This window comes from Nuphar pumila, chromosome 9 (assembly GCF_984573655.1).
Source record: "Nuphar pumila chromosome 9, dmNupPumi1.hap1.1, whole genome shotgun sequence".
NCBI lineage: Eukaryota > Viridiplantae > Streptophyta > Magnoliopsida > Nymphaeales > Nymphaeaceae > Nuphar > Nuphar pumila.
Window position 1 is genome coordinate 43,543,685 of NC_143257.1, and position 72,089 is coordinate 43,615,773.

The following is a 72,089-nucleotide window of genomic DNA, read 5'->3' on the forward strand; positions in this document are numbered from 1 at the left end:
ACCCCGTTTATTGGGGATTTCAGGTGTTGGACCTGCGTGGCGATATGCGGAGCAAGGCGGCATCAAGTTCTAGGGTTTCTCTAGACAGAGTTGTACTGCTTCCTTTTATTGAGCCCATAATGCTTATTCGAGCAGTGATAACCATGGGGTTTCCGATAAAATGGAACACTTCGGTGGTCAATGAGTGGCTTGGCCACATACCTGCAATGTGCTCAGGGTTTTCTAAAACTGATGACTCATTATCGTCTGATTCCGTTGCTAAAAGCTTTCTAAAGTTCTGCTGCAAAGAAAAAAAAAGAAATTCTTGAAAATTTTAACTTAGCTTTGTTTTGGAAATCTGGGGCGTTATAGAATTGGTATCAGAGCATGTGTCTGAGAAACCTGGTTCAAGATCCGGCATAGTCACGATATCGTACTGTAGGTATATATTTTATACTTGTGTTCTAATCTGGGTGCATCTTTGTATAGATGACAACTCACGACTCCCGAGGATACTGCTATCGTTGCGGGATCATGCACAATGAGTGGGTATGCCCATATAAGGTCTAAGACTGCCAGTTTTGTGGCAAAGAAGGGCATTCCGCCAACGAATGCCAAAGGAAACATATTGCCGATATAGGTCGGCGGGGATCGCTTGGTCTTAGGGATGAGACCTCGCGTGTTAGTGGACCACATTACTCCAGTAGGGGGAGTAGCCGTACCCCAGCAACTTCAGATGAACTACCATCTCTGGTAGAGTTTGACATGAACTTCCTTGAGGGATTCGGTCAATCGCAAGGCTATCAACAGGCATCACGTACGCCTAGCTTGCACAGTCGGGATGAGGGATGCAGCAACTCCTTCTATAATCCTATTATGATTTCGGATTCCTCGGATCATAGTGCTATTATATGGGAGAACAAAGCGGCTTCACAAACACCGAGCCTAAATGGCCAGGGAGAGGGATACAACTCCTATTATCCCGTTATGATCTCAGACTCCCCGAGTCATAATGATACTGAATGGGCAAGTGGACCAGCATCACTGATCTACCCACAAGATTTGCTTGAGAGCGCGGAAGTGTCGCCCAAGCCGAAACTAGTTGTGCCTGCACCAAGGCCATGTGGCAATAGATGGACCTTTTTTAGTTCATCTTCATCAAAAAAATCTAGGTCTTAAAGAGACTGGTGATGTTTTGGAGTCAATAGACTCATGTATGTGGTTGCTCAACGCCTAAAGTCTGTCAGTGAGGCATGACGTTTTGTTTAAAGCGATGCTTGTGTAAATGTGATGTATATTAAGTAAATAAAGCTTTGCTTTGATATATACATTGAGAAACTAAAACATGTTGCTTGTATGTGATAGATAAATGACTCCTACGACGAGGAGAACCATGCCGAGCGAGGAGTCCCATACTCAAGGATTCCTGCTAGAAACGCTCAACAACCTGGTTACCGCCATTCGTGAAACAAGGCCAGAATGAGTCGCACCTCGAAACGAGAACCTGGGAGAAATAACTTATGAGAAGTTCCTCAAGCTTGACCCACCAGTTTTCGTTGGCAGAGCCGATCCGGAGCTCGCGGAGAGTTGGATCGAAGAGACGGAACGTGCCTTCTCAGTATTGGGAGTACCAGAAGAGAAGAAGACCAACTTTGGCACGTACCGGTTGAAAGATAATGCACGGAAGTGGTGGGATGCCACTAAACCTATCCAGTTCTCACAAGTCGAAGTCATTCCTTAGACTGACTTTCGGAGGACTTTTATGGATAACTACTTCCCGTTGCATTCCAGAAACAAGAAAAAGATGAAGTTTCTGGAGTTAGAGCAAAGTGGTATGAGTCTGATGGACTATACCACTAAATTTCAGAACCTAGAGCGCTATTGCTCTTGGTTGTTTGAGACAGACCAAGAAAGGGCCGACAAGTATGTGAATGGTCTGCGTGAAGGGCTGCGATCTCGAGTAATAACGAACATGCCTTCAACTTTTCAGGCTGCAGTGGCAGCAACTTCAAAAATCCAAGAGGATTGAGCGCGATCTAAAGTGATCGTAGCAAAGAAGCCCATAGTGAATGGTGGGAATCATAAAAGGATGTTCCCAAGTGGCCAGGGTTCACGACAACCCTTTCAAAAGAAGAAGTTCCAAGGAGGGAACAACACTCAATAAGTCGTGAGGCCAAGACAGAACGCGACTCCAAATGGCCAGCAGTCCAGTTTCAGCTGCCCTAAGTGTCGTGTGAACCACCCCGGAAAGCCATGTCCTCGTGACATTGGTGGTTGTCTTTATTGTGGCAAGATGAGCCACTTTATAAGGGATTGTGCTAAGAAGGTTGCAAATGAGCAGAGGAATAATGCCGGATCTGCCGGACCCTCTCGACCAGCACCACAACATTCTCAGTTTCAACGACCTCCACCTAGAGTAGAACAAAGGTCTGCTGCAGGTCGTGTATATGCTGTAACGACTGAACAAGTCGAAAATGGTGACCTGATTGAAGGCACCGTACCTGTTAATAGACATGCAACTTACGTCTTATTTGATTATGGTGCTACTCATATGTTTATCTCCGACGATTTCACCGAACAACTCCATGCCTCGGTGCAACCGGTTGATAAAATGATCGAAGTGTATAACCCGTTGGGTTCACGCACCAAATGTATCCGGTGTGTGAAGAACTTGGATATTGAGATAGCAGGGCAACACTTGCCTACTGGCGCCATCCTGATCGATATGATACAGTACGATGTCATTCTGGGAATGAATTGGTTGGCTCAGAATAATGCCAAAATTCTGTGCCGCGAGGGCAGAGTAATTCTATCTCGACCCGGATTGCCTAAGATGGAATACCGGTTATCCAAACCAGTTCCACAAAAAAAGCTCATATCAGTACTTAAGGTACAAAAATACCTTAGGAAGGGTTGTGTGGCCTTCCTGTTGAGTCTCTCGGTGGAAAAATCCAACGATCAACCCCTTAAGAGTTTGGAAGTGGTGCAGAAGTTTCCTGATGTGTTTCCTGAGGAATTGCCAGTACTTCCGCCACTTCGTGAGGTTGAATTTGGAATTCAATCCTTACCTGGAACAACGCCGATATCCAAAGCCCCGTATCGAATGGCGCCAGCTGAACTCAGTGAGCTGAAATGTCAGTTGGAAAAACTGATGGAACAAGGGTTCATCCGTCCGAGTGTATCACCGTAGGGAGCCCCGGTGCTGTTTGTAAAGAAGAAGGATGGATCCCTTCGGTTATGCATCGATTATCGGATGCTTAACCAGGCAACAGTTAAAAATAAGTACTCGTTGCCTCAGATTGAGGACTTATTCGATCAGCTTAGAACAACGAGAGTGTTCTCCAAGATCGACCTCAGGTCTGGGTACCATCAGCTCAAAGTTAAGGAAGAGGATATACCTAAGACTGCCTTCAGAATGAGATACGACCATTATGAGTTTTTAGTAATGCCCTTCGAACTCACTAATGCGCCTACTGCCTTTATGGATCTAATGAACAGGATATTTAGACCATATTTGGATAGCTTTGTCATTGTCTTCATCGATGACATTCTCGTATATTCAGAGAACAAGGAACAACATGTGGAGCATTTGAGGATTGTCTTGAAAACCCTTCAAGATAACCAACTTTATACCAAGTTTTCAAAATGTGAATTCTGGCTAGACAAAGTGATGTTCCTTGGCCATGTGATCTCAAAAGATGGAATCACAGTGGATCCTGCGAAGGTAGAAGCTGTGCTGGACTGGAAGCAGCCAGAAAATATCACAGAGGTCCGTAACTTCCTTGGACTTGCCGGATATTATCGGAAGTTCATACAAGACTTCAACCGAATCGCCGTACCGATGACGAAACTATTGAAAAAGGGAGTCAAGTTCGAATGGACTGACCAGTATAAGGAGTGCTTTGAGGTTCTCAAACAGATGCTTACCACTGCCCCTGTCCTTACCTTACCTTCTGGTCAGAGAGGCTTCGTTGCTTATACCGATGCCTCGGGAACAGGTCTGGGTTGCGTGTTGATGCAGCATGGCAAAGTAATCGCCTATGCGTCACGACAGTTGAGAGTCTATGAGAAAAACTATCAAACTCACGATCTTGAGCTTGCCGCGGTGGTGTTCGCGCTTAAAATCTGGCGACACTACCTATATGGAGAGAAATTTTAGGTCATGTCAGACCATAAAAGCCTAAAATACCTCTTTTCTCAAAAAGAACTCAATATGCGGCAACGACGATGGCTGGAATTCCTTAAGGACTATGAATTCACGCTTTCCTATCACCCTGGAAAGGCGAATGTCATAACAGATGCCCTTAGTGTGACGCCCCAAACCCCGACTTTGTAAAAACCTTGAGTTTTTGAGCAAAAAAAAATTTTTAAAGGATATACAGAGTGAAAAACAACTAGCGAAAGTAAAGGAGGGAAACAGGGGTAAAGCAAAGGCCACAAGTCTGAGCGAGTCACAGTGAGAAAACCAAACCACAGTAGACAAGTAAAGTATTCTTCATTTCCACAATAGTTACAATGATACAAAAACGAGACTGGTTACAAAAAGGGACAGTCTCACAAAAAGGAGAGGTACAACCCCTCAAACCCCAAAACCAGAACAAGCCAGAATCTACTGCAAAGTGTGGGTCTCAAGGCTCCTGCTGTGCGCCGTCGCATCGCGCTGCATCTACTCATCACCTGTATCCCCATAAAATGGGGTTAGTACTCTTGCGAGTTGGTGAGACAAACCATCCATACATTATCATTTTTAAAGAGGAACAGAAGGTAAGCAACAAGCTACAAGTGTGCTAAGTACAAGACTATAATTAGCATGATGGAACAGTTAGAAGCATTTGAATAAAAATACCAGTGCGTGTCAAGTAGGTGCACGTGCCACAATACTGTAAAACTACAAGTAAGTAACAATGTAACAACTAGGGCTACAAAGCAGAAACTGAACAACAGAATGTAGCAGTTAAAGTAACAGAATAGGAACCAACCAACAGTAGGTAGCAACTGAAACAAAGTGTGTACTGCTTTAGAGTAACAACTACAGTAAGTCAGTCTGTTTGGTTAGTCTTTATGTTCATCTTTTTACCTCCTTCGGGTACACGAAGGAAAACCCTCGAGTTCTGTGAGACATGCACCCGGCGTCTTTTATTCAATTCCTAATATGGTAACCAGGGATGCTACAGAACGAGAAAACCACCTGCGGGCGACACGCAGCCAGGAGAAACCTTTCGCAGGGGTAAAGGATTGCAATCCGTACTACTGTAGTAGTAAAGGTCCCTGCAGAGGGTACCTTGACCTCCCTAAATCCGAGTGACTGGAGGTCAGAGGGCACATCGGCTCCCCTAAAGAACAAGTCGTAGTAACGACACGTCACTCGGGGCTGTACCATTCACCCTCTCCCTGGGTGACCAAATTGTGAATGGGGCGCGACAGGTTTATCTTATTTAGGCTCAACTTCCGGTCGTACCTCCTCTCGAGGTAGTCACGTCTCGTGGTCCCCGCGGGGTACGCAACGAGGACTTGGCCTGCCCATCCATGTGCCCGGCCTCACACGGCTACCACGAGCACATCGCATGTGAAGACGATAATATACCATTTTATTTTATGCCTAGGGCGACACGCACATGTGAGTACATTCTCACCAACCCGACCATTGCCCGTAGACTCCACCTGAGAGTCTAGACCTCAATAGGTCAAAAGTGTCAAACCCTACGATAATTCCAGTTTCTTTCCAAGTGTAAGCTATGTCGAGGGTAAAGCACGCCTCTGGTGCAGTGTATATCTATCGATATACAAGAGGGATCCAAACAGAAAGATGCTCGACAAGTGAGCTAGTGACGTACGTGTCCGGATGTGCCAACTTGCACTCACGAAACAGGACAACCCACTTAGGTGTAAATTCATCCAAAAAAGTGTATCATAACGTGACAACATCTCGCGTGGCGAAGCCATCCGCCAGGGATCCTCGCGAGTCCCGCACTCACAAGTGTCAGGGGATAGGATTCAATTTAATCCCATGCTAATGGGAATAACATTGGCATATCCAAATGTGTGGTCCGCACGTCTGGGGCACGAATGTGAGCGAAACCAAAAAGGTCCGTAGAACCGGACAACCCTATGCGAGCGTGTGTTGCAACACCGCTTGCAAACCATCCGCACTACCTCCCTTACGGGACTGCAGGGTACGAGCAACTGAAGCCTTCAACCGCGACATATGTTGTTTGCAAGAGACGCATACCACCTAAAAGGCTCGACATTTCCTAACGGCACAGAAGGGCAACCGTCGCCACGGATGAGTTCCCATGGAACTCCCTGGGGTCGCGCCAACCTTGTTGCTACCCAAAATGGGGTTCAAACCCCGGGTCAGGGCACTCCAAGGGGCTGCCCAACAAGGTGACAAGGTTACCAGGTGCCTTGGCACCCGGTGCCGTGGCACCCGGTGCCGGTGTCGCGCCAACGGGGAACCCAAAACCCGGAGGGGGCTGGACAAGTGGCTAGGCCACGGGGGCCCTACCACCCTTAGTCCCCGCCTAGCAACTGGCCAAGTGGGGCTGAGAGCCATACTGGCCTCAGCCCGCACGCGCCAACCCGGGTGTGCCCGCACCCGGCTAAGCCTAAAACGCCCTCAAGGGGCTAGGCTTAGCCCAGTGCCTACCGAACCAAAACAAGACCCCAAGCGAGGTCTGGTCAGCACCTGACCAGACCCAACTGGGTCCCGAAAACCCCTGGCCTGAACCCAGCCATGGGTTCGGACCAGGGTGTTGGGCCTTAGCCCACACCCAGAGGGGTGCGGCTAACCCAACCACCCGGCTGGGTGGGGCAAGCCAAAGGCTCGGGCCTGGACCCTATTGGTCCAAGCCCAGCCGACGAAAAGGGGGCAGGGGCACCAGTTGAGGTGTCCCACCGGCACCCCTGGACCAACCCAAGGGTGGGTCCAGACCAAAACACCCAGCCATGCACGCCGATCCACAAGGGGCACTAAGGAGAGATGGTGGGGCGCCCACCCGAGTTAGGTGGCGCCACACCAAGGCGATGGTCTGGACCTCAGGGGGTCCAGACCCAGCTCCACTACCCCAGCAATAGAGGTTGCTAGGGGTAGGCTACACCTGGTCTGACCAAGCCGTGGGTCCAGACCAGGCCCACAAGGGGCCAGCGCACCACTTAGTGGTGCGCCCAGCACCAAACCCCGGGTGCTCTAAGCACCCGACCCCAAAATGCTTAGCAGCCAACCGGTCCAGGGGGGAGGGGGTGTCAGCTGCCTGCTACAGATCCTAGGTCTGTAGCATCTGGCTCAGCCCATCCATGGGCTGAGCCAGGTCGCACCCACTAAGTGGTTGCGCCAAGGTGGTGACCCGGGTGCCATGCGCACCAGGCCACCAGCTTGCCAAAGGGCATTGGCCATGGCAAACCACAAGGAAAGGGACCCATACAGGCCCCTGGTTCGAGCCAAGTGGTGGCTCGAACCAGGGCTGTAGCCCTTGACCCTGCAAGTCAAACCTCAAACCCAGACCCCCGGGTGCTAAGGCACTCGGGTGGTGCGCTTGGGCTAACCGAGGAAGATAAAACAAAAAGGGGGGGGGGGTGTGCGGTTTCACCCAGGGTGGGCGTACCCATGGTGGGCTCACCCCTGGGTGGGTTCACTTCGGGTAGGTCTGGGCCCAGGGTGGCCCAGACCACCCAAGCTAACCATGGGCTGCAGCCAGCCCATCCATAAAGGAAGAGCCAGACTGACCAACTCGGGTCAGTCCGGGACTCGTCCCAAGGCCTGCAACGGCCCAGCCCACCACTTGTGGGCTTAGCAAGGTCCTCACACGACTTGGGCTGGCCGAGCAAAGGCTCAGCCCAGCAGCAGCCCCATGGGGGGGGGGGCGTTCTAACATCACAACGAAAAACATGCATACACACCAAAAAAAAAAAATTTGAAACCAAAGCTAAAAAAAAAACGAAGAAGGATTTAGAGGCTCACCTTGTGCTAGGCTGGCCCAGCTGAGTAGCAGCACCAAGGGGGAAGGAGGGAGTGTAGAAGAGGAAGAAGGAGAAGAGTGGAAGGAGAGAGAGGGTGTTCTAACATCTCTTCCCTTCCCTTGCTTAAAAAGGGGGGGAAAAGATGAGTGGTGGGGAGTGAAGGAGGGGAGATGGGTGGTCTCCCCCTCCCACGCCGCACCCTAGTCACCAAGGCCCTATGGGGGGGGGGGGGGTGTAAGGTACTTGGTACCTTCCAACCACTCCCCTTAATCAAAGGGGAGTGGTTGGCCTTGACCTCTCAAGGTCAAGGTCAAACTACAAAAATCACCCCTCCCATTCTCTCTTTTTTATTTTTTTTATTTTTTTTTTTTAAAGGGGTAAGGGCTACCCCCTAAGGGGCGCTCAGCCTATTCCCCAAAACGTGGGCTGAGCCCACCCACCTTTAAAAATGCCTTTTCAAGGCCTCTTCTTGAAAATTTTTCCAACTTTTCAAAATCTCCATTTTGAAAAGTGGTTTTTTGTAAATATGTTTTTTCATAAGCCTTTAAAAGGAGACATGGGCTGAGGTGGAGCCCATGCCAAACTTTTCTAAATTCACAAACCTACCCCTTGTAAAAACGTTTTCAAAAACCCTCTTCTAGGTTTTGAGGATTTTGCAATTTACTTCATTTCTTTCCTTTTGTAAAATCTCAATATAGTAAGTATTAAAAAAGAACTAATCTAAACTAATTTAAAAATCCTGATTTTAAATTACATTTTGTAAATTAAGGTTTAAGCTTTCATAAAGTATATTTAATTTCTCAATTACGGCGAAATTAGGCCTCGGTATGACTCATAATTACTGATATACCCCTATCTCGCCAAAATCCATAAAATAACGAGATATTGCTCTCGTTTAAACCCCAAATCCAGAGCGAACTCATGTGAACACAATATACATATAATCTACAAATATTGAGGTTGGATCCGTCGCGGTTTGCCCTGAATCGCCTCGTAAAGCAAATCTACGCGAGTCAGAACCTCATAAAGCGATAATTGCTAAATTTACGAGTATTGCTCGTGCTGGAACAAGGAATTTTCCAATAATGAAGTATATCTCATTTAAAATTCTTCAGAAAAACAGTGGGGCTTACATCCTTTCCTCCTAAAAAGGGATTTCGTCCGCGAAATCACGAATACTAGGCCACAAAAAGGTCAGGGTATTTCTCCCTCATACTGGCCTCTGGCTCCCATGCTCATTCTTCGATGCCATGGTGTTGCCACCGTACCTTAACCAACGGAATGGTCTTGGTACGCAGAACTTGGTCGCAACGATCGACGATCTCAACAGGTCTCTCGGCCACAGTTAAGTCCTCTTGAACTTTGACATCTTCGTACCGGATGACGTGCGATGGGTCTGAAATATACTTCCTCAGCATCGACACGTGAAAAACATTATGAATTTGAGCATACTGCTGCGGTAGCTCAATCCGATAGGCTGCTCCACCGATCCTCTCGAGGATCCTGAACGGCCCCACGTATCTAGGACTCAACTTTCCTTTCTTCCCGAAACGAAAGACGCTCTTCGTCGGGGATACTTTCACAAAAACCATGTCATCGACATCAAACTGTAGCTCTCGCCGCCTCTTATCGGCGTAACTCTTATGTCTGTCCTGGGTTGCCTTTAGATGCTCTCGAATCTTCTGCACTTGCTGAGTGTAGTGCTGAAGAACAATCGGCGACTCACTGGATCGATCGCGGATATCGTCCCAATATGACGATGATATGCAAGGTCTCCCGTACAAAGCCTCGTACGGAGCCATACCGATACTCGCGTGATAACTATTGTTGTAGGAAAACTCGACCAAACGCAAGTGTGAGTCCCAATCACCCTTCTAGTCGAGCATACAAGCTCGCAACATATCCTCTAATGTCTGAATCGTTCTCTCTGACTGGCCATCAGTCTGAGGGTGAAAGGCTGTACTGAACTTCAGCTTCGTTCCCAAAGCTGACTGCAACTGTCCTCACAATCGCGACGTGAATCTAGGATCACGATCCGAAATGATAGACGTAGGTACACCATGTAACCGTACAATCTCTCGGATATACAAGTCTGCTAAGCTCTCAAGCGGCTGACTGATCCGGATAGGTAAGAAGTGAGCAGACTTGGTGAGTCTGTCCACAATCACCCATATCGCATCGTGCTTTCGCCTGGTTCGCGGTAAACCTACCACGAAATCCATCGTGATATCCTCCCATTTCCACTAAGGAATCTCAATCCTCTGCATGGTGCCACCGGGACGTTGGTGCTCGATCTTGATTTGCTGACAAGTCAAACACCTTGATACATATGCTGCGACTTCACGCTTCATCCCGTTCCACCAATACTTTCACTGAAGGTCCTTAAACATCTTAGTACCACCAGGATGGACGGTGTACTTCGACAGATGTGCCTCATCAAGAATCTCCTTCCTCAACTCAGGGTCATTCGGTACCCAAAGTCGATCCTTCATGCGGATACAACCACCGTCATCAATACGAAAGACTGAGCCCTCTACACGAGCTCGACCGACAAACTTCTGATATTGAGCGTTTCGCTTCTGCGCCTCGATAACCTTAGGCAAGAATTCCGATCGAATGGCCAACCTAGACAATCTGATGGTTCCGCCTCCGATTGCGAATGGCTTCCAAGCCACGAAATCTTCGATCAATTTCTGGCTCCACACAAGACTGGCCACAACACTGATCGATTTGCGACTAAGCGCATATGCAACGACGTTCGCCTTACCAGGGTGGTAAGACAACGTAAACTCATAGTCCTTGATAAACTCGAGCCAACGACGTTGTCTCATATTCAATTCCTTCTGGGAAAATAAATACTTGAGACTCTTGTGGTCAGAAAAGACCTCGAATGTATTTCTGTACAAATAGTGTCGTCAGGACTTCAAGGCGAACACCACAGCTGCTAACTCCAAGTCATGAGTCAGGTAATTCCTCTCATGAATCTTTAGCTGCCACGAAGCATACGCAATAACACAATCGTGCTGCATGAGCACGCATCCCAAACCTGTACTCGAGGCATCTGTGTATACCACAAAACCGCCTCTACCAGAAGGTAAAGCCAACACCGGAGAGGTCGTCAGCTTCGTCTTCAGGATCTGGAAACTCTCTTCGCAAGAGTCAGTCCATTCGAACTTGACTCCCTTACGCAGAAGCTTCGTCAAAGGAAGCGCAATCCTGGAGAAATTCTGAATAAAACGTCGATAGTAACCAGCTAACCCGAGAAAACTGCGAATATCGGTGACAGACTGAGGCTGCTTCCAGTCCAACACTGCTTCGACCTTCGCTGGATCAACTGACACACCATCACTGGATATCACATGACCCAAAAACATGACGCGTCGAAGCCAAAACTCATACTTAGGGAACTTGGCGAACAATCTGTGCTCCCGAAGTACTCCCAATACAATACGCAGATGCTCTCGGTGCTGCTCAGGGGTTTCTGAGTAGATCAAGATATCATCAATAAATACGATCACAAATGTATCCACGAATGGACGAAAAATGCGATTCATCAGATTCATGAATGTTGCTGGTGCATTTGTGAGCCCAAAAGGCATCACAACGAACTCGTACAACCCGTACCTAGTTCGAAAAGCCGTCTTCGAGACATCCTCTTCTCTGATCTAGAGTTGATGATAACTCGATCTGAGGTCAATCTTCGAGAATATCTTCGCTCTCTGCAACTGATCAAAGAGATCTTCTATTCTCGGCAACAGATACTTGTTCTTAATCGTCGCTTGGTTAAGCATTCTATAGTCAATGCACAACCTTAGGGATCCGTCTTTCTTCTTCACGAACAGAACAGGTGCACCCCATGGCGATGCGCTGTTTCTGATAAACCCTTGCTCCATCAACTCTTCCAACTGACGCTTCAGTTCTTCGAGTTCTGCCGGAGCCATACGATACGGTGCCTTTGAGATCGGAGTCGTTCCAGGTAACATCTCAATACAAAACTCGATCTCACGCTTCGGAGGTAATCCAGGCAGTTCCTCAAGAAACACATCGGGGAACTCCCGAACTACTTCAAGATCCTCGATAGGGGTTAACACCGATTCAACTGGGGTGATACTGACCAAGAAGGCAGTACCCCCATTCCGCAGATATTTCTGAACCTTAAACGACGAAATCATACGACTCTCTCGAATAGGTCGAGCAAGGCTGATCTCCAAAACTGAACGGTCAGGAGGGTACAAAACCACCTTGCCTTCTCTGCATAGAACTTGAGCATGATACTCAAATAACCAATCCATGCCTAGAATGACATCAAACTCCGTCATATCTAGCAGGATCAAGTCAGCTGGCAAGTCCTGACTTGCCACTAACACATCTACGCTCGGAATGTATGAAATACATAAAGACTGATCACCAGTCGGCGTACGAACTTCCAAAGGATAATTCAACAATACAGCGGACAAAGGCAAAGAACTAGCAAATCTCGAAGCTATGAAAGAATGCGAAGCACCACAGTCAAACAAGGTAAAAGCTGCATGACCAGCGACTGGAATAGTACCTTGGACCAACTCTCCCTTGGTCACCTGCTCGATAGTGGCTGCGTAGGCACGCCCTGCCACCGTCCTCTGGTTACCTGTCTTCTGCTGGGAAGATTGCTGCGGCGGGTACGTCTGCTGCTGCGGCGGCTGCTGCTGCTGCTGCTGCTGAGGAAGTTGCTGAGGCGCTTGCTGTGATGTTCCTGGCACGTTCCTCCTTAGATCGTCGGACTACTTCTTTCGACAATCCTTGATGTAGTGGCCCATCTTGCCACAATAGATGCATCCTCCAAGGTCCCGTGGACATGGTCGGCCAGGATGATCCATCCGACATAGTCTATTTTCAGCAGTTGATTTTGCTTATTTCGTGTGTTATAGCTTTCTCTTTAGATGTAATCAATTCATTTCGTTTTGTTGGATTCGTTTATTATAATGGGTTGTCACAAAGAATACTCAGAATCGATTTGATTCTGCTTGTATTTTCACCATGTATTGGTCATGAGTTGCTTCTTGCTCTGGTTTTCACTCATTTTTATTTATTGCAAAACCTTCTGTAATGAAAATAAGTTGATGTTTACCGTAGGTATCGTTTGCTAACTCTGTTATGCTTGACATTGAACAAATTACTCCATACATGAATAAAAAATGATACTTGACCACCAAAATTTCCTAACATTAAATGGAGAACTACTGACATGCATACAAACAACTTTCATTTGTATAGATTTGGCATTTGACTAACTAGCTGAGAAATAAAAATATGACATTACATGCATAAACCAGAAGAGCATATATAAATATCAAAACCAAAGACCGAAATAAAAAATACGAAACTGGCATGAAGACTGTCCCAAAAATTGCCAAATTTTAGAATCACACAGGGGACATTTAGAAAATAAAGTTCACTTTTTATAAATCCAAATTTGGAGCTATATTCAGAGAGAACCAGTCGATTTAAGTCGATCCAGAGTCTCAGAGAATCAAATTAGGCTCTAACACATGTCCCGAACTCTCGGATTTTTGTCAGACAGTAAAAATATCAAAAAAATCTGATAAAATCAAATTAAATCATATATGCAATTCTGAGTTCATATGAGTTTTTGGAACTAGAATAGAATCTTCCATGAGGAAGATCTTGATTTTACAAGTTGAGACCCAATGTTCTGAACGTTTCCTGGGTCATAAAACCCGACTTGGCATTTTGAATTTTGAATAAAGCAAATTAACTTAAACGATTCCAATTTTTTTGAAGACTATCAGGGACAGCTATGGGCACATAATATGATTTTTTTGGCATTTTAGGAGAAACATAAAAATATAGAATGATGCATAGACTGACTGACAAAAACAGAAAATTACAGAAACTAAACAGAATTGAAATAAATGCTAAAGAAAATCTAACTAATTCCTAAAATATGCTAAATTAACAAAATAAAATATGAACTAAATCTAACTAATGCATAAATGCTAGAATATCATCAAGGAAACATGATCATACTTAATATATGTCGTTTTATGGGAATGATTTGATCCATCATTCGGATGAACCCTTTCTTTAAAACAAAAAATCCATGGGATTCAATATGTAAATTGAAACAAGAACATTATTTTAATAGAATCAAGTCAAATGGGAGCTCACCTTGTGTTCTTCTGGTATTTCTGGAGCTTCAGGTGCAAAGTTTCAGATGGGATCAAAGGGGGCGTGGACTCAGAGAAGAAAATGAGAATTTAAAACTCAGGTTGAAATTCAGATCCAAAGAGAAAAGCTCCTCCTCTAGCTGGGTGTGGGCTAGGGTATTTATAGATTTTCTGGAGAGTTTTGAAATTCAAAGAGAATAAATCTGGACCTTCTATGTGGCGCCATCTCAGAGGATGCTACTTTGGATTTTCTTTGAAATAAAAATAAATGCAAATTTTGTAAATAAGACACCTCAGCAAAGTTTGAAATTTTTTGAAAGAGAGTTGGCTTGATTTTCTCTACAGAAGCTTCCCATGTGGCGCCACCTATGTGTGGGTCTGTGATCATGCAAAATTTTTCCTCTCGTTCCTCTTTTTCCTTCTCTTCACCTTTCTAGCCTCTATTCCCTTTTGAAGGGGAATAAAAGATAGAAAAGAAGAGAGAATGAGAAAAGAAAGAAGAGAGAGAAACTATTTTACAAGGTCTCATTTGACCAAAGAAATGTTTTGAAAATCACTTGCCTCCCTTTTGAAAATTTACGGGAAAAATGGAAAGATGGGATTCGCTCGTCGGTATGAGGTTTGACCATTCCTGACGCCTTTACTAGGGGTAATCGAACCAAGGATCGAATTTATGCCTTTTGCTTTGCTAGAATATCATCTAAGAATTTATTCCAAGTCTAAAAATGCACAGAGAATCATGTTTGTGCAATGCAAGGATGTATGCTCTTTTGAGAAAAATATTTTAGAAATTTAGGATTTTCCAAGTGATTCTGAAATAAACACGATAATGTAGTGAAGAAATGATCCAAAGGGTTTGAACATGATTTAAAAAAGTTAGATTTTGAATCTAACTCAGAATTTGAAATGGATCTGGAAGAAGAGACTTTGAAATTTTAAGTTTCAGAATGATCAGAATTTTGGAAAGATAAATCTTCAGATGAAGAGAAAGAGAATTGAAATAAGAATGAATTTTCAAAGTCAGAATGGACCTTGAATTTGGATTGATTTTCAAGAATCAATTTTGAAAAAGAAATTTTGAGTTCAAGACCTGAAACGAGAATTTGAATTTGAATTCAGATTTGAGAAATAAATTTCAAATTAGCTTTGGAAATGAGAATTTGGAAATGGAAGTAGATTTGAAATCTGGAATAGAATTTGATTTGAAATCTGGAATCCTAAATGAATTTTAAATTCGAAATATGAATCCTAAATGGAGTTTGGATTCGATGTTTGGAATCCAAGATGGATTTGAATTCGAAATCTGGAATCCTAAATGAAATTTGGATCCGAAGTCTAGAATTCAAGATGGAATTGAATCTGGAATTTGGAATCCGAAGTCTGGAATGGAGTTGAATCTGAAACCTGGAATCCTAAATGAAATTGGATCCGAAGTCTGGAATCCAAAATGGAGTTGAATTTGAAAATCTGAATTCGAGGTGGAATTGGGTTCTAAATCTAGAATCCAAGATGAAATTTGTATTTTGAAGATCCAAATGGGACTTGTTGATGGATATGGATTTTGAAACTCCAGATTTAAATTCAAAAGTGGGTTTTAAACTTAGAGAAAATCGAATTTTGAGATTCAGAATCAATCTCAAAACCTTGATTTAGAGTTGAGAATCAAGACTCAATCTTTAGATAGAATTTCTGGAGAACAAGCTTGATTTAAAGCTTAAGATTTGAGATTAGAAGATGAATCAGGAATTTCAAAGTTACATCAAACTTTGAAACTTGATCTGAAATGCTAAATTAAATCATGGAAATGAAGATGAATCTGAATTTTTTTAAGGTTGAATTGAACTTTGAAATTGGATTTGAATTGAATTTTGAATATAATAAATGAATTTGAAATTTCAAAGTCAAATTGGACTTTGAAATTGAAGTTTGAACTTTAAAATGAGATAAAATTTTGAGAATAGAAAGAAGAATTTGAATTTATAAGAATTGAAGATTGATTTGAGAAGTGAAGAAGATATTTGAAGAATTATCTTAAAAATCACTTGGATTTTGAAATAATATGAAAAGAATTTTAAAAAATATGATGTAATTCTATCCAAAATGCTGAAATGATTTAAAGAATTTTGAAATTGGATTTGAAAAAGTATATTTCATTCTTTAAACGAATTAAAATAAGATTGAGGACATAATACATCTCTGACTATGGTCATTGAATTTATTAAATAGTAATCATATTTAAATTCGAGTGAAGAATAAAATACATTTTGGTGTCTTTATAGAGTTTAAAATAAAATTAACTCTCAATATATCCTGACTATGGCCATTGATATATATTTTGAGCTAATTTTAAATTAAACTTTGATAAAAGAAGAAAATATTTAGAAAACATAATGATTTTTGAAAGGGGTCCAGTATGGATCCAGTGTTATTCTATAAAAGATGAAAATCCTAAGTTTTGTTCACACCTTGACTATGGTCATTAATGCAAATCGTCAACTTAGGATTTAATCACCTTTTATAAAATGGTGCACGTGTCATTCGTATTCTCATTTGTGAAATTTTGCAATAAAAGAAGAAAATGATATGAAAATAGATAATTTCTAGGATGTGTATGCTCATACATTCTAATCTAGTACTTGAAATAAAGTTCTCATTATATCTAGCTATTACAAGTTCAGAGAAAGAAAAGAAAGAAAAAAAAAGAAAAAAAGAAAGAAAAAAAAATGATAAAATCCTAAATCTAAAGGAATTCAAAAAATTTCAAATATTTCCTGCAAAACAGGGTTAGTGCAAAATATGAAAGAAAATGAAAACACTATGTCAATAATCAACATGCATGTAGAATTGCCTAAGTGTAATGCCTAGGCAGAATGGAGAATGTCTATATACATATTCCAAATGATGTCTAAGGAAATGCATAATACATATCCTAAATGATACACTTATACTAAATGAATAATGTGTAATGCATATCCTAGAAGCACAATATAATTCATATCTATGTGATGGACAAAATGCAGTAGATGCAATGATTCATATAAAGAGAATGAGTATAATGCATGATTTATGAAGATGGTCAGAAGATGCAGGGCACAAGGAATTGGTATGTTCATGTGCTGATGGAGGTCACCTAATAATGCATACAGGCATAAGGGGGGGGGGGGGGGGCTATTGTCAAAGGAGTCTGGGAACTGTCATTGGTAGCAGTATTAAGAGAGATGCAGAAACTGAATCCAGTTTGCTGTCAACAGGTAGGGAGCCTAGACAGTAGCCCGCTGAAGTTGGAATGATTTAGACACAATGAATGGACATATATGGATGCAGAATTTAGTATGCAAAATACCATGGACGAGTAGGTGTTTGATATGGAAATTGGACACAGATGATGCATGTGTGGTATGTAGATGATGATAGGCATACCGAGATGATTGCAATGATATGGGGGATATTCAATGTATGTCTGGTTGACAGATGCAGTCGATGAAACCTGTAAAACAAACACTAGCAAAATTGAACTCAATGGAATAATTATGCCAGCATGACATAACTGATTAGCAAATCAGTTTCTCAAATGAGGTCATCCGAAATGACCATGTACCATACTGCAAATGGATTTCTTTATCAATCCTTGGGGGCATTTCACAATGAATCAAAATGATTCTGCAGCCAAATTGGTGGGAGTTGACTGATAGAAGTTATAACAAGTACAAGCAAACATAAGTGACATGAATTTCTCAGCATTTTCAGTATCATACCTTAATGCCAATATCTTTGGAGCAAAATATGCGAATTTACCCATCTTATCTGGAGATGAATCACAGTTTCTCCTATATAGATATATAAAAGAAAAGGGAAGAGATACATTTCCTGTCTTAGCTCCAACAATCTTTTCATTGTAATCTCCTATATTTTTCCATAATGATTCACAACTTTAATTTTATTCCCCAAACTTTAAGCAGATATTCGTAGGAGCTATCACCCCTAGCACTAAAGGTAACGGTGGAGTCTGATGATGATCCTGTTTGAGGATTTACGAGCATGGAAAGCAGACCATTGCTTGGGAGCTTCTTTTTTTTTATGAATGCAAGATTGGTCATTGTAAACACACCAAATTTTTCAAAATTTTGTAAATATTCCCTTTTTTTACCTTGGCCCCCATTTTCTAAGTAAATTGAGTCATTTTCTAAGTAAATTGTGTCATTTTCGCTCAAAATTCCAGTTTATTCCTTGGATTTACTGGAATCAAATTCATATATCTGACTCAATTTCAGATCTGGATCCAGTTTAAAATCCCAATCTGAGCCCTGTTGTCCAATTTTTAAATTAAAATTACAAAAATACCAAAAATAGTTTTTAAATGGCTCGGACAGTCCATCCGACATCCGTTTGGATTCACTGCTCTATATTTCTCGATTCAAGGTTCAAAACTTGAAGATTTTCTCAAATTCTGAATCCAAACTCGTTTTCTGAAGAATTTTTCAGAAAATAGCCTTGAGTTCTCGGAAAACCTTTCTTTTGTAAATATTTTCAAATATTACAAAAATGTGTCAACAATCCTTTGTTTTCTCGTAAATTTTAGAGTCTTATTTCCAAAATAACAAAAAAATCAGAAAATACTAAGAAAATGAACAAAAATTCAAAATATAAAAGAAATTACAAAAACCACTTTTAGAGAAAGTTTTAGAACCTTGTTTTGAAAAAACGAAGAACCCTCTTTTTGAAAAATCACAAAAAAAAATGGCAAACGGTTGCGCTCTCTCTCTGTCTCGCTCACGGTCTCGTTTCTCTCTCTCTCTCGCAGGCCCTCCCTCTGGAAGCCTCCATCCACCCTCATCTCCAATGCCCCCTGCCCACAACTGTCTGATCCCCAACTTCCTCTATCACCTTCCAGACCCTTCCTCCCCCGCTATAAATCAGGCACAGGGTGAACGATCAGGGGGCATCCATTGTTCACCTATTCATTACGCCTTTCTCGATCAATTATCACACATCACGTCCGCCTTCCCCCTCGCACATTCTTCGTTGCGTTCTCCTCCTCTTCTCTTCCTTCTTCTTCCCCTTTCCTCTCCTTCTTCTTCTCCTTCATTTCCCCTCTCCTTCTGGTGCTCTCCAATCAGCAGAAAAATTGCCCATCCCTGAAAAGCTTCAAAATTGGTTGGTTCCTTCCTTTCAGGACCCCTACAAAGCTACGATTCAGCTTCTTATGATAAGGAATCAGGGTTGATCCTGCAGCAAAGGCTCCACAGAGGTAAAACACTTCTACTCTCCTGCCCCCATCTTCTCTCTATAACCTACGATTTCCTTGTCTTCTTCTAATTTTTCTATTTTCGGCCCCATTAAATGCACCATCGAGTTGCGGTTGGGTTGCTTATGGCAACATCAACCTCTCTCTCGTGCAATAGCAAAGGAACAATTTTGTTCCAACATCTCATTTTCCTTGCTTTTTCTTTATATTTTGTTGTTCCATTTTACATTCCAATCTATGTCCTGTTTGATTTCAATTCCCCTTTTCATTCTAATTTCCTTAGTGATCATCTATTTCCCTGCTTATATACTCTGCTTCATCTTAAACGATTTGGTAATATTTTTTTTTTCTCTGCGAGTTGTTGTTCTTTTCCCTGATCGTTTGCTGCTTTTGATTGTAGTTTAGATTTAAATTTCTGTTTATATCTTAGCTTCTTTTTTATTTTTCAAGTACCTGTCTGCATCTTGCTTTCTCTAGTTACTCGTTTTCTTGTTGACATTTTAATCTCTTTTGGCGACTTCCTATTGTTATTGTTGATTGCTTGTTTGTATCCAGATTCCCAGTATGCACTACTGTTTCTCCATCCATGATGTCCATTACATTCACGAGTTATGATATCCCATCCTGTACCGGCATTCAATTGGTGGATTTTGTGTAATTGTTATTTACAGCTTTCATTTGAGTTGATCTCTGCATCCGCTGGCATTTGGGTTGATCGGTTACAGTTGGCATGTATAGGATAGATAGTCATTATATTTTATAATATTTGTAACAGCATCCAGCATGAATGGAGCATTCCATTTTTTTTGTGAATTCACTTATTCCCCCTTTGCATTATCATATGGTTTCCTGCATGCCGTTTCATTTTGATCATACATATAGCATCATCCCATAGCATTGTCGCACTATTACCCTATATGTGTGGTGAGTACTGGAGCACTGAAACCCCGAAGATACTTTTCCTGCTGCCTTCTGAAAGCTGAGTTTCATTTTTTGTTATTCGTGTATTTGGGAATCCTTTGGCAGTGGATGACGTTTCTGAAATTATTAATTTTAGTAGTTCCAATCAGCATTTCCAAATTTGTGATTTCCTTTTGTCTTTTACATTTTAGCATCTGTTAATCATTATTTTAATATTGTTAATATTGTTATGCTCTGTATATGCTAGCATCATTGTGTTAATACTTGTTGGTTGACATATTCACGCCCTAATTCATAGAACATGTTGAGGGTCATTTGTCATATTAGACCTTCAGGATAGCTGCTATCGTGAGAATGGAGAGGCAGCCTTTGATTATATGCGTCTTGAACATGAAGTGGGGCAAAATCTCAGGATTATGGTGAATGCCTGAATCGCTGTTTATATACAACTAACTGTGAATGCTCATTTTGCAGTATCCTCATCAAGGCTCATCCAGCGAATCAGCTAATTTTTTTTTTTAATTAAGCAGCAGAGTTGATCTGCTGGGGCATTAGTAATCAAACTACTATATCTTTTTTTTAGGACTATTAAGCCCATGAAAGCTCACATTTTCTCGTTTGATTACTGCAACCCGTAAATCTTGATCCATTATGGTATTAGTTATTCTGTAGCTGGTTAAGCTTAATTGTGAATCAGGTTGTCATTTAATATCTTCTTGCATTCATATGATTAGTTCCCTTTTTACAGATTAGATAACATTAGCCTTTGTTTTCTTACTTTCATTAGTTGTTCTTGTTCAACATTGAGTTCATTGAGCTAATCACATTAATATGTGGCTATATCCCTCTTTTGTCCCTGTTTTAGTCTGATTGCATCAATGGTTTATTGGAATTATCCTCTCATACTTTCTTTGATCAGTATTTGTCCTCCTGCGAACACTCCTCCTTTCAAACCCATTTTGCATTCACTGTGATTATCTGTAAGTTGTTGTATTTTTTGAGTCATTTTCATCCTCATTTTTCTAGCTTTTTGTTAATAGTATCTTATGGATTCAGAAGTTCTGTTTCATCATTAGCACATCCCCATTTTCGCATCTTACTGTTCAATGCTTGCACTTTTTACCCTTTATCGTTTCATGCTTTATGTCGGTATTCTTGTTTCTCGCGTTGATTACAAACCAATGTATTGATGTTTAGTATTAGGTTTGTTGTGTCTTGTAATTTCAATCCCCATCATCGGTGTTATGGTCTGGAATGAATCCTGATTTCCATTAGCTGCCTTTGAAATGTGTTGATTTTCACCTAATGGCATAGTATGAAGGCATGGTTATCAAATGTGACTGACTTGCAAAACATTATCAGGTAAAATCATTATTGATTGCAGGGGATGTTTACATTATATGAACCTTTTACAGGTTGTGGTTACTTGTAGACAGTTTCTGCAATGTCTTATTAAAACTAATACAAGGTTATCTTGCAACAGGGCAGTCTTGAAACCTTCAAAAAAAAAATGTCAGTCCGCTATTACCTTTCTATTTGATATGCTGTATCTACTGAATTAGAATTAAATTTTTGTCTCACCCTCTCATTGGCTTTTGTAGCATCTTCACCAATATCTGCGTAAGCCATCCATATCATCTTGCATTCCATTACGTGCTCATCATCAGCATTTTTGCACCTTTCATTGTCATACATCATACTTACATTTGTTGCTTACACTTCTTTACCAACCACCTGTCCATCTAAACACTCCAGTACCTACCTGTCCTTATCAATCTGCAGGACCCTGTAGCTTCAAAGTGTCCCTCCAATAGATGCATACAAATACAGCTTCTCAGAGATATGCGGTAGTTCAAGCACAACGTTGGGAGTTGAAAATTTTAAGTCTAAGTCAGATATCAAATGTAGGCAAGAGCTAGCAATGATTTATGCGGAGAACACTTTCAGGCCCAAAAGAGGCCTCTCTAAATGAATATGTCAAGCGAGAACTTCAAGCCATTGCTGAGGAGGAGGCTACATCGGTTCTCCAGTTTTCACTGTCCTACAACCTATCTCACGGCTTTCATAGCCACTCATCTACCGACACCCATCACTTGCCACACCACCCACTTCATCATAAAATATTTAGCATGTTTTCTCCAGCATATCACATCCACCAGCTATATTCATTTCACTATATCCCAGCACGTAGAACCTCCACAGTTTCCCCTACACAGTCCCTTTCAATTTACCCCCCCCCCCCCACCCCCCACACCCACCCTTCTTCAACAACCCCACCTGCCAGTTCACCATTTAACTGTTGCAGGTCCAGTTCTTTCTATGACCTATGCCTAGCATCTTCTTCATACTCTGTTCACTCCCTTTCCAGCATGCCTACATTTCCCATGACACTGCTGCTACAACATCCTCACTTCACTTACACAACCATAAACACTTCACAGTCACTATCTAACACACCATCCACGCCAACTTCATTTCATCTTTTACATTATAGTCACCACTTTACATTCAGCCCCAACCACACTTCTGTACCTATGCAGCACACACTACTGGCTACACCTCACTTCCACTTCATGTGTATCAGTGTGATCATTCTTACAACACAGTAGTTGTTCACACTCATCACACAGCTCCATCTGCCTCACCTTGTTTGCTACAGTCCTACTTGCAGCAATACCTTCTTATATCTTCCCTGCCACTGTATATTGCCCACCTGTCTCCCTTTTACTTAGCCCCATCTCTACAACACTTTTCAACCCCTACCATGTTGTATCCATGCATAAAGTTCTAACATCCATACATCTCTACATCCATTGCCTTAGTCATATGATACATTATCTTTCATTAATCTAGGCATGTTTATATATAGGTAGGATCTTTTAATATGGTATTTTTATATTCTTGTCTCATGCCAACTCTGTTTTGCAGGAGAAGTTAAAGTGTTAAACTTCCTCTCTCTTAAATTAGAAGCTCTTGTAATTTTAATTCAAGTTTGAAATAGTTAGAGTATAATGAGAAATTTTCATTTTGTCGCACTAGATTAGAATATATGAGCATATGCATCCTCTAGAATTGTGTGTTTCATGATATTTTCTTCTTTATTCTAAAATTTCATAAATGGGAACACGAATGACACATGCACTGTTCTAATAAGAGGTAATTCATCCTAAGCAAATGACCCACATTGATGGCCATAGTCAAAATGTGGACAACGCTTAGGATTTTTATCTTTTATGGAATAACAGTGGATCCACATTGGATCTCTTTTGAAAATCATCATATTTTTCTAAAACATTTTCTTCCTTTATCAGAGTTTAATTTGAAATTAACTCAAAATATATATCAATGGCCATAGTTAGGATATATTGAGGGTTAATTTCATTTTAAAACCTACAAAGGCACCATAATGTATTCTATTCTTCATGTGAATTTAAATACATATTATTATATAATACATTCAATGACCATAGTCAGGAATGTATTATATCCTCAATCTTATTTCACTTTATTTAAAGAATGAAATATGATTTTCAAATCCAATTTCAAATTCTTTAATTCATTTCATTATTTAGGATAGAATTGCATCATATTTTCAAATTTCTTTTTTTTTTCTTTTTAAAATCCAAGTGATCTTGAATATCTTTCTTCAAATTTCCATTCATCAATTCCATCTCATTTCAAAAGTTCAAAATCCAATTTCAAAGTCCAATTTGACTTTGAAAAATTTAAAATCATTTTATATTAAAAATTCCTATTCCAAACAAATTTCAAAGTTCAATTTAACTTTGAAAATCCAAATTCATTTTCATGATTCAATTTCAAATTCAATTCAACATCTCAAAAATTCAATTTCAAAGTTCAATTTAACTTTGAAATTTCTGACTCATCTTCTGACTTCAAATTCCAACTTCAAAAATCAAGCTTATTCTTTATCTTCAAAGTACTATCTAAAGATTGAGTTTTGATTCTCAATTCAAAATCAAGGTTTTGAGATTGATTCTGAATCTCAAAACTCGATTTTTCCTAAGTTTTAAATTCAAAATCTGGATTTCCAAAATCCAGATCCATCAATAAAATCCCATTTGGATTTTTCAAAATCCAAATCCATCTTGGATTCTAGATTTAGAATTCAGTTCTACTTTGATTCAAATTTTGAAAATCCAAATTCCATTCAGGATTCTAGATTTCGGATCCAACTCCATTTCGGATTCTAGACTTCGGATCCAACTCCATTTTGGATTCCAGACTTCAGATCCAATTCCATTTAGGATTCCAGATTTTGGATCCAACTCCATTTTGGATTCCAGACTTCAGATCCAATTCCATTTAGGATTCCAAATTTCGGATTCAACTCCATCTTGGATCCAAGACTTCAGATCCAATTTCATTTAGGATTCAGATTTCGGATTCAAAATTCCATCTTGGATTCCAGTTTTTAAATCAAATTCTATTCCAGATTTACAACCTGGTTTCATTGCCAAGGCCAATTTCAAATCTATTTCTCAAATCTGAATTCAAAAACGTGTTTTAGGTCTTGAATTCAAGATCTCCTTTTCAAAATTGATTCTTGAAAATCAATCCAAAATCAAAATCCATTATGACTTTGAAAATTCATTCTTATTTCAAAATTCCAATTCCAAATTCCCTTTTTTTTCATCTGAAGACTTATCTTTCCCAATTCTGATCATTCCAAGACTTGGAATTTCAAGTCTTTTCTTCCAGATCTATTTCAAAATCCAAGTTAGATTCAAAATCTAACTTTTTCAAACCAATTTCAAATCTTTGAATCATTTCTTCACTCCATTATCATATTTATTTCAGAATCACTTGGAAAATCTCAAAATTTCTAAATTATTTTCTCAAAAGCACACATTTCTGCATTTGCATTGCACAAACATGATTCTTTGTGCATTTCAGATTTAGGATAAATTCTTAGATAATATTTTAGCAAAGCAAAAGGCATAAATTCGATCCTTGGTTCGATTACCCCTAGTAAAGGCGTCAGGAACGGTTGAACCTCGTACCGACGAGCGAATCCCGTCTCTCCATTTTTCCTGCAAATTTTCAAAACGGAGGCAAGTGATTTTTAAAACATTTTCTTTGGTCAAATGAGACCTTGCAAAAGAGTTCCTCTCTCTTCTTCCTTTTCTCATTTTCTCTTCTTTTCTATCTTTTATTCCCCTTCAAAAAGGGAATAGAGGCTAGAAAGGAAAAGAGAAGGAAATGAGGAACAAAAGGAAAAATTCTGCATGATCACAGTTTTGGCGACCGTGATGGGACCGCGTCTTCGTTCGGTCAGATCTATGCCTTTTGCTTTGCTTTAATTTTGTCCAAGTTTTTATTCTTTAAATGTCAGCTTCATTTTCATGCAAACCTTAGGAGCCTAGATTCTGTCCTAACTGACATAAATGCATATAGGATTTAAGTATGGTTTGGTAGGACCATATTGAGGAGATTAATCCATGCTCACTTAGACTTAGGTTTAAAATACAACTCTCCTCAATTCTAGGAATTGAATGCAAACAATGTATGCAAGTGTATGCTTCTCTTCATTTAAATTCTATCTCTTTAGGACTTGCATTAGAGCTTTCTGGTTTTATTGCATGTTGATCATGTTTTTAAAAAACATCCCTACCTATATTGTCCTGGTCTTCACGTTGCTGGGTTGTCTCACTGAATCATAGTTCAGCAGAGAGCCTCACAACTAGACCACTTATTTGGGTTAGCAGCCCCCTACCATGTACCTAAGGGCCATAGTCCGATGTATATCGGTAGGTGCTCAAGGATGTTGGGAAGCCATTACCTTAGAACCAGAGAAATATTTTATATGCCACATACTTCAAGCTTCGGCTTGGGTGTATCAGCGTACCTTGATTGGAATCAGATGATCTGAATCATAGAGTTAGGATTAAGGTCCTACAAGCCATTTCAAATATTGCATTTAGAGTCAGCCTTTAGGGAGTGTTTTTTGCGCATCCTTGTTTGTGCAGCTATAGTTATGCGATGTTTCTTGTATTCTCTTATATGTATATATATCAAACCTTTTCAAAACCCTGTGTATATTATTCAAAATTTCCCCTTATTTTCAGAAACCCAGGTGTATATTTTTCCTCTATGTACACTCTATTTCTCTTTTTATATCAAATTTTCTTTAAAAACCCTGGAAATCCCTTTTCTAAATTCTCTTGATCTTTCAAAATTTTTAGGATTTGTGTCTATCCTCTTTTCTTCAAGAGTCTATATGTAAGTCCTGCATTCTATCTAATTCTCCTCATTCTTTTTTTTACCCCAGTATCATTCTGATGGCGTCCAATTCCCTCGATGTTGTCTTTCTCTGAGATCATGTCTTCTATCAGATAAGAGATGGATCCCCAAATCATCAGGTTATCTTGTCACATTCCTTCTTCGCTCGCTGGTATTATTCTTGGTTCGCCACCATCTCGCATATGTTCCCAGACCACTTGGACGACTGTGGATTGGAGATGGCATCGGCAGTAGGCAAGCGAACCATCAACGGAGGTCTTATTCAGGTTGTGGCAGAACAGTGGAATCCACGTACCTGCACATTTTGGTTTCTATGGGGAGAGATGACTCTGCTGATGGACGAATTTAGTGACATCATGGGATTGCCAGAGCCAGCTAGTCAACCAGATGATCCGGTCGAGCAACAGTTCTTAATCAACGTCAAGGGGGTAGATGTTCGAGAAGCATTAGCCAGAGCAACAGGGAGAAGATCTTGGCCTCTCACTGAGATCGGCGGAAGTCAGTTTATCGACCTGTTTGGGCTCTATCGCAAATATGGAGCCTACGAGGAAGTTGACACCTTGTTCCGAGCAGCGAAAAACAGAATTCAGCATGCCATGGTCCTATGCACAGTGGAATTAGCATTCTTCCAAGATGGTCAGAATTTCATCAAAGTTAGAGTCGCCCAACTCTTTCGAAGATGGGGAAGCAAGCAGACCTGTCAACTTTCAGTTTCCATGGCAGCTTTAGCCTTTCTCTACCAAGGCGTAGCTCGTTTCGCCCTTGGAGAGACCATTCTGGTGGAAGGATGTACTTATGCCTTGCAGTCTTGGTTCCTGCGACATGTGTCGTCAAAAGCCAATTCCTTCAGGTTCAACAGCAAGAAGCCAAAATCTGCCATTCAGTATCGAGCTTCGATCGAGAGTCTGCATCAGGAAGAGATCCTTTGGGGTTACTTTGACAGGCGAGAGTCAGTTCCTCACTACACTTTTGCTTATAGCAAAGTGCAACAGATTGCTTGGTCCCTTCTTTTGTGTCGACTATCAGCCAGAGAGGTGTCTCAGAAAGTTCTCACAACGGTAGATTCGTGTCAACACTCGCTTCCCGGTGGGCCACATGCCAGAATTTGATCTGCAGTCGGATCAGTGGTCTGGGGCATACCATGTAACAAAATACACTTGGGATTCTTTTATTTATTTGTCTATATTTCCTAGACCCAATGTATCTTTTGAATATCAAGAGTGGTGGCAAACTGTCTGTCCACCCTCTCTTTGTCATTAAATCCATTATCAATAAAATTTACTTTTTGTTCTAATGAAAAGCATTTTTTTAGGCCAAATGTTATTTTGAGCGTAGATAGCCGCGATGTTCGTGGCAATCTTATCTCCGACAATGGGGATATTCTTTTAAAATATTCTCCTCGTTGTTCTTCAATATCTTTTATCATGGTTGACAACCCCACCTAGGTAACAAGGCATATTTTTTTAGTTGTCATGAGAATGATGATGCAATTGTCACAAATTTTGTGACGACCCAATCCCTGGTAATGGGATAGTCCTTTTAATTGTCTACCAAGTCTCTCATTCTTTTCTCAAAAATGTCATGTTGAAAAAGTTTCTTTCCCGCTCTAACCATCCTCTTATTTTGTAGAGAAAGAATTGGCATTGTAAGAGTGGTTCAAACAAGGACTGGGAAAGAAACATCCCCTCAATACAGTGACAGCGAGATCGAAGCAATGGACTCTTCCAAGTCAGCCAGAGGACAGAGTCAGTATAAGGGAGATGATATCGATCCCGCCATGTATGGTCTGTTCCAGAAAATGATGGCAAGGATGATGTCAAAACAAGCTGAGGCCAAACTGAAGAAGGTCGTTCCAAAAAGCAAATTAAAGAAGAAGGCTGTGAAAAAGTAGGTCTGGATCATCAGAAAAAAAGGTCCAGCCTAACACCACTTCTGAGGAATCAAAATCAGCAGAGGAAGAGTCAGAAGAGGAAGAGAAGTTTGTCTACAGCCAGAATCCTCCGCGGTAGTTCGTAAAGATCAATAAAGAGCCAGAATCTATGAATAAGCCCAAAATTGGGATCTCAGTTGAGGATCCGATGCACAAGCAATTGAGGGAAATGACTCGAGCAATCAAAGACATCCAGGCCAAGAGCAAGGGCAAACAAACCTATTCAGGCAAAGATTTCTATAATGGCCTAAACGGGGATGATAATCTGGAGAATCTTCCTCGAAAATTCCTCAAGTTTGATGGAACGGGCAACCCAAAAGCCCATCTTGCCACGTTCTATGCAAAGTGCGGCCGTTTCAGAAAAGACAACAGGGCTTTGTTCATTTGCTTCCCCCGCAGTCTGGAGGGAGTAGCAGCAAGGTGGTATGCAGACCACATCAACCCTATCGAACTACGAGAGTTCGATAAAGTAGTAAATCTTTTCATCGAGCGCTTCATGTTCAATGTTGAAGCCTCGTCGACTCTCAACCATCTGTACAATCTGAAATAGAATGAGAACGAGAGAGCATGAGAGTTCATCCACAGGTGGAGAAGCACCTATAACAGAATGAAGGTTCTCATCCCAAAGGAACATGCACTGCAAATCATCTTAAATAACTTTTTCCAACCTCTGAGGAATCTCATCTCCACGTCTCCTGCAAAGTTGTTCATCAAATTGATCGAGAGAGCCGAATGGCTCGAAATAGGGCTGGATAATGGCCTTTATGAAGGTTACCTGATGATGCATTAAATATGCGTAATCATAACATATTTTCACTGCATAAATGCATCATTTATAGGTTTAGAACTCACACTTAGATGCATATTGATGTCATTGAGCTACGGTTCGAATTTCATTTGAATCAGACTTAAAACAAGAAAGTTATCGCGTTTACAGTGTAGCGGGTCGAACCTCGGGGCAAATCATGTTATTTTGGATCCAACTGGCCCATTTGGGCCTTGGATCTGGGCGAAAACACCTCCATTTCAACCCACATCAGCCCAAAATCGTTTTTTAGAAAATCTTTGCTAAAAACCCCTCCATGCTAGGCGCCTAGAAAATAAAATGTTTTTAATCCTCTTTCTGGAAATTCCAAAAAGAGGGTTTATGTGTTAAAATAAAAGAGACACCCAAAACCCTAGACATCTTTGCCTTGGAAGCTGCGCCCCCAGGCCCGATTCTTCTTCCTCCAGCCTTATTTTTCAGCCACCCATACGCCCCATCTTCTTCCTCTTTGAGTTTGGCTCGGTTTTGCAAACCATTGCTCTTAGCCACCATTATCGTTTCCCACGTTTCTTCTTCTTCATGTCTTCCTTTTCTTCTCCCCTTGCTGAAACTAATGACCCATGTCTTCTTGTTTGCAGGTAGCAGCAACGTGGAGGGCACCAACTATGGAAGGGGTGTTGTCTACCCCTTCCCAGCCAGCCGACCCTACCTCCATTCGGCCTTCTTCGCCCGTCCAACACGCCACACTCGGTTCCATCTCCATTTTGCCCTTCCAGCAAACCTGCAACAAAGAGGTGTTAGCCAGCACCACCGAGGGATCTCTTGGTTCATATTCGAGGCAAAGTCCACTCTCCATCTACCCCTCTATTCGTCGGATTCCCAGATTGAGGTACATCTTCTCCTTTCTATTTCTTTTAGCATAAAAACCTAGTGTGTGTGTGGTTTTTGGTTTTTATTTTGAATGGTCTGTGTTTTTTCTATTTTATTTTGTGCTCTAGCCTTAGCGTAGGTTGTTCGTTCTTGAACCAGCACTTAGATCGAGTCTAGGTTGTTGTGTTTCTTGTTAATATTGGATTGAATCTCATTTTCATCACGTTTGGGAATCGTTTCTCCATTTGCGCCTAAATCGACTGGACTGCTTCCAGCCGGCTGAAGTTGTTTAGTATATTGTTTAGAATTGATGGATTAACAGAAATTTAAGGTGTTTAATTGGTTTGTATTATTGTTTAATTAGCGTGTGTTGTGTTTGTTTTAGAAAAAAATGTAGCAAGTCAAAATCGGATGGACTTCCTCCACCCGATTTGGGCCTCATTGTGTCGATAGGGTTTGATTAAGTAGTTTTACTGTAGCATTAGACTTAATTCATGATTTAAATTTTGTATAGTAGTTGTAGCTTTAGTTAGTTTTAAGCTTAATCAGAAAATTGATTTCGTTTGATGATAGTTTTGGGTAGTGCTATGATTTTGTATCGTTTAAGCGTGCTCTTCCCTACACCCGATTCAGGTATTACGGGGCAAATATTGTTAATAGGTGTTGCTCTGTTTTAACAGTAATTTTTAATAGTTTTACCTGCTAATTAACGCATGGATTAGGTATTAGTTGAGATTGATTTAACATATGGTATGTGCACATTAGGTTGTAGTTTTCATAAGTAACATAGGTAGCTAATTGAGGTTTTATTTTCTCAATGTAACTAATTGTCTTCCCTAATATTTTGTTAATTTTAGAATTATAATTGATTGTAAGTGCAGGTGTTTTAAGCATCGTTCAAACATTGAATTAGTTCTAATGAATAGTGTATTGAAGTAGGAACTCGAATTTTGCGTGGATTTTCGCTCATTACCTTAAGTGCAATATCCTGAGTTCTTCTGATATTATTGTTCTACACTATTCATTAGTGTGTTAACTGTGTGCAAATTAAAAATCAACTCGTTCAGAGTTGATTTGGTTTGCCTTTTTAGCGTTCTGTAAAATTAGGTTTTACGCAATTTTAGATTTCGGGTCAAACGGTTCTATAATTTTTATCGAACTTGAAACGCTTATATCCGGAGTTTCCGGATGAGTTTTTCAGTTCCGTAAAATCTGAAAAACTCTTGAGTTTGTCAGAAAGAGAACAAAAGAGAAATATTTAGAATCAAACTTAGTTTGCCCCTTCATACATCCTGTTTGCGAAAACCTCTTTGAATTCGATTTTGCACTATTTAGGGACAAAACAATCATTTAGCTAGTTGTTTGATTTTACGTAGTTTTTAGTATTTTCTAGCATATAATTGATGAACTAACAGTAGTTAGGCTAGTTAAAGTGTATTTAACTCGTTAGTCTAGTTAGAAATGATAGTTTTGATTTTCTTTGTTTTTAATTATAGTTTAATCCAATAATTCGTTCAGAAATAATTATAGTCGTAACTTAGAATTAATTAGTGATTGTTTACTAACTCTTTATTTTCATTGTTTTAGGTTGATAAGTTTGAAGCAGATCAACAGGTGTATTTAAAATGTGAGTGTGAATGCACATGTGGCAAAAAGACAAAATTAGCCCTGGCGATCCGGAGAAGACTTATCAATCTCTTTTAGTTCATTTTTTATTTTAGTTTGTAACAACATTAGATTTGCAGTATTTAATTTAGTTGTAAACATTGATGATATTAATAAATTGCAATTTTTAGAAATAATTCTGAATGTATCCCATTCCCTGAGGATTCGACCCGTACTCGCCACGAAAGTGGAAAGTCGGTTTTTATTATTTTTGGTTGATGATTTTCCAAATGCTTTTATTGAAAATAATGTTTTAAAAATAACCACTGCAAAAGTTCAATCAAAATTTTGGCGCCGTTGCCGGGGAATGACGATTATATTCTGTTATTTCTGAGATTTCAGTTTATTAATATGTGTTTAGTTAGTTGTTTTTATCTGTTTTAGTCAGTAGGATTTAACATAGTTAGAAAATATAGGATTCACATGCTATTTTCTTACGATTCACTAAATTTCATGATTCAATAAGCGATTAGACAAGTGAGTCTTAGAGAACATAGTGGTGATTTTCTGTATTTATTGATTTTGTTATTTAGATTAGAATTGTCTTTTATTTCAGAGATTAATTAGATTGTTTTGACATTACTTAAAATAGATTATTTGCTAAATTTGATGATTTAGATTTAGATTGGTTTTTATAGAATAAGTCTGACATAGTTTAGTTACTTTGTGTTTGAGTGCTTTTATTGTGTTAATTATTATTCCTTGTGTATCATATGTATGTATATTAGAAATAAAACTGTTAATTGTTTTTATGTTTGTGTTTTGATTTGATTTTTTTTGTTGATTGTCGTGCATGTATACCTCATTATTTGGTGCTTCAATCCATGAGTCCAAGTTACCAGACATAAAAAAAAAACAACTTCAGGAGCAGACCATTCGCCAGATCAGCAGAAAACTATGCATTTATACATGCATAGTGGTGGTGCGAAGTCTAGTCAATCGTCAGCTTCAGAGGTCCGACACATATCATGTTGTATCTATCATTTCTCCCGTATTTATTTTATTATTCTTTAGTGTGCATCTCCATTGCATGTTTACATAATTTGTATTCCACTAGGGACAGTGTCATTCAAGCAAAGGAGCTGGACCCTTTGATTTAACGACCAGTGAAAACTGAGACCTTTCATTTAACGACCAGCGAAGAAGCTGAAACCTTTGATTTAATGACCAGTGAAAATTGGGACCTTTCATTTAATGACCAGCGAAGGAGCTAGAACCTTTGATTTAACGACCAGTGAAAACTCAGACCTTTCATTTAACAACCAGCGAAGGAGCTGGAACCTTTGATTTAACGACCAGTGAAAACTGGGACCTTTCATTTAACGACCAGTGAAGGAGCTGGAACCTTTGATTTAACGACCAGTAAAAATTGAGACCTTTCATTTAACGACCAACGAAGGAGCTGGAACCTTTGATTTAATGACCAGTAAAAACTGAGACATTTCATTTAACGACCAACGAAAGAGCTGGAACCTTTGATTTAACGACCAGTGAAAACTGGAACCTTTAATTTAACGACCTGCAAAGGAGCTGGAACCTTTTATTTAATGACCAGCGAAGGAACTGGAACCTTTGATTTAACGACCAGTGAAAACTGGGACCTTTCATTTAACGACCAATGAAAGAGCTAGAACATTTGATTTAACGACCAGTGAAAACTGGGACCTTTCATTTAACGACCAGCGAAGGAGCTGGAACCTTTGATTTAGCGACCAACGAGAATTGGGACCTTTTATTTAATGACCAGCGAAGGAGCTGAAACCTTTGATTTAACGACCAATGAAAATTGGGACCTTTCATTTAACGACCAGCGAAGGAGCTGGAACCTTTCATTTAATAACCAGTGAAAACTGGGACCTTTCATTCAACTACCAGCGAAGGAGCTGAAACCTTTGATTTAACGACCAGTGAAAACTGGGACCTTTCATTTAACAACCAGCGAAGAAGCTGGAACCTTTGATTTAACGACCAGTGAAAACTGGGACCTTTTATTTAACAACCAGTGAAGGAGCTGGAACCTTTGTTTTAACGACCAGTGAAAACTGGGACCTTTCATTTAACGACCAGTGAAAACTGAGACCTTTCATTTAACGACCAGTGAAAACTGAAACCTTTGATTTAACAACCAGTGAAGGAGCTGGAACCTTTGATTTAACGACCAATGAAAATTGGGACCTTTCATTTAACGACCAGTGAAAACTAGAACCTTTGATTTAACGACCAGTGAAAACTGGGACCTTTCATTTAACGACCAGTGAAAACTGAAACCTTTGATTTAACGACCAGTGAAAACTGAGACCTTTCATTTAACGACCAGCGAAGGAGCTGGAACCTTTGATTTAATGACCAGTGAAAACTGGGACCTTTCACTTAACGATCAGCGAAGGAGCTGAAACCTTTGATTTAACGACCAGTGAAAACTAGAACCTTTTATTTAACGACCAGCGAAGGAGCTGGAATCTTTGATTTAATAACTAGTGAAAACTGGGACCTTTCATTTAAGGACCAGCGAAGGAGATGGAACCTTTGATTTAACGACCAGTGAAAATTGGGACCTTTCATTTAACGACCAGCGAAGGAGCTAGAACCTTTGATTTAACGACCAATGAAAGCTAAGACCTTTCATTTAATGACCAACGAAGGAGCTGAAACCTTTGATTTAACGACCAGTGAAAACTGGGACTTTTCATTTAACGACCAGCGAAGGAGCTAGAACCTTTGATTTAACGCCCAGTGAAAACTAGGACCTTTTATTTAACGACCAGCGAAGAAGCTGGAACCTTTGATTTAACGACCAGTGAAAACTGGGACCTTTCATTTAATGACCAGCGAAGGAGCTGGAAGCTTTGATTTAACAACCAGTAAAAACTGGGACCTTTCATTTAACGACCAGCGAACGAGCTGGAACCTTTGATTTAACGACCAGTGAAAATTGGGACCTTTCATTTAATGACCAGAGAAGGAGCTGAAACCTTTGATTTAACGATCAGTCAAAACTGGAACCTTTGATGTGATCTAAGATTGAGAATTTTTGGGAGACAACCAGTATGAGCACTGAGTTTTGTGAATGAACTTGATCTTTAGATTTGAATATTTTTGGGAGGTAACTCGTGCGAGGACTAGGTTTTGTGAATGAACTTGATCTTTAGATTTGAATTTTTTTACAGAATAACCAGTGCGAGCACCAGGTTTTCCAAAATGAACTTGATCTTTAGTTAAAAATTTTGAGAAATAACCAGTGCAGGGACTAAATTCCTCAAATGAACTTGCTTTTTATTTGAAAATTTTGAAAAATGACCTGTTCAAGGACTGATTCTGATAAATGGTTCGATTTAAGATCAAAAATTTAAAATGACCAGTTCGAGGACTGGGTTCTAAAAAATGGTTCGATCTAAGATAAAAATAAAATAAAATAACCAGTTCGAGGAGTGGGTTTTGAAAGCTGTAAACACCCTAAATTTTCACCGTCATCCAGTGTTTGCATTTCATATATCATCGCAATATCATTTCATCCATTTGACATGTCATGTCATTGCATTGCATGACATTGAATGTCATTACATCTCATTTTCGAGATCCAACACTCTTGTTTTCAAAATATCTAATCAAGATGCTGGTTTTAAAACTTTTCTTTCAAAATCAATTTTAAAACCTGGGTTTTTAATCAACATTCTGTCATTTGTCAACCCCCAGGATCTTACATTTTGAAGTGTTTTTCTCAAAAAACAGTCTGGATTTGTTTTAAACTCCATTTTCAACCAATTTCATTTCTCAGATGAGACCCATTCAGGTGGCGTCGCTTATGGATTCCTTTACTTCTCAAAATCTCAAAAATCTTAGAGTCTTAGTTGGATCAGGACACTTTTTCCAGAGTCCAATCGGATCAGAACTCTACTTTTCACTACCTTTTTTAAATGTTTTGGAGAAAACCTTTCAAAAATTTTTGTTTTGGCTAAAATCCCAGAGTCCTAGTTGGATTAGGACTCTTCTTCAAGAATCTCAGTAGGATTAGGACTCTTCTACAGAGTTTAAATCGGATTAGGACTCTGTCTTTTGTCACTATTTTTTACCTGTCTTTAACCAAATCTTTCAAAATGAATAAAAAATTCATAGTTTTAGTTGAACCAGGACTCTGTTTGAAGAGTCCTAGTTGAATCAGGACCTTGATCCTGATTCCAATTTTGAGAGAATCTTTCAAAAATCTTTCCATCTATCAAAACTATTACACTTTTATCAAAGCATTTCAAAATTCTTGGATTTTATTCCAGAGTCCTGATAGAATTCTGCCCCAGAGTCCTGATCGAATCAGGACTCTGCCCAAAATTGGTTTTCATATTTCATTTTCACTGGTTTTCAAAAGCTTTGCCCAAATTTCATCATTTGATTATCAGAAAACCAAAATTCTTAAAGTTCTAATCGAATCAGGACTCTTAATCAGAGTCCTAATCAGATCAGGACTCTAAACCAAAACTTCAATTTTATCCTATTTTTAACTATTTTTCAAAATTTTCTTATTTGTTTTCTCAGAAAAATCCAAAAATCTGAGAGCCCTAGTTCAATTATGACTCTGTCCCTAGAGTCTCACTTGAATCAGAACTCTGTTTTATTTCAATATTTGTTATTGTTTTCACTGTTTTCACAAGTTTTTTCATCTGTTTTTCAGAAAATACCAAAAAAGAATCTAGAGTTTCAGTCCGATCAGAACTTTGTCCCAGAGTCCTAATCCAGTCAGGAGTATGTTTTAAAGTTCCTTTTTACTTTCATTTTCATTTATTTCCATTTGTTTTCAAAAATTAGGTCATTTTGTAGAGTCCGGTTAATCCAAGACTCTATTTTAGAGTTCTGATTGAGTAAAGAGTCTAACCCTGACTGTATTTTCTTACTCGTTTCACCATTTCTGATAAAATCTTTTCAAAAACTCCTTCATTTGACTTTTAAAAACCAAAATCTCAGAGTCTTAAAATTTCAGGACTCTAGCCCGGAGTTCCAGTTTACTTGAGACCCTATTTTCAAAGATTCTGAATTTCAATTATTGATTTTAACCCCTTTTCAAAGTTATTTTCAGTGTTTATTTCAAAATTTTCAAAACCTGATGTGGGCCTACTCAGTTGGTGCCACATCTAGAGGAGTTCTGACTCAGTTGAAACTCTATGTCATTTCAAAACTTTTAATTTCAAGATTACTTTTGAAGATCTTTTGAAAATTCTCTTAATTTCAAGCTTTAAAATCGTTTTTGAAAATTCAAGTGTGGCTCCACATTTGTAAAAGTCAGTGTTAGACTAGGATTAGTCAATGTCCTACCTAGGTTAGATGTCTAGGTGAGTCAAAATTTAATTTTAAAAACCCCTATCTTCACTCTAGTTTCTAACTTTGATTTTAAAGTTTTAAAAAAATAGGTTTTTGAAAAACCCAAATGGCGCCACATTTGGGGTCTTTAGGTCAATTAGAGGTCTAATTAGCAGTCTTAGGTTAGTTAGAGTCTTAATTAGGAAGGTCAAGAGTCAAATTCAATTAGGAAAAATCGCCCCCCACTAATTGTTTGAGATAGGTTTTTAAAAGGGACAAATTTGGAATTAATTAGCCTTTTTTTAACCTAATTTTTTTCTATTTAAAGAGGCTAGAGGGGAGGTCAACTCCTAAAGCTTTCTCAGCAGTTTCTTGGACCTTCTCTCTCCTCCCAGCTGCTCCCTCCATTGCTGCACCATCCAAGGTAGGATTCCTTAGTATTTTTTGATAGTTTTTATTGTTTTTTTTATGATTTTTCAATAGATTTCACCATGGGAGCCTCCCTTTTCATGGTTTAAACCATGGAATCACCATCAAGAACCTCAAGTTCAATCCAAAAAGATGGTCTAAACCTATTTCAAGTTGTTTTCCAGGATTCTAATCTATTAGAATCGATGAAAGGTATGTTTTCTACGTTCTTAACCAAAGAAACGTGAGATTTACCCATTAAATGGGTTAAATCCATGATTTCAAAGGTGAAAGCAATTTCAGCCAAGGATTCCCTGTTTTATTTATTTTTTTACTTATTCATGTTTATTACATGTGTTCCAGCATAGAAATTAATTTCGTTTTATTGTTTGGATACTATTTTATTTGTTTTCATTGATTAATGCATGTTTTGTTAAGTTTTATTAAATTTTTGTGTGTTTTAAGCTTAGATCAGTAAAAAGCATGTTAGTTCGTATTGAAGTATACACTGTAAATTTCTGATTTTTTTATATATGATACACGGATATGTTGTCAGAAAAATAAAAGATTAAACATTGATTTTAAATCGTTTAGAATCGTTATTGAAATTCATAGGAAACTTGCAGTTGTGTTATTTTTCTCATCTGATATCTGATTCTAGATTCGTAAAGTGAAGTGAATTCATGTTAATGTCAAATATTTACTGTGAAATTTGGATAATTTTTTGTCTCTTTTTAGTATTTTTCTTCTGTCAAAGAGTCAGATTTTAAATTTAAAACTTGTGAGGGTTTACCAAAACCCTAATCAGACTTGTAATGATCATAGATCTCAAAACGTAGATCCGAATCATGATTTGTAAAAAAAGAAGTTTATTATTTTTATGTCTACTATTCACTGTTGAAATTTAAAGAATTTTTGATGAAGTTTGCTATTTGTTTTTGTATTTTCAACCGGAAGTATTTGTTTTAACCAATGTTAGATTCGTTATATTTAAGTCCAGATTGCCAGAAAGGTTTGTCCCTCATCGAAGATGGTTTTTCCAATCTGTAAATAGAGAATTTTTTTTTTCTGTCTAGTTTACCTCTGTAAAATTTCAGAAATTTACATTGTGATTTGATCCTGAATTCGGGTCTAACATTGAAACTGGTCTGTGACCAAGGGTAAAAATAGCTTATTTTAGAGTTTTAATGCGATTTTTGAATTGAAATAATGTCAAAAATATATTTTTATGATTTCAATCTGGTTTAAAGTGATAACAAGTGCAGATGTCGATTTTTATCAATTTTGGAACTCATTTGATGCTTGAATCAATCAAATTGCAAAATAGGGTACCTGTAGGATCCAAAAACACTGCCAAAATTGTGATTTTTGTGATATTTCTTGATTTTCGTGTATAAGTTCATGTTTTTAGGGTTTGTTCATGTTTATAATCATATTAGGATGTTTCATGTTTGATTTTATGTTATTTTAAATTATAAATCCTAAGTTTTTACTAAAATCTATTTCAGAAAACCCTGATTTCAAGGCCATAGTCTTGCTATCAGGGGCATTTTGGTTATTTGGCCTCAATTTCGAAATTCTAAGCCCTAATTTTCATGTTTTTAATCATGTTATATGATATTTGGTTTAATTTATCCTTATTTGAATTTCAAAACTTGCATTTTACAAAATATCTTTTTGAAAACCTTGGTTTCAAGGTCATAGTCTTGCTATTAGGGGTATTTTGGTCATTTTGACACCAATTTCAAATTTTCAAATCTTATCTTTATTATTTACTTAGTTTTATTTCATATTTCATTAAGTTTATATCAGGGAATCATGGAGAAATGCTTATATCTAGCAAAATCTAGTAATTTCCAGATATTACTAGATAAATCTAGAAAAGCCAACATATCTTCACTAACAAGTTTTTTAGTTTTGCAAAGATATTGAAGACTTTATTTTTTTGTATTTAAATTCAATTAGTGATGTAAATTGTAATTAAATTTGAAATAAGAATTTCAATTTCTGCTTAGAATAGGATTTGCATTGCATATATTTTTAAACTTTGATATATAATTGCTATTTATGTCAATTCATGCATAATCTTTACAAATTCACTATGGTCTACACGAATGGCATGTGCACTAGCTTATATGGAGTTTACAAACTCGGTGGAATTCATATTTATGGCCATAGTCAGAATACGAATAAGAGCCAGATTTGTGATCTTCGTATTAGCCACATTCAGCCTACACTCTTAGGCTAACTTCAAATGCACTGCATTTCTCAAAAATACAAAAGGATTTTCTCAATTCCTTAAAATCAAGTCTTTCAAATCCATATTCATTCATTTATAAATTCCAATTTCAATTCAGAGAAATCGATTTTCTCAAAATTTCTAAGTCTTATTCAAAAATCGATTTTCTCAAAACATTGATTTTCCAATGATATTTCAAGCATTTCCCAAGTTCAAAATCCTGATTTTTCAAGTTATCTTTTCAATTTCAAAGTTTGAATTCAGAGAAATCAAGTTTTTCTAAAGTTATTCCAAATTTCTTAGAATCGATTTTCACAAAACTCTTATATTTCTTCAGAAATTGATTTTCACTTTCTCAGAAACATTCTCTCAATCATGATTCACGATTTTCCAAGGACTTCTTTTCCAAGAATTTTCCAAGTATTTCAAATCTCAAAGCAAACAACATGTTTTCAAATCTGCATTTTCAGAAAATTCATAGCACATGCCTAATTCTTTGTGCATTTAGAAAATAGAACATGATTTAGACAAGTTGAGCAAAGCTAAGCACACTTTTGATCCTTGGCTCGATTACCCCTGGTAAAGGCGCCAGGAACGATTGAACCTCGTACCGACAGGCGAGTCTCATTCTTTGGAATTATCCTGCATTTTAAAACGGAGGTCAGTTATTTTCAAAATCTTTTTCAAAGGTCAGTTTGACTTGCAAAAGGAAAATTTTGCGATGATAACAGGTTTGGCGACCGTGATGGGACCTTTTTTCGCCTGATCAATTGTGTGCTTAACTTAGTTCAAATTGTCAAAATTGTGTTCCATGGAATGTCAACTTTTATTTCATGATATCATGTGAACCTAGGAGCCTAGACTTGAACTCAGCTGACATGGATTGCATATAGACTAGGCATGGCTTGGTAGGACCATATTGAGAAGAATTATTCATGCTCACATAGACTTAGGTCTAATACAACACTCCTCAATCTAGGATTTTAATGAAAACAATGTTTGCTTCTTCAAAAATTTTAAAATCTCTATCTATTTAGGTTTTAGAGCCTTCTGATTTTCTTGCATGTAATCATGTTTTCAAAAACCACCCCACCTATCTTTACCCGGTCTTCACGTTGCTAGGCTTTCTTCCAGAACCATAGTTCGGGACAAAGCCTCACAACTGGGCCACCTATTTGGGTTAACGCCCCCCTGCCACGTACCAAGGGCCATAGTCCAACGTATATCGGCAGGCGGTCAAGGATGTTGGAAAACTTGAACTTAGAACCGGAGAAATTGATTTTATGCCACGTACATCGGGCCTCGGCCTAAGTATATCGGCATAGCATAATTGGACACAGTTGATCTGAATCTTAGAGTTAGGATTAAGGTCCTACAGCTATTTCAAATCGGGTGCATCTACAGTCAGATTTTAGGGAATGTTGTATGTGCATGATTGTTTGTACAGGATGTGATTGAATATGTTGTAGTCATCTCCTCTTTACTTTTCCATATTTTCCCGAGTTTTTCCAAAATATTGGACGATTTTTCAAATACCTCACTTTCCAATTTATGAAGTATTTCTTTATTCAAACCCTGGATGATTTTTCAAATTCACTTTTATTTTCCTCAAAACTCCAGGTGATTTTTCATCCTTTCGTTCTTCTGGATCTCGAATTTCTTGCTTTGTTTTTTTTATCCTGCCTGCATCTTTTTCAAAATCCTTGTATTTTCTTAAGTTTTATTCCAATTTTCCATGTTTTTCAGTCTGATGGCATCTAGTCAACTTGATTCAGTCTTTCTTGAGGGTCACATCTCCTACGAGGTGCGACAAGGTCTTCTTAAACATCGAGTCCTTAGCACCAGATCCTTTATTCCCCGGTGGTATTATTCATGGCTCAAGAACTTCTCTCGTATGTTTCTGGACCATTTGAGCAATTGTGGGTTAGAACTGGCATCCGCAGTGGGAAAGCAGACAGTCAACGGTAATTTGATTCACGCACTGACAGAGGCAGGGAAATCCGAGTACTAGTACCTTCTGGTTTCCATGGGGGGGAATGACTTTGTTGATGAACGAATTCTCAAAGAATATGTGATTACCTAAACCAGCTGGTCAGCCTGGAGATCCATTGGAGAAACAGTTTTTTATCAATGTCAAGGGTCTGGATCCCCGAGACGCTTTAGCCCGCATGACAGGACGCAAGTCTTGGCCATTGATCGAGGAGAATGGAAATGAATATGTGAATTTGCTCAAAATCTACAGGCAGTATGGGGAATTTGTGGAAGTCAGTTTCTTATCTCAAACAGCTCGAGAGAGAATCCAACATGCGATGGTTCTATGCACTGTGGGACTGACTCTTCTTCCAGATGGACAGAATTACATGGACATCAGGATAGTTCAACTTCAGTGAAGGTGGGGAAGTCGACAGACCAGCCGCCTCTCCATATCCATGGTCGCACTTGCTTTTCTATACCGAGGGTTGACTCGTTTCACACTCGGAGAATCAACTCTAGTCGAAGGGTGCACCTATGCATTGCAATCCTGGTTCCTCCGGCATGTGCTAGCCCGAGCCAGTTCATTAGGATACAATGGTGAAAAGCTTCTTCCAGTTGCGTGATACCGGTTTTTAATCGACAACCTTCAAGAGGAAGAAGTCGTATGGGACTACTTTGATCGTCAGGAATCACCTCCCAGATATACTTATGCATACGACAAGCGATTCAGGCTACTTGGCCCATTCTTCTGCGTATACTACCATCCAGAGCGGTGTGTCAGGCAGTTCTCTCAGAGACAGAAGCATAGAAATTCGTCTATTATCAAGGATCTTGCCAGAGTTCGATCTCACATCAGATCAGTGGTCCGGAGCATACCATTCTGCAAGACATGGCTGGGATTCTTTTGTTACTCTCACTATTTTTCCTGGTCCTCGAGTGTCCTCTGATTATCAGGAGTGGTGGAAAATTATTTGTTCCCCTCCCCATTGTCAAGTGTATTATTAATAAAACCATATTTTTCCTTCAATACAATTCCTTTAATTTTCATCTTGGTTTGACAACCTCACCTAGGTAACAAGGCATATTTTCAGTTGTTTATTTTGCAAAAAATAGCAGCGCAATTGTCGTGACTCCAGCGATGACTCAGTCCCTTGTAATGTAATATCCTTCCAATTATCAATCGAAATGTCCAGCAAATATTTCTTATTCAAAACTATTTTCAGCAGCTAATCCTCAGTTTCGCCCTGCAGAGAGTATTTGCACCCTTATATGGTTCAGAAAAAGTCTGGCAGAAAAATTACACCCGTTCAACGTATCAGTTACTCGCCAAGCCTCAGAACAGGAAATGGCCTCTTCAAGATCTATCAAAAACAAAAATCAGCAGGGCAATGATGATGTTTCAAAAGATGATGATCAAGATGCTGGCAAAATAAGCTGAAGCCAATATAGAGCAGACCAGGGCAAGCACAAGGCAAAAGGTCGGGTAGTCAAAAAGGTTTTAAAGCTACCCAAGAAGCATGCTCAGAATACTGATACGACAGATGAAGAGGAATCAGTAGAAGACACTGATGAGGAGTATGAAGTCCTGCAAGCATTTCAAAGATCCACTCATAGACAAGGGACAACCTATAAATTAAAAAATCAAACAATGGATGATCCAGTCCAAATACAGCTGAAGAAAATGGCCAAGATGATTAAAAATTTGCAAGCCCGTGACAAGGGCAAGAAGGTCTTCAGGAGCAAAGACTTCTATGATGCCATCACCCCCGACAGGAATAATCAAGATTCAGAAAAGAAAACAAATTTCACCTTCTTCGCCGATGTCAACCGCAGCGATTGCAAAGATAACAATGGAGATCATACAAGTCAGAAAGAAAAGCCTTCGAAGCATAGTGAAAAATTGAGTCAACAGAAAGAGAAGAAAAAGCATGACAAGAGGAGTTTTAAACGTGACCTTACTCTTCTAGATGAGTCACGTGAAGAAATCCTTGAGTATATGTTGGCCAAGGAGATGATTAAGCTCCCAAGAGTGGATGATCCTCCTATCAATAGGGGAAGATTTAAGGACCAATTCTGCAAGTTTCATTGGACCATGTAGCATGATACCGAGTACTGCTTCATTCTGAGGAATATTATCCAAGACTATATCGATAAAAATATCCTTGTGGAAGGCATAGAAAAGGATAAAGCAGCCAGCTCATCAGCACCCTAAGAGCGACAAGGCCAACACTCTTTCATTCTTGCATTTTGCTTTTGTCATTTTATATGGATGGCATGGTCCCATCTCTTTCATCAATAAAATTATCAATCTTCCTCATAGCTTAGCGTCATCTTTTGTATTTTTCTTTCTTTACAAAATATCTTTTTACAAGGAGTAACATCTTTCAAAATGCCTCCCGAATCCATCAAGAAGCACATCATCAATCTTTCCATTGTTATCTTCAGAGAAAGTTCCTCAAATATCAATTATTTATCATTTCATTTAATATCTTACTCCCCCATTACACTGATGCATTATTCTGAAAATTGTCTTCAAAACATCCTGTATGCAGGCAGGATCAAACAAATCTCTCATTTTGCATGCATGTGTACCCATTTACATCATTTTACATTCATTTGCATACATCTGCATTCATTTGCATTCATTTGCATCAATTTACATCAATCAATACCCATTCAGGATAAGGTATAAATCCTGAGGCCCCGACAGTCATCCAAGTCATCGTGACGGTGAAGATAAAAAAATCTCCCATAACAATCGATTGATAATCTTTTAGAAATCAGTACTCGTGCTGGTAATGTTTTAAAAAATCCAGTGCTCGTACTGGTAATCTTTTAAAATTCAGTGCTCGTACTGGTACTTTTTTAAAATCTGGTACTCGTACTAGTTGAACTAATTCTAAATTTCATCCTTTCAAATTTCAGAATTGGTCTAGAAGATCCGAATTCCGATTCGAATCTTGTTCCAAATCCAATTCAGAATTGGTCTAGAAAATCCAAGTCCCGACTTGAATTTTCTTCCAAATCCAATTCGTCTAATTTTCTTTCCTCCAGATTCTAGAATTGGTCTAGAAGATCCGAGTTCCGATTCGAATTTTCTTCCAAATCCAATTCATCTAGTTTTCTTTCCTTCAAATGTCTTGAATTGGTCTAGAAGATCTGAGTTTCGACTTGAATTTTTTTCCAAATCCAATTCAGAATTGGTCTAGAAAATCCGAGTTCCGACTCAAATTTTCTTCCAAATCCAATTTATCTAATTTTCTTTCCCTCAAATGTCTTGAATTGGTCTAGAAGATCCGAGTTCCGACTCGAATTTTCTTCCAAATCCAATTCAGAATTGGTCTAAAAAATTCGAGTTTCGACTCAAATTTTCTTCCAAATTCAATTCATCTAATTTTCTTTCCTTCAAATGTCTTGAATTGGTCTAGAAGATCCGAATTCCGATTCCAATCTTCTTCTAAATCCAATTCAGAATTAGTCTAGAACATCTAAGTTTCGACTCGAATTTTCTTCCAAATCCAATTCATCTAATTTTCTTTCCTTCAAATGTCTTGAATTGGTCTAGAAGATCTGAATTCTGATTCGAATCTTTTTCCAAATCCAATTCAGAATTGGTCTAGAAAATCTGAGTTCTGACTCAAATTCTCATTCGAAATCCAATTCTTCTAGCCTTTCCTTAAAGATTTGAATTCTGATTCAAAGCTTCTGATTGAACCCAGTTTTCCACCGATCCGGTTAAATCGAATTTTCAAATTAGTCCTATTATGAAATCCAACATCGTCTTGGTTGCTTTACCAAATCTTGTATTTGTATTGATAATCTTTCAAAATACAGTGCTCGTACTGGTAACCTTTAAAAATTCAGTACTCGTACTGGTAATCTTTTAGAATCCAGTGCTCATGCTGGTGATCATTTAAAATCCAGTACTGGTACTTTGTCAAAGTTCGGTCTTCATACTGGTCTCAACATAAATCTCAAATTGGGGTTCAGACTCAATGTTAATCTTCAGATCTGCGAACCAAACAATCTTTATGAAACCTTTGGGTCACTCCATTCTGTTAATCTGACCTTTGGGTCACCAATTTTGTCAGACCTCTGGTCATCCATTTTACCAAGCAAACCTTTGGGTTATCAAATCTTATCAATGTCAATCATATTTGTCCGACCTTTGAGTCGTATCCAGTAATCGAAGTCTTTCAAGATTCGACCTTTACGTCGAATCCGTCTGTCAATTAGTTCAGAATCAATCATTTTCTCTTGCAAGGGACCGTTTTTCCAGGGAGAGTTTGAGGGAGCTCGTTCTTTTCGCATGTCTTTATTGTTCGTTCGTTGAACCCCTTTTTCTAGGGAGAGTTTGAAGGGACTCGTGTTTCACAAACAGTTTGCAAAAAAATCTTTATTGTCATACAAGGAACCCTTTTTCCAAGGAGAGTTTCGACACAAACTCGTGCTCCTTGTAATCCTGAATGTCTTTTGTTAGGCCACCCCCGTCAACGAGGACCCTTTTCCCAGGGAGAGTGTGATGGACTCGTTCCTCTATGATATCCTTCCAACTTTTGTTAGTGGCCCCCTTTCCATAAGTTTAGCCTAGAAATAGGGAGTTTTGACGAAAACTTTATTTCTCTTCGAAAGTTCGTTTTGCAAACACCTCCTCTTCAGGGAAGAGAAGAGTATCTTTTGTTACCCGTTCAGGTAAGGGTCAAGCCTGAGTCTCTCCTTTGGGGAAAGAAGAGGAGAATCTATCCACAGATGTGTCATTTAGATCTCAAGCAATTTCTTTCACCAAGGATTTCAAGAATATTTTGCCAATTTGCCATAAAAAATAGTTGCTGATCTCAAAAATCTTTTATTACATAAAAAGAACTACCTCAAGTTACCTTCAGTATTACTTCCAAAAGAGCGAAGCTTTTGCGAAGAAGGATTCAAAATCTAAATTCTTTTTATGGACCAACCAAAGAGGTGAAGAATAAATCCTCGATATGGCCAGCAAAGAAAATTCAATGTTGTTGCAAAGTCATAAGTGATTGATATTGATCGAAGCTATGGCACATTTTTAAACATTATTCTTGTAAAGATAAGGCAGTGGAAATATCCTGAGCGATAAAAAAGAGAGTTCATTCAATTCCTATATCTCCTCAATCACCCAAGCTATAATTAAATATCTGCAGAAAAGATCGCTCAATTGTCGTCAAGATGAAGACGAATTATGCGAGTTAGACCCCCGGGGCCAAAGAAGATTTGGATCATCTCTAAGATGAAGGAGTTTGTGACGGATCCTTCCTGGGAAAGTTCAGAGCACCGTCAAGATGAAGACAACTGCGATGAGCCTCCGGACAAATCTTAAAAGATATTTAATTTCAGCTATCATCACGAGATCACCAGCCAATGAGCCAATATCGTCAATATAATCCCTGAGGCAAAGAAGGATCAAAACATGTCCAAGATGAAGGAGTTTGTGATGTACCCTTCTAAAAAGAGAGAAAAAGCTAGGACATCTCCAAAATGAAGGATGCTGTAATGAATTCTCCAAAAAGCCAAAAGATCCAATTCGGTCGAAAAAAAAAAGAGTACAGGCAGAAAGATCATTCTGAGAAAAGAATCCCAGAATATCAAACTCACGAATCTGCCAAGAATCTTCTTTAATTTTGTGAAATTCTTTTATCAATATCCTTTCACCAATTGTTTTCACAATGAGAATCCTTTCTTTTTTGTCCATATCAAGGAAATTGCTAGCATCCTTAAAAGAAAGTCAATTGCAAGCAATTTGAATTTGAATCTTGATTCTACAAAGTTAAGTCCAGTTGGAGGTAATACTTCAGGTAGAAAAGAGGGAATATTTTTCATATAAATATACTTACATTTCAATCAACTACACTTTTTATCTTATTGGCAATCTTTTCAAGTTATCCTTACATGAAGTGAGAGCTTGATGTCTATTTTGATCTATTCAGGCGTTGTTTTTATCCCTTTTAGGATTGAATGATGGGAGTTGTCCAAGATCATTCCCTTCTTGTTTTGATCTGAGCGCCTGGGCTCTCAGATTCGCACACTTCCCTGTGCTCCCCACTGTCCCACCATAGACAAATCCCGTTCAGGGTAAGGGTGAAACCTGAATTTTTCTGCAAAAGGTCATCTGTTTTAAAAGCCATATAGTCCCAGTAATGAGACGTCCAAGATCAATCCCTTTTCAAGCTTTAGGGAACCCCCTTTCTTCCTTTTGCAAACCCTTCTCGGATTTATTATGCAAAATTCGAAGGTCCCATCATGGTTTCTTCATTTGAGGATTCTCTTTATCATCCCCTTTCAGGTTAAGGGTTAAGCCTGAGCCTCGTTTTTCCATGAGGTATCGTCCCCTTTCAGGTTAAGGGTTAAACCTGGACCTCGTTTTTGCATGAGGTATCGTTCCCTTTCAGGTTAAGGGTTAAGCTTGAACCTCGTTTTTCCATGAGGTATCGTTCCCCTTTCAGATTAAGGGTTAAGCCTGAACTTCGTTTTTCAACGAGGTATTGTTCCCTTTCAGGTTAAGGGTTAAGTCTGAATCTCATTTTTCCACAAGGTATCTTTCGTCCCATCCAAGTTAAAGGCTAAGCCTGAGACTCATTTCGATAAGGTGAATCTTCTTCTTTATTCTCCATTTCATATCTACCATCATTGTCTGAATTAATTCTTTCACACCCAGTCAGATTCTCCTGACTGGGCATTTTTATAGTCCAAATTTGGTGTGTTTTTCTTTGCCACTAGGCTCGGCCCTATACCAGCTTAGTAGCAAAGAGGGGCATCTGTAAACACCCTAAATTTTTACCCTCATCCAGTGTTTGCATTTCATATATCATCGCAATATTATTTCATCCATTTGACATGCAATTTCGTTGCATTGCATGACATTGAATGTCATTACATCTCATTTTCGAGATCCAGCACTCCTGTTTTCAAAATATCTAATCCATATGCGGGTTTTAAAACTTTTTTTTTCAAAATCAATTTTAAAATCTGGGTTTTTAATCAACATTCTGTCATTTGTCAACCCCCAGGATCTTACATTTTGAAGTGTTTTTCTCAGAAAATAGTCTGGATTTGTTTAAAACTCCATTTTCAACCGATTTCATTTCTCAGATGAGACCCATTCAGGTGGCGTCGCTTCTGGATTCCTTTACCTCTCAAAAACTCATAAATCTTAGAGTCTTAGTTGGATCAGGACACTTTTTCCAGAGTCCAGTCGGATCAGAACTCTACTTTTCACTACCTTTTTTACATGTTTTGGAGAAAACCTTTCAAAATTTTCTGTTTTGGCTAAAATCCTAGAGTCCTAGTTGGATTAGGACTCTTCTTCAAGAATCCCAGTCGGATTAGGACTCTTTTACAGAGTTTAAATCGGATTAGGACTCTGTCTTTTGTCACTATTTTTTACCTGTCTTAAACCAAATCTTTCAAAATGAATAAAAAATTCATAGTTTTAGTTGAACCAGGACTCTGTTTGAAGAGTCCTAGTTGAATCAGGACTCTGATTCTGATTCCAATTTTGAGAGAATCTTTCAAAAATCTTTTCATCTATCAAAACTATTACACTTTTATCAAAGAATTTCAAAATTCTAAGATTTTATTCCAGAGTCCTGATAGAATCAGAACTCTACCCAAGAGTCCTGATCGAATCAGGACTCTATTCAAAATTGGTTTTCATACTTTATTTTCATTGGTTTTCAAAAGCTTTGCCCAAATTTCATCATTTGATTATCAGAAAACCAAAATTCTTAGAGTTCTGATCGAATCAGGACTCTTTCTCAGAGTCCTAATCAGATCAGGACTCTGGACCAAAACTTCAATTTTATCCTATTTTTAACTATTTTTCAAAATTCTCTTATTTGTTTTCTCAGAAAATCCAAAAATCTGAGAGTCCTAGTTCAATTAGGACTCTGTCCCCAGAGTCTCAGTTGAATCAGAACTCTGTTTTATTTCAATATTTGTTATTGTTTTCACTGTTTTCACAAGTTCTTTCATCTGTTTTTCAAAAAATACCAAAAAATAATCTAGAGTTTCAGTCCGATCAGAATTCTGTCTCAGAGTCCTAATCTAGTCAGGAGTATGTTTTAAAGTTCCTTTTTACTTTCATTTTCATTTATTTCCATTTGTTTTTAAAAATTAGGTCATTTTGTAGAGTCCGGTTAATCCAGGACTCTATTTTAGAGTTCTGATTGAGTAAAGAGTCTAACCCTGAATGTATTTTCTGACTCGTTTCACAATTTCTGATAAAATCTTTTCAAAAACTCCTTCATTTGGCTTTTAAAATACAAAATCTCAGAATCTTAAAATTTCACGACTCTAGCCCGGAGTTCCTGTTTACTTGAGACTCTATTTTCAAAGATTCTGAATTTCAATTATTGATTTTAACCCCTTTTCAAAGTTATTTTCAGTGTTTATTTCAAATTTTTCAAAACCTGATGTGGGCCCACTCAGTTGGCGCCACATCTAGAGGAGTTCTGACCCAGTTGGAACTCTATGTCATTTCAAAACTTTTAATTTCAAGATTACTTTTGAAGATCTTTTGAAAATTCTCTTAATTTCAAGCTTTAAAATCATTTTTGAAAATTCAAGTGGGGCCCACTCAAGGTGGCTCCACATTTGTAAAAGTCAGTGTTAGACTAGGATTAGTCAATGTTCTACCTAGGTTAGATGTCTAGGTGAGTCAAAATTTATATTTAAAAACCCCTATCTTCACTCTAGTTTCTAACTTTGATTTTAAAGTTTTAAAAAATTAGGTTTTTGAAAAACCCAAATGGCGCCACATTTGGGGTCTTTAGGTCAATTAGAGGTCTAATTAGCAGTCTTAGGTTAGTTAGAGTCTTAATTAGGAAGATCAAGAGTCAAATTCAATTAGAAAACATCGCCCCCCACTAATTGTTTGAGATAGGTTTTTAAAAGGGACAAATTTGGAATTAATTAGCCTTTTTTAACCTAATTTTTTTCTATTTAAAGAGGCTAGAGGGGAGGTCGACTCCTAAGGCTTTATCAGCAGTTTCTTGGACCTTCTCTCTTTTCCCAACTGCTCCCTCCATTGCTGTACCATCCAAGGTAGGATTCCTTAGTATTTTTTGATAGTTTTTATTATTTTTTATGATTTTTCAATAGATTTCACCATGGGAGCCTCCCTTTTCATGGTTTAAACCATGAAATCACCATCAAGAACCTCAAGTTGAATCCAAAAAGATGATCTAAACCTATTCCAAGTTGTTTTCCAGGATTCTAATTCGTTAGAATCGATGAAAGGTATGTTTTCTACGTTCTTAACCAAAGAAACGTGAGATTTACCCGTTAAATGGGTTAAATCCATGATTTCAAAGGTGAAAGCAATTTCAGCCATGGATTCCCTGTGTTTTATTTATTTTTTTACTTATTCATGTTTATTACATGTGTTCCAGCATAGAAATTAATTTCTTTTTACTGTTTGGATATTATTTTATTTGTTTTCATTGATTAATGCATGTTTTGTTAAGTTTTATTAAATTTCTGTGTGTTTTAAGCTTAGATCAGTAAAGAGCATGTTAGTTCGTATTGAAGTATTCACTGTAAGTTTCTGATTTTTTTAAATATGATACACGGATATGTCAATGAACTACTGTAAAAAAATCAAGTGTTTTGAGATTCAGGAACCCTGTCAGAAAAATAAAAGATTAAACCGTGATTTTAAATCGTTTAGAATCGTTATTGAAATTCATAGGCAACTTGCAGTTGTGTTATTTTTCTCATCTGATATCCGATTCTAGATCCGTAAAATACAGTGGATTCATGTTGATGTAAACTATTTACTGTGAAATTTTGATAATTTTTTGTCTCTGTTTTATATTTTTCCTCTGTCAGAGAGTCAGATTTTAAATTTAAAACTCGTTAGGGTTTACCAAAACCCTAATTAGACTTGTAATGATCATAGATCTCAAACCGTAGATCTGAATCATGATCTGTAAAAAAAGAAGTTTATTATTTTTATGTCTAATGTTCACTTCTGAAATTTAAAGAATTTTTTATGAAGTTTTCTATTTGTTTTTGTATTTTCAACCAGAAGTATCTGTTTTAACCAATGTTAGATTCATTATATTTAACTCCAGATTGTCGGAAAGGTTTCTCTTTCATCAAATATGGTTTTTCCAATCTGTAAAAAGATAAATTTTTGTTTTTCTTTCTATTTTACCTCTGTAAATATTTAGATATTTTCATGGTGATTTGATACCTGATTCGGGTCTAACATTGAAGTTGGTCTGTGACCAAGGGTTAAAATAGGTTATTTTAGAGTTTTAATGTGATTTTTGAATTGAAATAATGTCAAAAATATATTTTTATGATTCAAATCTGGTTTTAGGGTGATAACAAGTGCAAATGCCGATTTTTATCAATTTTGGAACTCATTTGATGCTTGAATCAATCAAATTGCAAAACAGGGTACCTGTAGGATCCAGAAACACTACCAAAATTGTGATTTTTGTGATATTTCTTGATTTTCGTGTATAAGTTCATGTTTTTAGTGTTTGTTCATGTTTAGAATCATATTAGAATGTTTCATGTTTGATTTTATGTCATTTTCAATCATAAATCCCAAGTTTTTACTAAAATCTATTTTAGAAAACCTTGATTTCAAGGCCATAGTCTTGCTATCAGAGGCATTTGGGTCATTTGGCCTCAATTTCGAAATTCTAAACCCTAATTTTCATGTTTTTAATCATGTCATATCATATTTGTTTTAATTTATCCTCATTTGAATTTCAAAACTTGCATTTTACAAAATATCTTTTTGAAAACCCTGATTTCAAGGCCATAGTCTTGCTATCAAGGGTATTTTAGTTATTTTGACCCCAATTTCGAATTTTCAAATCTCATCTTTATTATTTATTTAGTTTTATTTCATATTTCATTAAGTTTATATCAAGGAATCATGGAGAAATGCTTATATCTAGCAAAATCCAGTAATTTTCAGATATTACTAGATAAATCTAGAAAAGCCAACATATCTTCATTAACAAGTTTTTTAGTTTTGCAAAGATATTGAAGACTTTATTTTTCTGTATTTAAATTCAATTAGTGATGTAAATTGTAATTAAATTTGGAATAAGAATTTCAATTTCTGCTTAGAATAGGATTTGCATTACATATATTTTTAAACTTTGATATATAATTGCTATTTATGCCAATTCATGCATAATCTTTACAAATTCACTATGGTCTACACGAATGGCATGTGCACTAGCTTATATGGAGTTGACAAACTCGGTGGAATTCATATTTATGGCCATAGTCAGAATACGAATGAGACCTAGATTTGTGATCTTCGTATTAGCCAAATTCAGCCTACACTCTTAGGCTAACTTCAAAATGCACTGCATTTCTCAAAAATACAAAAGGATTTTTTCAATTCCTTAAAATCAAGTCTTTCAAATCCATATTCATTCATTTCATTTATTTATAAATTCCAATTTCAATTCAGAGAAATCGATTTTCTCAAAATTTCTAAGTCTTATTCAAAAATCGATTTTCTCAAAACATTGATTTTCCAATGATATTTCAAGCATTTCCCAAGTTCAAAATCCTGATTTTTCAAGTTATCTTTTCAATTTCAAAGTTTGAATTCAGAGAAATCAAGTTTTTCTAAAGTTATTCCAAATTTCTTAGAATCGATTTTCACAAAACCCTTATATTTCTTCAGAAATTGATTTTCACTTTCTCAGAAACATTCTCTCAATCATGATTCACGATTTTCCAAGGACTTCTTTTCCAAGAATTTTCCAAGTATTTCAAATCTCAAAGCAAACAACATGTTTTCAAATCTGCATTTTCAGAAAATTCATAGCACATGCCTGATTCTTTGTGCATTTAGAAAATAGAACATGATTTAGACAAGTTGAGCAAAGCTAAGCACACTTTTAATCCTTGGTTCGATTAACCCTGGTAAAGGCGCCAGGAACGATTGAACCTCGTACCGACAGGCGAGTCTCATTCTTCGAAATTATCCTGCATTTTAAAACGGAGGCGAGTTATTTTCAAAGGTCAGTTTGACTTGCAAAAGTAAAATTTTGCGATGATAACAGGTTTGGCGACTGTGATGGGACCTTTTTTCGCCTGATCAATTATGTGCTTAACTTAGTTCAAATTATCAAAATCGTGTTCCATGGAATGTCAACTTTTATTACATGATATCATGTGAACCTAGGAGCCTAGACTTGAACTCAGCTGACATGGATTGCATATAGACTAGGCATGGCTTGGTAGGACCATATTGAGAAGAATTATTCATGCTCACATAGACGTATGTCTCATACAACACTCCTTAATCTAGGATTTGTATGAAAACAATGTTTGCTTCTTCAAAAATTTTAAAATCTCTATCTCTTTAGGTTTTAGAGCCTTCTGATTTTCTTGCATGTGATCATGTTTTCAAAAACCACCCCACCTATCTTTACCCGGTCTTCACGTTGCTGGGCTTTCTTCCAGAACCATAGTTCGGGACAAAGCCTCACAACTAGGCCACCTATTTGGGTTAACGCCCCCCTGCCACGTACCAAGGGCCATAGTCCAACGTATATCGGCAGGCGCTCAAGGATGTTGGAAAACTTGAACTTAGAACCGGAGAAATTGATTTTATGCCACGTACATCGGGACTCGGCCTAAGTATATCGGCATAGCATAATTGGACACAGTTGATCTGAACCTTAGAGTTAGGATTAAGGTCCTACAACTATTTCAAATCGGGTGCATCTAGAGTCAGATTTTAGGGAATGATGTATGTACATGATTGTTTGTACAGGATGTGATTGAATATGTTGTAGTCATGTCCTCTTTACCTTTCCATATTTTCCCCAGTTTTTCCAAAATATTGGACGATTTTTCAAATACCTCACTCTACAATTTATGAAGTATTTCTTTATTCAAACCCTGGATGATTTTTCAAATTCACCTTTATTTTCCTCAAAACTCCAGGTGATTTTTCATCCTTTCGTTCTTCTGTATCTCAAATTTCTTGCTTTATTTTTTTTATCCTACCTGCATCTTTTTCAAAATCCTTGTATTTTCCTAAGTTTTATTCCAATTTTTCATGTTTTTCAGTCTGACGGCATCCAGTCAACTTGATTCAGTCTTTCTTGAGGGTCACATCTCCTATGAGGTGCGACAAGATCTTCCTGAACATCGAGTCCTTAGCACCAGATCCTTTATTCCTCGCTGGTATTATTCATGGCTCAAGAACTTCTCTTGTATGTTTCTGGACCATTTGAGCAATTGTGGGTTAGAACTGGCATCCGCAGTGGGAAAGCAGACAGTCAACGGTAATTTGATTCACGCACTGGCAGAGCGGTGGAATCCGAGTACTAGTACCTTCTGGTTTCCATGGGGGGGAATGACTTTGTTGATGAACGAATTCTCAGAGAATATGTGATTACCTAAACCAGTTGGTCAGCCTGGAGATCCATTGGAGAAACAGTTTTTGATCAATGTCAAGGGTCTGGATCCCCGAGACGCTTTAGCCCGCATGACAGGACGCAAGTCTTGGCCATTGACCGAGGAGAATGGAAATGAATATGTGAATTTGCTCAAAATCTACAAACAGTATGGGGAATTTGTGGAAGTCAGTTTTTTATCTCAAACAGCTCGAGAGAGAATCCAACATGCGATGGTTCTATGCACTGTGGGACTGACTCTTCTTCCAGATGGACAGAATTACATGGATATCAGGATAGTTCAACTTCAGTGAAGGTGGGGAAGTCGACAGACCAGCTGCCTCTCCATAGCCATGGTCGCACTTGCTTTTCTATACCGAGGGTTGACTCATTTCACACTCGGAGAATCAACTCTAGTCGAAGGGTGCACCTATGCATTGCAATCCTGGTTCCTCCGGCATGTGCCAGCCCGAGCCAGTTCATTAGGATACAATGGTGAAAAGCTTCTTCCAGTTGCGTGATACCGGTTTTTAATCGACAACCTTCAAGAGGAAGAAGTCGTATGGGACTACTTTGATCGTCAGGAATCACCTCCCAGATATACTTATGCATACGACAAGAGATTCAAGCTACTTGGCCCATTCTTCTGCGTATACTACCATCTAGAGCGGTGTGTCAGGCAGTTCTCTCAGAGACAGAAGCATAGAAATTCATCTATTATCAGGGATCTTGCCAGAGTTCGATCTCACATCAGATCAGTGGTCCGGAGCATACCATTCTGCAAGACATGGCTGGGATTCTTTTGTTACTCTCACTATTTTTCCTGGTCCTCGAGTGTCCTCCGATTATCAGGAGTGGTGGAAAATTATTTGTTCCCCTCCCCATTGTCAAGTGTATTATTAATAAAACCATATTTTTCCTTCAATACAATTCCTTTAATTTTCATCTTGGTTTGACAACCTCGCCTAGGTAATAAGGCATATTTTCAGTTGTTTATTTTGCAAAGAATAGCAGCGCAATTGTCGTGACTCCAGCGATGACTCAGTCCCTTGTAATGTAATATCCTTCCAATTATCAATCGAAATGTCCAGCAAATATTTCCTATTCAAAACTATTTTCAGCAGCTAATCCTCAATTTCGCCTTGCAGAGAGTATTTGCACCCTTATATGGTTCAGAAAAGGTCTGGCAGAAAAATTACACCTGTTCAACGTATCAGTTACTCAACCAAGCCTCAGAACAGGAAATGGCCTCTTCAAGATCTATCAAAAACAAAAATCAGCAGGGCAATGATGATGTTTCAAAAAATGATGATCAAGATGCTAGCAAAATAAGTTGAAGCCAATATAGAGCACACCCAGGGCAAGCAGAAGGCAAAAGGTCGGGAAGTCAAAAAGGTTTTAAAGCTACCCAAGAAGCATGCTCAGAATACTGATACGACAAATGAAGAGGAATTAGTAGAAGACACTGATGAGGAGTATGAAGTCCTGCAAGCATTTCAAAGATCCCCTCATAGACAAGGGACAACCTATAAATTAAAAAATCAAACAATGGATGATCCAGTCCAAATACAGCTGAAGAAAATGGCCAAGATGATTAAAAATTTGCAAGCCCGTGACAAGGGCAAGAAGGTCTTCAGGAGCAAAGACTTCTATGATGGCATCACCCCCGACAGGAATAATCAAGATTCAAAAAAGAAAACAAATTTCACCTTCTTCGCCGATGCCAACCGCAGCGATTGCAAAGATAACAAGGGAGATCATACAAGTCAGAAAGAAAAGCCTTCGAAGCATAGTGAAAAATTGAGTCAACAGAAAGAGAAGAAAAAGCATGACAACTGGAGTTTTAAACGTGACCTTACTCCTCTAGATGAGTCACGTGAAGAAATCCTTGAGTATATGTTGGCCAAGGAGATGATTAAGCTCCCAAGAGTGGATGATCCTCCTATTAATAGGGGAAGATTTAAAGATCAATTCTGCAAGTTTCATCGGACCATGGAGCATGATACCGAGTACTGCTTCGTTCTCAGGAATATTATCCAAGACTATATCGATAAAAATATCCTTGTAGAAGGCATAGAAAAGGATAAAGCAGCCAGCTCATCAGCACCCTAAGAGCGACAAGGCCAACACTCTTTCATTCTTGCATTTTGCTTTTGTCATTTTATATGGATGACATGGTCCCATCTCTTTCATCAATAAAATTATCAATCTTCCTCATAGCTTAGCGTCATCTTTTGTATTTTTCCTTCTTTACAAAATATCTTTTTACAAGGAGTAACATCTTTCAGAGTGCCTCCCGAATCCATCAAGAAGCACATCATCAATCTTTCCATTGTTATCTTCAGAGAAAGTTCCTCAAATATCAATTATTTATCCTTTCATTTAATATCTTACTCCCCCATTACACTGATGCATTATTCTGAAAATTGTCTTCAAAACATCCTGTATGCAGGCAGGATCAAACAAATCTCTCATTTTGCATGCATGTGTACCCATTTACATCATTTTGCATTCATTTGCATACATCTGCATTCATTTGCATCAATTTACATCAATCAATACCCATTCAGGATAAGCGATAAATCCTGAGCCCCCGACAGTCGTCCAAGTCATCGTGAGGGTGAAGATAAAAAAATCTCCCATCACAATCGATTGATAATCTTTTAGAAATCAGTACTCGTGCTGGTAATGTTTTAAAAAATCCAGTGCACGTACTGGTAATCTTTTAAAATTCAGTGCTCGTACTGGTACTCTTTTAAAATCTGGTACTCGTACTAGTTGAACTAATTCTAAATTTCATCCTTTCAAATTTCAGAATTGGTCTAGAAGATCCGAATTCCGATTCGAATCTTCTTCCAAATCCAATTCAGAATTGGTCTAGAAAATCCAAGTCCCGACTTGAATTTTCTTCCAAATCCAATTCATCTAATTTTCTTTCCTCCAGATTCTAGAATTGGTCTAGAAGATCCGAGTTCCGATTCAAATTTTCTTCCAAATCCAATTCATCTAGTTTTCTTTCCTTCAAATGTCTTGAATTGGTCTAAAAGATGTGAGTTCCGACTTGAATTTTCTTCCAAATCCAATTAAGAATTGGTCTAGAAAATCTGAGTTCCGACTCAAATTTTCTTCCAAATCCAATTCATCTAATTTTCTTTCCTTCAAATGTCTTGAATTAGTCTAGAAGATCCGAGTTCCGACTCGAATTTTCTTCCAACTCCAATTTAGAATTGGTACAAAAAAATTTGAGTTCCGACTCAAATTTTCTTCCAAATTCAATTCATCTAATTTTCTTTCCTTCAAATGTCTTGAATTGGTCTAGAAGATCCGAATTCTGATTCCAATCTTCTTCTAAGTCCAATTCAGAATTGGTCTAGAACATCTAAGTTTCGACTCAAATTTTCTTCCAAATCCAATTCATCTAATTTTTTTTCCTTCAAATGTCTTGAATTGGTCTAGAAGATCTGAATTCCGATTCGAATCTTTTTCCAAATCCAATTCAGAATTGGTCTAGAAAATCTGAGTTCTGACTCAAATTCTCATTCGAAATCCAATTCTTCTAGCCTTTCCTTGAAGATTTGAATTCTGATTTAAAGCTTCTGACTGAACCCAGTTTTCCACCAGTCCGGTTAAATCCAATTTTCAAATTGGTCCTATTATGAAATCCAACATCGTCTTGGTTGTTTTACCAAATCTTGTATTTGTATTGATAATCTTTCAAAATACAGTGCTCGTACTGGTAACCTTTAAAAATTCAGTACTCGTACTGGTAATCTTTTAGAATCCAGTGCTCATGCTGGTGATCTTTTAAAATCCAGTACTGGTACTTTGTCAAAGTTCGGTCTTCATACTGGTCTCAATATAAATCTGAGATTGGGGTTCAGACTCAATGTTAATCTTCAGATCTGCGAACCAAACCAGCTTTATCAAACCTTTGGGTCACTCCATTCTGTTAATCTGACCTTTGGGTCACCAATTTCGTCAGACCTCTAGTCATCCATTTTACCTTCAAGATTCGAACTTTACGTCGAATTCGTCTGCCAATTAGTTCAGAATCAATGATCAATCATTTTCTCTTGCGAGGGACCCTTTTTCCAGGGAGAGTTCGAGGGAGCTCGTTCTTTTCGCATGTCTTTATTGTTCGTTCGTTGAACCCCTTTTTCTAGGGAGAGTTTGAAGGGACTCGTGTTTCATGAACAGTTTGCAAAACAATCTTTATTGTCATACAAGGAACACATTTTCCAAGGAGAGTTTCGAAACAAACTCGTGCTCCTTGTAATCCTGAATGTTTTTTGTTAGACCACCCCCGTCATCGAGGACCCTTTTCCCAGGGAGAGTGTGATGGACTCGTTCCTCTATGATATTCTTTCAACTTTTGTTAGCGGCCCCCTTTCCATAAGAGAAGCCTATAAATAGGGAGTTTTGACGAAAACTTTATTTCTCTTCGAAAGTTCGTTTTGCAAACACCTCCTCTTCAGGGAAGAGAGGAGTATCTTTTGTTACTCGTTCAGGTAAGGGTCAAGCCTGAGTCTCTCCTTTGGGGAAAGAAGAAGAGAATCTAGCCACAGATGTGTCATTTAGATCTCAAGCAATTTCTTTCACCAAGGATTTCAAGAATATTTTGCCAATTTGCCATAAAAAATAGTTGCTGATCTCAAAAATCTTTTATTACATAAAAAGAACTACCTCAAGTTACCTTCAGTATTACTTCCAAAAGAGCGAAGCTTTTGCGAAGAAGGATTCAAAATCTAAATTCTTTTTATGGACCAACCAAAGAGGTGAAGAATAAATCCTCGATATGGCCAGCAAAGAAAATTCAATGTTGTTGCAAAGTCATAAGTGATTGATATTGATCGAAGCTATGGCACATTTTTAAACATTATTCTTGTAAAGATAAGGCAGTGGAAATATCCTGAGCGATAAAAAAGAGAGTTCATTCAATTCCTATATCTCCTCAATCACCCAAGCTATAATTAAATATCTGCAGAAAAGATCGCTCAATTGTCGTCAAGATGAAGACGAATTATGCGAGTTAGACCCCCGGGGCCAAAGAAGATTTGGATCATCTCTAAGATGAAGGAGTTTGTGACGGATCCTTCCTGGGAAAGTTCAGAGCACCGTCAAGATGAAGACAACTGCGATGAGCCTCCGGACAAATCTTAAAAGATATTTAATTTCAGCTATCATCACGAGATCACCAGCCAATGAGCCAATATCGTCAATATAATCCCTGAGGCAAAGAAGGATCAAAACATGTCCAAGATGAAGGAGTTTGTGATGTACCCTTCTAAAAAGAGAGAAAAAGCTAGGACATCTCCAAAATGAAGGATGCTGTAATGAATTCTCCAAAAAGCCAAAAGATCCAATTCGGTCGAAAAAAAAAAGAGTACAGGCAGAAAGATCATTCTGAGAAAAGAATCCCAGAATATCAAACTCACGAATCTGCCAAGAATCTTCTTTAATTTTGTGAAATTCTTTTATCAATATCCTTTCACCAATTGTTTTCACAATGAGAATCCTTTCTTTTTTGTCCATATCAAGGAAATTGCTAGCATCCTTAAAAGAAAGTCAATTGCAAGCAATTTGAATTTGAATCTTGATTCTACAAAGTTAAGTCCAGTTGGAGGTAATACTTCAGGTAGAAAAGAGGGAATATTTTTCATATAAATATACTTACATTTCAATCAACTACACTTTTTATCTTATTGGCAATCTTTTCAAGTTATCCTGACATGAAGTGAGAGCTTGATGTCTATTTGGATCTATTCAGGCGTTGTTTTTATCCCTTTTAGGATTGGATGATGGGAGTTGTCCAAGATCATTCCCTTCTTGTTTTGATCTGAGCGCCTGGGCTCTCAGATTCGCACACTTCCCTGTGCTCCCCACTGTCCCACCATAGACAGATCCCGTTCAGGGTAAGGGTGAAACCTGAATTTTTCTGTAAAAGGTCATCTGTTTTAAAAGCCATATAGTCCCAGTAATGAGACGTCCAAGATCAATCCCTTTTCAAGCTTTAGGGAACCCCCTTTCTTCCTTTTGCAAATCCTTCTCGGATTTATTGTGCAAAATTCGAAGGTCCCATCATGGTTTCTTCATTTGAGGATTCTGTTTATCATCCCTTTTCAGGATAAGGGTTAAGCCTGAGCCTCGTTTTTCCATGAGGTATCGTCCCCTTTCAGGTTAAGGGTTAAACCTGGACCTCGTTTTTGCATGAGGTATCGTCCCCTTTCAGGTTAAGGGTTAAGCCTGAACCCCGTTTTTCCACGAGGTATCGTTCCCCTTTCAAGTTAAGGGTTAAGCCTGAACTTCGGTTTTCAACGAGGTATCGTCCCCTTTCAGGTTAAGGGTTAAGTCTGAATCTCATTTTTTCACAAGGTATCTTTCGTCCCATCCAAGTTAAAGGCTAAGCCTGAGACTCATTTCGATAAGGTGAATCTTCTTCTTTATTCTCCATTTCATATCTACCATCATCGTCTGAATTAATTCTTTCACACCCAGTCAGATTCTCCTGACTGGGCATTTTTATAGTCCAAATTTGGTGTGTTTTTCTTTGCCACTAAGACCGGCCCTATACCGGCTTAGTAGCAAAGAGGGGCATCTCTAAACACCCTAAATTTTTACCCTCATCCAGTGTTTGCATTTCATATATCATCGCAATATTATTTCATCCATTTGACATGCCATTTCGTTGCATTGCATGACATTGAATGTCATTACATCTCATTTTCGAGATCCAGCACTCCTGTTTTCAAAATATCTAATCCAGATGCGGGTTTTAAAACTTTTTTTTCAAAATCAATTTTAAAACCTGGGTTTTTAATCAACATTCTGTCATTTGTCAACCCCAGGACATTACATTTTGAAGTGTTTTCCTCAGAAAACAATCTGGATTTGTTTTAAACTCCATTTTCAACCAATTTCAATTCTCAGATGAGACCCATTCAGGTGGCGTCGCTTCTGGATTCCTTTACTTCTCAAAATCTCAAAAATGTTAGAGTCCTAGTTGGATCAGGACACTTTTTTCAGAGTCCAATCGGATCAGAACTCTACTTTTCACTACCTTTTTTACCTGTTTTGGAGAAAACCTTTCAAAATTTTCCGTTTTGGCTAAAATCCTAGAGTCCTAGTTGGATTAGGACTCTTCTTCAAGAATCCCAGTCGGATTAGGACTCTTCTACAGAGTTTAAATCGAATTAGGACTCTGTCTTTTGTCACTATTTTTTACCTGTCTTAAACCAAATCTTTCAAAATGAATAAAAAATTCAGAGTTTTAGTTGAAACAGGACTCTGTTTGAAGAGTCCTAGTTGAATCAGGACTCTGATTCTGATTCCAATTTTGAGAGAATCTTTCAAAAATCTTTTCATCTATCAAAACTATTACACTTTTATCAAAAAATTTCAAAATTCTAAGATTTTATTCCAGAGTCCTGATAGAATCAGGACTCTACCCCAGAGTCCTGGTCGAATCAGGACTCTATTCAAAATTGGTTTTCATACTTTATTTTCATTGGTTTTCAAAAGCTTTGCCCAAATTTCATCATTTGATTATCAGAAAACCAAAATTCTTAGAGTTCTGATCGAATCAGGACTCTTTCTCAGAGTCCTAATCAGATCAGGACTCTGGACCAAAACTTCAATTTTATCCTATTTTTAACTATTTTTCAAAATTCTCTTATTTGTTTTCTCAGAAAATCCAAAAATCTGAGAGTCCTAGTTCAATTAGGACTCTGTCCCCAGAGTCTCAGTTGAATCAGAACTCTGTTTTATTTCAATATTTGTTATTGTTTTCACAAGTTCTTTCATCTGTTTTTCAAAAAATACCAAAAAATAATCTAGAGTTTCAGTCAGATCAGAACTCTGTCTCAGAGTCCTAATCTAGTCAGGAGTATGTTTTAAAGTTCCTTTTTACTTTCATTTTCATTTATTTCCATTTGTTTTTAAAAATTAGGTCATTTTGTAGAGTCCGGTTAATCCAGGACTCTATTTTAGAGTTCTGATTGAGTAAAGAGTCTAACCCTGACTGTATTTTCTGACTCGTTTCACAATTTCTGATAAAATCTTTTCAAAAACTCCTTCATTTGGCTTTTAAAATACAAAATCTCAAAATCTTAAAATTTCACGACTCTAGCCCGGAGTTCCTGTTTACTTGAGACTCTATTTTCAAAGATTCTGAATTTCAATTATTGATTTTAACCCCTTTTCAAAGTTATTTTCAGTGTTTATTTCAAATTTTTCAAAACCTGATGTGGGCCCACTCAGTTGGCGCCACATCTAGAGGAGTTCTGACCCAGTTGGAACTCTATGTCATTTCAAAACTTTTAATTTCAAGATTACTTTTGAAGATCTTTTGAAAATTCTCTTAATTTCAAGCTTTAAAATCATTTTTGAAAATTAAAGTGGGGCCCACTCAAGGTGTCTCCACATTTGTAAAAGTCAGTGTTAGACTAGGATTAGTCAATGTCCTACCTAGGTTAGATGTCTAGGTGAGTCAAAATTTAAATTTAAAAACCCCTATCTTCACTCTAGTTTCTAACTTTGATTTTAAAGTTTTAAAAAATTAGGTTTTTGAAAAACCCAAATGGCGCCACATTTGGGGTCTTTAGGTCAATTAGAGGTCTAATTAGCAGTCTTAGGTTAGTTAGAGTCTTAATTAGGAAGATCAAGAGTCAAATTCAATTAGAAAAAATCGCCCTCCACTAATTGTTTGAGATAGGTTTTTAAAAGGGACAAATTTGGAATTAATTAGCCTTTTTTTAACCTAATTTTTTTCTATTTAAAGAGGCTAGAGGGGAGGTCGACTCCTAAGGCTTTCTCAGCAGTTTCATGGACCTTCTCTCTCCTCCCAACTGCTCCCTCCATTGCTGCACCATCCAAGGTAGGATTCCTTAGTATTTTTTGATAGTTTTTATTATTTTTTTATGATTTTTCAATAGATTTCACCATTGGAGCCTCCTTTTTCATGGTTTAAACCATGAAATCACCATCAAGAACCTCAAGTTGAATCCCAGAAGATGATCTAAACCTATTCCAAGTTGTTTTCCAGGATTCTAATCCGTTAGAATCGATGAAAGGTATGTTTTCTACGTTCTTAACAAAAGAAACGTGAGATTTACCCGTTAAATGGGTTAAACCCATGATTTCAAAGGTGAAAGCAATTTCAGCCATGGATTCCCTGTGTTTTATTTATTTTTTTACTTATTCATGTTTATTACATGTGTTCCAGCATAGAAATTAATTTCTTTTTACTGTTTGGATATTATTTTATTTGTTTTCATTGATTAATGCATGTTTTGTTAAGTTTTATTAAATTTCTGTGTGTTTTAAGCTTAGATCAGTAAAGAGCATGTTAGTTCGTATTGAAGTATTCACTGTAAGTTTCTGATTTTTTTAAATATGATACACGGATATGTCAATGAACTACTGTAAAAAAATCAAGTGTTTTGAGATTCGGGAACTTTGTCAGAAAAATAAAAGATTAAACCGTGATTTTAAATCGTTTAGAATCGTTATTGAAATTCATAGGCAACTTGCAGTTGTGTTATTTTTCTCATCTGATATCTGATTCTAGATCCGTAAAATGCAGTGGATTCATGTTGATGTAAACTATTTACTGTGAAATTTTGATAATTTTTTGTCTCTGTTTAGTATTTTTCCCTTGTCAGAGAGTCAGATTTTAAATTTAAAACTCGTTAGGATTTACCAAAACCCTAATTAGACTTGTAATGATCATAGATCTCAAACCGTAGATCCGAATCATGATCTGTAAAAAAAGAAGTTTATTATTTTTATGTCTAATGTTCACTTCTGAAATTTAAAGAATTTTTTATGAAGTTTTCTATTTGTTTTTTTATTTTCAACCAGAAGTATCTGTTTTAACCAATGTTAGATTCATTATATTTAACTCCAGATTGTCGGAAAGGTTTCTCTTTCATCAAATATGGTTTTTCCAATCTGTAAAAAGATAAATTTTTGTTTTTCTTTCTATTTTACCTCTGTAAATATTTAGAGATTTGCATGGTGATTTGATACCTGATTTGTGTCTAACATTGAAGTTGGTCTGTGACCAAGGGTTAAAATAGGTTATTTTAGAGTTTTAATGCGATTTTTGAATTGAAATAATGTCAAAAATATATTTTTATGATTCAAATCTGGTTTTACGGTAATAACAAGTGCAAATGTCGATTTTTATCAATTTTGGAACTCATTTGATGCTTGAATCAATCAAATTGCAAAACAGGGTACCTGTAGGATCCAGAAACACTACCAAAATTGTGATTTTTGTGATATTTCTTGATTTTCGTGTATAAGTTCATGTTTTTAGTGTTTTTTCATGTTTAGAATCATATTAGAATGTTTCATGTTTGATTTTATGTCATTTTCAATCATAAATCCCAAGTTTTTACTAAAATCTATTTTAGAAAACCTTGATTTCAAGGCCATAGTCTTGCTATCAGGGGCATTTGGGTCATTTGGCCTCAATTTCGAAATTCTAAACCCTAATTTTCATGTTTTTAATCATGTCATATCATATTTGTTTTAATTTATCCTCATTTGAATTTCAAAACTTGCATTTTACAAAATATTTTTTTGAAAACTCTGGTTTCAAGGCTATAGTCTTGCTATCAGGGGTATTTTGGTCATTTTGACCCCAATTTCGAATTTTCAAATCTCATCTTTATTATTTATTTAGTTTTATTTCATATTTCATTAAGTTTATATCAGGGAATCATGGAGAAATGCTTATATCTAGCAAAATCCAGTAATTTCCAGATATTACTAGATAAATCTAGAAAGGCCAACATATCTTCACTAACAAGTTTTCTAGTTTTGCAAAGATATTGAAGACTTTATTTTTCTATATTTAAATTCAATTAGTGATGTAAATTGTAATTAAATTTGGAATAAGAATTTCAATTTCTGCTTAGAATAGGATTAGCATTGCATATAGTTTTAAACTTTGATATACAATTTTTGCTTAGAATAGGACTCGTGTTTCATGAACAGTTTCGAAAATGCACACCAGCACGAGCACTGGATTTTCGAAAATGCCCCCAATATGAGCGTTGGGTTTCAAAAATGCACACCAGCATGAGCACTGGGTTTTCGAAAGTGCACACCAGTACGAGCACTAGGTCTTTCGACGGAGAGTTTGAAAGAGAGACCGACGTTCTAAGATACTTTGAGAATTGAGCGAGAATGATTGTTGGTGTTTCAGGATTATCCCTTATCCTGAAGGGGAAGTTCAGGTTTATCCCTTAACCTAAAAGGGGAAACAAGGGAAACTTTGGTCCAATAAGAGCATTGGATCAAAAGGGGAAATCTGAGTCGAAACTCGAGAATCACAAAAATGGAAGATAAAAGGGGAAAACTCGAGTCGGAACCCGTTTTTTTTTTTTAAATAAAAGAATGAATAAGGAAATCGAGTTTGAGAACTCGAATCCTCGACGTAACAATTGGTCCAATGTGAACATTGGATCCAACAGGAAGCCCGAGTCGGAACTCGCAACTCCGGAAATAAGAATATATACAAAAGGAAAAACCTGAGTCGAAACCCGATTTTTCAAAATAAAAGAATGAATGAGAAAATCGATTTTGAGAACTCGAATTCTCGACGTAACAATTGGTCCAATGCGAACATCGGAACCAAAAGGAAGCCCGAGTCGGAACTCGCAACTCCGGAAATAAGAATATATACAAAAGGGAAAACCCGAGTCGGAACCCGGTTTTTTAAAATAAAAGAATGAATGAGAAAATTGAGTTTGAGAACTTGAATTCTCGACGTAACAATTGGTCCAATGCGAATATAGAAACCAAAAAGAAGCCCGAGTCGAAACTCGCAACTCCGGAAATAAGAATATATACAAAAAAGGGAAAACCCGAGTCGGAACTCAGATAGGAAGGAAGTAATTCCTACCCAAGAGTCGGATTCTGGAGGGATTGACAAAAAGCATGAATAGATTCTCACGATGAAGAGGAGAAACTTATTCAAGATCCTTGACCCAAGATGGCCAAAGATTTGGATTTTATTCATGATGGTTTTCAGGATTATTCCTTATCCTGAAGAAGAATAAAATTTGACAAAATTGATAAAAAATTGATAGAGATTGATAAAGGATAAAAAGAATTGATAAAATGGAAGAATCGATGAAATGGATAATAAAAATTTGAAAAAGATTGGTAGAAATTTGAGGGAAAATTGATGATAAAGACTTCAGGATTATCCCTTGCCCTGAAAAGAAAAAGGACCTCGCAGGACGAGATTCAGGTTTATCCCTTAACCCGAAAGGGGAAAATGAATAAAGGAATACCTCATTGAAAAGATGCATCAGGTTTGTACCTTAACCTGAAAGGGTATAAAGATTGATAAAATTTAATAAAATTGATAAAAACTTGATAAAATTTGACAAAAATTGATAAAATGGATAATAATTTGATACAAATTTGATTAAATTGGAAAATAAAATGGATGCAAATAATAAATATAACAAGATTAACTCAAAAATTGATAAGATTTTTAGAAAAAGAGTTTGTTTGATCCTGCCTGCATATGATGAAGGAAGACAAGTATAGATCAAAATAAAATGCCCCAGTATCATGGAGAAGAATGTGAGAATTCGATAGAAGATCATTGCTTTATTGAAAGAAGATCTTTGAGGAGTACAAAAGCTAGAAAGGACATTTTAAGCATAAACTTCTTCAGGTGTAGAGCATTGATAGGATCTAGCAGTTCCACCCCATCTGCGTTGATCAAACGATAGGAATTGTGAGGCAGCGCTTCCTTAACCATATAAGGGCCTTCCCAATTGGGCGACCACTTGCCCCGTGGTCGATGTTTGAGATGATCTGTCGATCTGAACACAAGATCATTAACTCGAAATCTTCTCTCAATAACTGACTTGGCGTAGTGCTGAGCTATCCTCTGATGATAGGCTTGAGCATGCTGATGTCTTCTTTTAAATCGTTGTAATTTTGAAAAGATTTTTAAATGTAAAACATGTGAAAACCAGACATCAAATAATAAAAACCGGTTCTCACTAGTGGATGAGACCGGGTCGAACTCAGGGAACGGGAATATGTTGTATTCAAACAAACAAGTCTAAACTATTCTTTATTGCCGAATTATTGAAATGTAAAATGTTCAGGAAAATAAAAACAACTAGCTATTACAACAAATGAATACCCTTCGCAGAGGGCGTAAAGTGCAATATTTACAAACCCAATTAAAATTCCTATTTCTAAAAATAAAAGCAAAAAGACGCTTTATTCTTCGTACTTCGTGTCACATAATCGCTTCTGCTCCAGTCTTGTGCAATCCTGCACAATTCAAAGGACACGAACAGTACCAAAGCTAGAACATGAAAGAAATCATAAAAAACATCTAAATGACTAATTACAATTGAAAAACTAATTCTAATTAAATCTACTAATCAATTAACTAATTAGAAAACCATTAACTAACAATTACTTAACTAATAACTAATGCTTAACTATAGTATTGACTAACAATTACAAAATGAAAAAGACAATCAAAAGATGCAAAACAGAAAGAAATAGGAATTGACATGAAAACAGAAAATCAAGGTATTGAAAGACAGAAAAACAACATGTAAAAACTAGAAAATGACTGTAAAACAGAATTTGAATGTAAAAAAAATGGAATGTAAAAACAGGAAATGAAGTGTTTGAAAAACAGAAAAATGAAAAGAAAAACTGAAGAACAACAAAAGTAATGCAATGAAAAACAGGAATTTAATTGAAACAAAAGAAAAAAAACAGGAAATTAAATTGGAATGAAAAACAGAAATTTACTAATAGAAATTACCATGCTTACTCACAGTCACTTGACAATTACAAGACTATTAAACAGAAAATAAAACGTAACTTGAAAGAGAAAAAAAACAATCAAACAACAAATACAAAAACAGAAAGACAGAAAAAAAATTAAAGCAAAACAGGAAATTGTGCTGAAATAAAATCAAAACAAACTATCAACCATAATGTAAAGCAACACAGGATTACAGGAAATGGACAAACAAGAATTCAGAGTAAAACAAACAGGAAAAATGACTGTAAAACAGAAAAAAAAACAGTATGTAAAAATCAAAGATTACACATAACAGAAAATAAGATGAAAAGCAAGAAATCGGAGATTGAAATTTGTAATTTGCATAACAGATACTTAATGAAAGAAACAGGAAATTAAAAACTGAATAACAGAACTGTAATAGCAACTATCTAGAATTTTTTTTTTCAAAAATAACAAATCAAAACAATCACGAATTGTTTTCTTTTTCTTTTCATTTTTCTAATTAATTTTTTTTTTCATTTTCGTTTTACAGACATATCAACAATCAACTGAAGACCTGAAGAAGAAATAGAAATATCGGAAGAAGAAGAATCTGATCAGAAGATGTGAACCGGAAGAAGAAGAGAAAGAAGAAGAATCCGATCAGAAGATGAAGAAAAGAAAGATCTGAATCGGAAGAAGAAGAGGAAGAAGAAGAGTTGGAGGAAGAAGAAGAAGAAGTTCTAAACTTACCAGATGGATTAGAAAAGAATGGCGGCCTCCACACCGCGCCGTCGCCGGACTGCAGCACCACCACCGCCGGTTGGATTTGAACAGAGCAAGAGGGAGAAGGGGAAGACGGAGGTTAGAAACCACCGGCGATGGTGGAGAAAGGTGAGAAGAGAGAGAAGAGATGGAAAAGAGGGGAAAGGGGAGAGGTTTCAGGCGTAAATGGGGGAGATGCCCGATTTTTCCTGAGTTTGGGGTTTTTAAAAACAACAAACCGGTTTGAACCGGTTTGTTACAGATGCAAACCGGTTCAAACCGGTTTGTTTATTTATTTTTAAATTCAAACCGGTTCAGCCGGTTTACTATTATTATTTTTTTTTCAGTTTTAAGTCAAAAACCGTGTAAATCGGTTTAGAAAAATTTTCAAAAACTTTATTTCATTTATAAGGAAAATAAAAACTATTCTACTAAATTTTTTCTTTTCTAAAAACAAATACTTAAAATGAATATAAAACTATTTACTCTATATATATTTTTTATTTTTATTAAAAAAAACTAAAACTAACTACTATGATTATAACAAAAACTAAAATATGTATAAAATTGTAAAATAAAACTATTTTTCATGCATTTTCTATTTTTTAAATCATTTTAGCACATTTACTCAAAAACTAACATAAAATTGGGTTTTTGAAACATTATTTCATAAAATCATGCATATTTAAATGTTAATAAACCCTGAATTATATGCATGATCAAATACCCCCATGCTTATGTTTTGCTAGTCCTCGAGCAAACTAGAAAAATGCAAGAAATCAAACTATCACCTAACTCACTTTCGTAGGAATCACGGTTGCATTTAGCTCATGCAACAAGCCCTTTCAACCCCTGGGTTACCCCAGCGGACGAGTAAGGTCTCGTGAGGGTTTGCAGTGATGTTACCCACAAACATCTCTGTCATGTATGCATAATATTACACATCCTCACAATCAGTAAATAATTAAAGACTTTGTTTTCACAAATATTTCCTGTTATTTCAAAATCAAAATATAATTAGAGTCTTTTATTTTTATGTACCACCACAGAAAAAGAATTCCTTTCACTTTTCTAAATATCACAGTTATTTATGTTTTATTCTTAGAAAATCCAATAAAAACATATTATTATTTACTTATCCTCACTCATATGTTTTCTACACAGGTTTTCTCAATCATACTTCTAAGCATTGAACTTTTCTTTCTTTTTAAGCTCTTTCCTCTTTTTTTTTTTTCTTTTCACATTTTTTTCTTTTTTTTCGCACTTATTTTTCTCATATAGCTTGCGTGTGGTCTGCTTTTATGCCTTGTGCAATGTCAACATCTTTTATACTTTTTTTTTTTAATACATATCAAAAGATATCAACTAAGACATAAAAGTGACTTCCTTCATTCACCCTTATAACATGAGAGTCAAACATTTCAACTTGTATCTGTTCTCAGTTACTTAGGATCATGAAGTTTTTCACTCTCCTTTTCGAAAATGGAATTAAAAGTTTCAACTTACATCTAAGTTCCATCTACTAAGGATTGTGGAATTATCCAAACAACCTAACGCATGCTATATTTCACTTTTTGAGCTCATTTTTATGCTTTTGTTCATTTGCTTAGTTTTTCAAAAATAAAACTGTGCATATTCATATTTATGATTCAAAATAAATTCTAACATGTATCTATTATCATTTCCTCGAAATCCGCATAAACAACCATAATTTTTAGATCTATGTCAGAAAAAAAATTTCGTGGGGCTTAAAAATCCTCTAAAAACATCAGATTTGAAATAACATTCATATAAGTTCAAACTCTTTCTTTAAAAATCTACTTTTTCATGAGAAATGTGTAAACATGTGCAAGAACGTAAACAGAAATATCAAGGTGTGCATTCTACACCCTCCCCCATGCTTGAATGACACTGTCCCAGTGGCACTCCCCCATGCTTGAATGAAACTAAGTGAATGCACATGAGAGGAAATAAATGAGGGAAAATAGTAGAATGACCTGACATGAATTAAAAATATACGTTCTATGAATGTACTGAATGCAATGTATACATGACAAAACATGAAACCATGAATGAAACAAAAAGAATATGAAAAACTCATGAAGAAAACTACAAAGTAAAAACAAAATAAAATCTATAAATTCTAAGTAAACCTAATAATGTACAAGATATGGGTTGCCTCCCATAAAGCGCTAAGTTTCACGTCTCCAGCCAGACGGATCCCTGGAAAACCTTCATCGTCCATGAGATCAATGGACATGAAGTCAGACTCAACCGGGCTCTATGAAGAAAAGAGTGTCATCTGTGACACTACGCACTGTGTTTCCATCCCTTCTACCTCCAACTGTATGATCATAACTCTCTCGACGTGAAGAACGAAGATTAGTCTCATCTGAGAGACTGGTCAAGAATCGAGAGTCTAGGACCGACCGAGTATCAATGAATGCAACTTCAGACAA